The following is a 60,948-nucleotide window of genomic DNA, read 5'->3' as shown; positions in this document are numbered from 1 at the left end:
TATGCAAAGGAGGCTGAGATAGGTAGTCTTTTCAGATAGGTGATTTGCTGCTAGAATACAACTTGGAAAATGGCAAGCAGGTGGACAAGTGGAAACTTAAAAAAGCAGAGAAAGCTGAAATTTAAGCATCTGCCATCGGAAAAGCCATAAAGCAAGACAAGAACGGCTGCAGAATTGGAGGCACCTGTCACTTTGAATGGGGTGTGGATTAAAAACAAGATTAGTTGAAAGTCTAATAAAAAGCAGCTAGCTCTCTAGATGCCAGCCCTAACATTGCATAGCCAGGCACCTAAACCTTTCCCACCCCAACAGAAGACATTCCAGGTATTCTCACTGGAAAAATCGAAACAGAGCTCTAGCCTCAGGAATATTTCAGGGAAGTAAGACAAAAGGTAAAACAGGGAGGTAAAGTTAAATTTTACATACTGAGTTGTGAGAACTTTAGTCCCCTGCCCTTACTCAGCTCCTAGAATAATAGCAGCCAGGTTTACACCCTCTCCTGAAATACAGAACAATAACAACAGTACAAACAAACAGAAAACTAGCCCAAGAGAAAAAAACCCTACAGATGCTAACATTTGGGCATCTACAAAGTAAGGCCTGAGTACAGATCTACAGTAAACTGTACAGTGAAGCCAGTAGTTAACATCCTGGCCAAGTTTCCAAGCCATTTTTGGTGTTTCTCTCTTAAATAAGAACAGAGAGCCAAAAATCACTAGACTTTTAAGAATGTCTCTGCAAGATCGCCTTTATTGGCAATCTAAAGGCCTGTGAGCATAAGTCCCAGAGATGCTTGCCACTAACATTTATGCTACTTCCGAAGCTCTCAGTTCAGAGAAGCATATGTTGGCCTGAAAGGCTGCAGGTGATTAAAAAAAAAAGAAAAAAAAAGACGGTGTTCATGCTTGGTATTCTATGCTGTACTCTGCTTGGTCTTGTTTATTGCACCACAAGATTGATGGGGTGCAATAAATGCTCTAATGAGATGGTCTCTGACGTATATCAGGATTGGCTTAAGTGTAGAACTTGAGGCTCTTGGCCCCTAAAATTACCCAATGTAGCTGCTTGCTACTTCTCTACTGAAAACGAATTACTAGCCTGGCAGACACTGGTTGAGACGGCACCACAGTTGAGGGACAGCTAAGACCAAAGGTTCCAGTAATTTCCTGGGTGATGTCAGAGAAACAGTGGAATAAGGAAGGAGCAGCTCAGTTAGTCTCATTGATTTAATGTGACCGATACATTCAGGAACGTGTGAAAGGGGGCAGGATGGGAGGGGTCTAGAGAATTCATGGACCGGAGGCATCCACTTCCTGGAGATGACACTGTCCCCATTACATGCTGTCTTTCTAACAACGGGGACTACAGTTCAGAAAGATGTGACTAAGCTTCATTTATTGATGACAGTGTCCACACCCCTTGTAGTAGAAGGCAAGGGAAAGTCAGCCCGAAGGGCCTAGTTATATATTGTGTGGCTGGCTGTACATTACAATGTCCATCTTAGCTTAGTTTCCCCTGAAAGCAGAGCCGGAGACATACTCTCACGTGCATGTAACTTATTTGGAAGGTAATCCCAGAAAATGGAGAGTGATACAGGCAAGAAGAGAAAGCCAATAAAATGTGTGTCATTGAATGGTTATCACCCTGTACAGCTCAGGCTCAATCCTGCTTGGGACCCTCTAAAGAACTATAGAATCCTCTTGGAATTGTATGCTATTGATAAACTGCATGTATAATTAAATAAAACATAATATTTATATTATGTATAGAGAAAAATTAAGTAAAAATAATTTAATTATAACATTTATATAAAAATAATTTTACAAACCCTATTCTGAGAACTAAAGTTCTATTGATTGTTATTATGAGCACAAGTATGGCCCTTTAAGTTTTTGTTTTTGTCTTTTTTTTGTGCGGTACGAGGGCCTCTCACTGTTGTGGTCTCTCCTGTTGTGGAGCACAGGCCCCAGACGCGCAGGCTCAGCGGCCATGGCTCACGGGCCCAGCCGCTCCACGGCATGTGGGATCTTCCCGGACCGGAGCACGAACCCGTGTCCCCTGCATCGGCAGGTGGACTCTCAACCACTGAGCCACCAGGGAAGCCTCCCCCTTTAAGTTTTTAAAATGCTAACAAATGAGATTAAAATTCATTTTGAAGAGACCTGATTTTAAGTCTCTAGTTTCTTGATGTTGGTTCCAATAGTCGGCTCATTTGAAGTTCGGACTAACTTCAAAGGAACTCACTTCTGTTTTTAGGATTTGAGGGTAGAGGAGAAACTCCTGCCCAAGAAGGGGGCTCTATAAGCTCTTCCCAGAGGAGGATGAGAAGGAAAAGGAGGTCTCTACAGGAACTGCTTGCATCTGGAGTGATGATAACGTATTAGAGGGAGGTGGGTGAATGTGGCCTGGCAGCACAAGGCCACCATCTGGAGGGACAACAGGGAGTTATTGTTTGGAAAATTTATTGTGATGTGGTGACTCCTAGTTCAGTGACCAGATCATTCTTGCAACTTCAGCCATCAGCTCCTTTTTTCTTGAGTGTCTGGATCTTTCATCTACTTCTTTTATTAGGGAAGTATTATTTTATTATTTCCTCCTTCAGGATAGAGTTGGTACTCGTCAGCATTCCATAGGTGTCCGCCAGGCTCTGAATTTTTGTTGACTCTTTCTCTAGGCTAATATCCTCCAAAGATGACTCAGTTGCTACAGTCCCCCTTTGAACAGTGCCATCCTTGCCAAGGAGTTGACACTTCTCTTGAATTTGTTATGCCAATGTTTGTGAAATTTCAGCCAGCATTGTGAAAGCAGCATTTCCCATTTCACATGACGCCAGCTTCCAGACAACTAGACAAGTCTAAACAAATATGAGACCCACTAAAAAGCCGATGACAGGCGCACACACCATGGACTCTGGCTGGAGGCTGCAGAGGGCAGGGCCCAGATTCCCATCATCCAGCCATGGCTCCACCACCACTGCTTGTGGCTTTCCAAGGATGCCTGAAGCCAAACTCTGTGGTGGCTTGAAGCCCTTCCATGGCACTGAAGCCCACCACAGAGCTCTATGGAGTAACCACACCTCTCTCAGCTCACGAAAACTTCTGAGATCCCTCTACTTAACCCCCGCAACATCCCACACTGGCAGCCTAAGCAGGCCACCAGTGGAGCTGGCCCAGAGAATGGAGAGATCAACTTTAAAAAGTTTCTCAAAATTACTGCCCACTACCCCTCTTCTCTTCTTAATTAAGAAAAAATTATGAAACTTTTTATTTCTCAGCTGCATTGCACAGCATGCGAGATCTTAATTCCCTGACCAGGGATGGAACCCATGCCCCCTGTAGTGGAAGCTCAGAGTCTTAACCACTGGACCACCAGGGAAGTCCTGAAACATTTTTATTAAGGTAAAATATAGGGGACTTCCCTGGTGGCACAGTGGTTGAGAATCTGCCTGCCAAGCCAGGGGACATGGGTTGGATCCCTGGTCCGGGAGGATTCCACATGCCGCAGAGTGGCTAAGTCCGAGCGCCACAACTACTGAGCCTGTGCTCTAGAGCCCGCGAGCCACAACTACTGAAGCCCACATGCCTAGAGCCTGTGCTCTGCAACAAGAGAAGCCACTGCAATGAGAAGCCTGCGCACCGCAACTAGAGAAAGCCTGAGCACAGCAATGAAGACCCAATGCAGCCAAAAAATAAATTAAAATTTTTAAAAAAATGTATATATATATATATATATATATACACACTCTGTGATGTATTCATATCGTAAATGTATATGCTTTGATGACTTTTGACAACTATATACACCTGTATAACCAATATGCCAATGTAGATATAGAACACTTTCATCACCTTCAGAAAATTCCCTCATTCCCCCTTCCAGGAGTCCCTACTCCCTAAAGGCAATCATCTCTTTGATTTTTATCGACATATATTAATTTGGACTCTTTCTGAACTTCATACAAATGGCATCATGCAGAATGTATTCTTTTGTATCTGGATTCTTTTGCTCAACATCATGTGTTTGGGGTTCACCCATGGTGGTCACCCCTTCTTTCATTCTGAGTCGAATGCCATTGTACAGGCACACATGATTGGACATCAGCCCACCCCTCTTGCTCCCCATTCACTCCACCTCCTCCCAGCCCCCTCCTTTATTTTACTGACTGAAATACTTTGGGAAAGAAAACTTCCCTCATCAACCATTTGGGTTTCCCTGAGGTATAAATTTGTACAGAAAAGTTAGGCTTAAAAGGTGATCAATTAGACTTGCTTTTTAGTGTATGTATGACCTTGCACTCTTACAGATATTTGATATGTTTTAATTCGTTGCAGTTACTATTATTATCAATACTCAAATTATCCCTTCTTTAGCTAGTATTGTCTTTTGAATCCTTTTGACAGGACCCCAGAAGCCTTTGATGGCTTCTTTCCTTCTGATGTGACAAGTTATTCTGGGTTTATCTTGTACATTTCCTGCCCCAGACCTGACATTAGCCACTCATTCAAAGTCATGGCTCCTTTGAGGAGAAAATGATATTTAGAGACCATAGTCTGTGCTCGGGGTGCTGAGTGCTACTGACTGGTCATTGTTTCTAAGCGTTTTCAGTGAACAAAGCTAAGAAATATTATTTAAGTTGAGATATATTTGACATATAACACTGTATTAGTTTTAGGCATATAACACAATGATTTGATATATGTATATATTGTGAAATGATTATCACAAAAAGTATAGTTAACATGCATTACCACACATAGATACAAATTTTTGTTTTCTTATGATGAGAACTTTTAAGATCTACTCTTCTAGCAACTTTCAAATATATAATACAGTATTGTGAACTATATTCACCATGCTGCACATTACATCCCCAGGATTTATTTTCTTATAACTGGAGATTTGTACCTTTTGATCACCTTCACTCATTTTGTTGAGTGAAAATGGTAACCACCAATCTGTTCTCCGAATCTGTGAGCTCCATTTTTTAAGAACCCATATGTAAGTGAGATCATATACTATTTGTCTTTCTCTATCTGACTTAAGAAATATATATATTTTTAAAGAGAAAACATATCAGGGACTTCCCTGGTGGCGCAGTGGTTAAGAATCCACCTGCCAATGCAGAGGACATGGGTTTGATCCCTGGTCCAGGAAGATCCCACATGCCACGGAGCAACTAAGCCCATGCGCCACAACTACTGAGCCCATGTGCCACAACTACTGAAGACCGCGTGCCTAAAGCCCAAGCTCCTCAACAAGAGAAACCACTGCAATGAGAAGCCCATGCACCGCAACAAAGAGTAGCCCCTTCTCGATGCAACTAGAGAAAGACTGTGTGCAGCAACAAAGACCCAACGCAAATAAATAAATACAAGAATGTACTCCCAGACATATGAAAAAAAGAAGAGAGAGAGAGGAAACTTATCACATGCAAGAACCTTTTAACTGATCTTCTTATACCAGTTTCTACTTCACTACTCCTTCCAACTCATGCTCTGCATTTCTGTCAGAATCATCCTCATGAAACACAGATCTGATCTTCATAATCCCCTGCTTAAAAACTTGTGATGGAGTCCCATTGCCAGAAGGATTAAGCCAAAGCTCCTTGGCATGGTATACATACAGATCCTCTAAAAATTTGTCTCCTGGTTTCCATTCCAACCTCTTTAACATTCATTCTTCCCTCTCCCATAGTTCAGCACACCATACTGCTCCCGCCACACTGTGCCTTTTCTCATCTGGTTCACTTTCTCTGAAACGCCCTGATTTTTCTATTTCTTGGTAAATTTGTATTCATCCTTCAATAAATATCTCAAACATCATTTTCTCTAAAATAAATTGCAGCCTCCTTTCCCTACAGAGGACTAATCTGTTTCCATCATATCCTACACAGTATTCCAAATGTCTTTACATAGCACTAATGAAACTATATAATAATGATTTGTTTACATGCATCTCTCTCTAACTAGAGTGTCCCCCAAAATGTTGGACACTTACCATTAGTGGTACTGTAGATGGTTTTACGTGTTACACTGATATGACGTTAAATATTGAATTGCATAGTGTGAGAGTTATCCCCTTTTTAATACTTTAGGGAGAAAGTTTTAGTTTTGTGCTTATGGCTTTAACATCTCTCTATTATTGTGTGATTAATTTCTCTTTTTTAAGAGAGAGCAGGCCTCAGGCTTAAAACTTTGTAGATAACAATAATTGGCTAGAATTTATATCTTTCTTCATGATATTTTCTTTTTTTTTTTTTTGACGGTACGCGGGCCTCTCACTGTTGTGGCCTCTCCCGTTGCGGAGCACAGGCTCCGGACGTGCAGGCTCAGCGGCCATGGCTCACGGGCCCAGCCGCTCTGCGGCACGTGGGATCTTCCCGGACCGGGGCACGAACCCGTGTCCCCTGCATCGGCAGGCGGACTCTCAACCACTGCGCCACCAGGGAAGCCCTATGATATTTTCTGATGATTACTTTCTGTCTATGAAACTTTAAAAATGAATATTGATGAGTGATTTCCCTGGTGGTCCAGTGGGTAAGACTCTGTGCTCCCAATGCAGGGGGCCTGGGTTCATTCCCTGGTTGGGGAACTAGATCCCACATGCATGCTGCAACTAAGAAGTCCACATGCCACAACTAAGAAGCCTGCATGCCGCAACTAAAAGATCCCGCGTGCCACAACGAAGACCTGGCGCAGCCAAAATAAATAAATAAATAAATAAAATATTTTTTAAAAGATAACATGGTCAACACATAAAATCAATTGTATTTCTAGGAAAAATTAATATTGGTGATAGATTTTTCTTTTAAAATAAAAGTGAGATAAAGAAAAATAGTAAGCATATAATGGTAACAAAGTGCATCATTATGGCAAAATTCTCGTAGGATATGTGAAAATGACTTAACTCTGGGAAACACTGGGCTAGGTCCTTCAGAAGCAGGAGGCATAACTTCTATTTTCATCCCCAGTTCCTAGTACTATGTTTAATATACAGTAGATGGTCACTAAATATTTGTCAAATTAAGTTAGGAAGAAACACCCACCTCCAACATTTTCAAGATTCAATGTCATTTTGGGGGATATATACCTAAAGTGAAAGGCCTTCTGTAACTGACTTTTCTGAAAAAGTTAAATAATATCCATTGTTATCATATAAATGACGTTTAGAATGATTTCCTGTAGCTACCATGGAAGAAATCAAATTCACAAGAGGATACGACCATAGATTCTCCAACTGGGTTGTGTGGAATGAGGTCTTAAAAGCCAAAGTTCAGGGGCAATAGAAGAAGGTTAACAATACATTCTATTCCAATCATCACATCAGTTTTCACCATCAAGGTCATGGTACATTTTAAGGGAGGGCAGACCAGAAGAGCTCTCACTAGAGGTGAGCTAGCACCATCTGTTGGGGAGTGAGTTCACAGCATAAGATGATATCAGCTGACTTCATTACTCCGGAATTTATTTCTCCAAAGTACTTTGTTTTCATCATACAAATTTCAAGACACTCATGCATACCCAAGTACAATTTAATTTTCAGTCAGGTCTAGTTCTCTACTATGATAGTCAAAAACAAAACTCTTTAATTAATCTGATTATAGTGTACTAGTTTTTCATGATTTGACTCTTTAATTACAGACCTGATAATTAGACTACTTTGACCCATTTAAGAAATGGAAAAAAGGTTAGTAACATTATACAGCCACGTGGATTATAGGTTTGCTGTAGAATAACAAATATGTGTTGCACAAAACAAAAACTCATAGATACAGAGAACAAGTGGGTGGCTGCCATAGGGTGGTAGAGGGGTGGGCAAAATAGGTGAAGGAGGTTAAGAGGTACAGACCTCCAGTTATAAACTAAATAAGCAACGGGGATGTAATATACAGCATAAGGATATGGTCAATAATACTGTAATAACTTTGTGTGGGGACAGATAATTATTAGACTTATTGTGGTGATCATTTCATAATGTATGTAAATGTGAAATCACTATGTAGTACACCTGAAACTAACATAATGTTGTACATCGACAAAACTTTAAATAAATATATATATATAAAGCAAAAAACAAAAATACATTGTTCTTATAAACCAGCCTTGATTATCTGTGGTTATTAGAAATAGAGGTAGCCTTAAATTTTAAACTTTACAAATAAGCTAGAAACAGTCATTTTCTCCTTTCACACTCCTTCCCAAAAAATCTATAGGTGAAATCGAGAGGGTAGTGTTTCTCTTGTTTACCATTTGGAATAGATGCTCTAGAGTGACAAAAAGGGAAGAGATAGCCAGCTGAGTGTGTGAAGGCAGGTGGAAAATGAGGGGGAGATCATAAGCGCTTGGATTCTAAATGACAACAAGTGTGTTACCAGCAGTTTCCCCAGAGACAGGGCTTAGGAGTAAAGTTTCAAACATTAGAAATAAATTCGTATGTGCCTCTATTTTAATTTTTTTTTTTGCGGTACGCGGGCCTCTCACTGTTGTGGCTTCTCCCGTTGCGGAGCACAGGCTCCGGACGCGCAGGCTCAGCGGCCACGGCTCACGGGCCCAGCCGCTCCGCGGCATGTGGGATCTTCCCGGACCGGGGCACGAACCCGTGTCCCCTGCATCGGCAGGCGGACTCTCAACCACTGCGCCACCAGGGAAGCCCCTTTTTTGATTCATCCTCCTCCTCCTCCTCTTCGTCCTCGTCTTCTTCATCTTCCTCTTCCACCTTTTTCCGGGCAACTTTAGCAGGACCCTTGGCGCCATCAAACTTCCCTTTAGACTTATAGTCTGAGACATCCTTCTCGTATTTCTCCTTCAGCTTCGCTGCCTTTTTGATTTATGGCTGCTTCTCGCTGTCACTTAAGTTATTCCATATCTCGCCCAGCTTCTTTGCCACATCTCCAATAGAGATGCCAAGGTTTGTAGATTTGACCTTGGGGCGGAATTCGGAACAGAACAGGAAAAATCCAGACGGTGGCCTCTTGGGGGCATTCGGGTCCTTCTTCTTCTTGCCTCCCTTAGCTAGTCCGTAATCCTTCATTTCCCCATCATAGAGCACTTTATCTGCCTTTGCCATTTCATCAAATTTAGACTTCTCTTTCCAAGACATTGTCTTCTACCACTCAGAGCACTTCTTGGAAAATTCTGCAAAATTGTCAGGGACCTCGGGGTTTTTCTTCTTATGTTCCTCTCTGCACATCTGCACAAAGAAGGCATAAGCAGACATCTTGCCCTTTGGTTTCTTGGGTCACCTTTAGCCATCTTGACTGTATTGTTCGCTAGTCTGGGCAGCGCAGGGCATGATGCGTGGCTCAGCGCTCCACAGCTGTGCGCTCCATAACATTTTAAATCAATTCCAGCTACCTTTAAAGTTCAAGTTTCTAATTGAACCTCCTTCCACAGTTTGTCCCTTTCCTCAAATACTTCTATCAATAGGAACAGGAAAAAAACCTCCTACCTAGTCACTAAGTCTTTTCAGATATCCCAATAAAAGCTTTTTTCAAACTATAAAGAGCTTTGTAGGGTTTTTCCAATTATAAAAAGTATTTAAAAATAATATGACAGGGGCTTCCCTGGTGGCACAGTGGTTAAGAATCCGCCTGCCAATGCAGGGGTTCGATCCCTGGTCAGGGAAGATCCCACATGCCATGGAGCAACTAAGCCCACACGCCACAACTACTGAACCTGCTCTCTAGAGCCTGTGAGCCACAGCTACTGAGCCCTCGCGCCTAGAGCCCGTGCTCCACAACAAGAGAAACCACTGCAATGAGAAGCCCACGCACCGCAACGAAGAGTAAACCCTGCTCACCACAACTAGAGAAAGCCCGAATGCAGCAACGAAAACCCAATGCAGCCAAAAATAAATAATTAAAATAAATTAATCTGACAGTACCAAAGGTAAGAAGTGAAAATCAGAGTGTAATGCCTCCACCTAGAAACAATTCTATTTATAAATGAACATACCAATACACATATTTTTAACTAAATAGGTTCATGGTTTACACAGAGTCTACTGAATTTTTACTCCACTTAATATGTCAGGGGGGAAGTTTATTAATAACTCTCACCTCCTCCCAAGTCTCTTTTCTCTGCAAGGTCAGTGTAGTGGGTTGAGTGGTGGCCCCAGAAAAGACATAACCAAGTCCTGATCTTATTTAGAAAAAGGGTCTTTTCAGATACAATTAAGGATCTTGAGATGAGATCATCTTGGATTACCTGGGTGGGCCCTAACTAAATCCAATGATAAGTGTCCTGGGACTTCCCTGGCAGTCCAGTGATTAAGACTCCACACTACCACTTCAGGGGGCTCGGGTTTGAGCCGTGGTGGGGGAACTAAGATCCCGCATGCCACGTGGCACAGCCAAAAAAACCCAAGAAAATTACAAGTGTCCTCGTAAGACAAAGAGGAGAAAGCCGCATGAAGACGGAAGCAGAGATCGGAGGCAGCAGGGACCAGAAGAAGCAAGGAAGGATCCCCCCGAGTGCCTTTGGAGAGAGTGTGGCCCTGCCAACACCTGGACTTCAGACTTATGGCCCCCTGAACTGTGAGAGAGTACGCTTCTATCAGCTTAAACTACTGAGTTTGTGGTAATTTGTTCCAAGAGCCCTAGCAAACCCATATGGTCAGCATTCCAAACTGCCCTATCATACACTCAGCCTGCTCTCCAGCCTCATTTTCCTGTTCTTCTCCAGCCTGACGCTCCTGTTTGCCTCCTTTCATTTCCTGTATTGCCTCAAAGCCTTTGCACATGCTGTTCCAGTGCATGGATTGCTCCTCTTCATTCTTCAAATATTTCTCCAACACTCCTCAGGGAAAAGTTCAGTGACCCTCTAGGCCTGCTCACCAAGCCCCATAAGGTACCCTTCTAGCAGCATGTAGCTCTTTTCATAGCCCTTAGCCTAGTTTGTGTGTTTATTAGTGCCATAATTCGAGTCTGCCTCCTCTGCCAAACTGTAAGCTTCCTGAGAATGGGGGGCCCTCCCCCACCCCTTATATTCCCAGGCCAGGCCTGAGCTTGCTTTGCCATAGCAATCACTTTTTGAATGAATGGCCACTATTCCAGAAGCATTTGCCGACTTTGGTAAACTCTCACAGCCTTTGAGACCGCTGTGGGCTAGGTAGGGTGACCATATTATTTACCCTCCAAAAGCGACCACTTCTGAGAATGAAAAGGGGTGCTACTAACAATTACAAGTCACCTGGCTACAGTCCTGGTAACAGGCTGTACTGACCACAGGAGCAAATGTGAAGGCAGAAGGATAACCAGAAGAGGATGGATATGACATTTTGGAGAGACGTGAAGAGGATAATTTAAATTTGCTTAATTGCCTCTGCATTTTCATTGATTCCCTCTACACCATGTATGCATTTGTTCATTCTTTTATTGTCTGGTCTTCACTCATGGATGTAAGCTCTATGAGGACTGGGACTTGGCCTCTTTTGTTCGTTGCTCTAAAACGCACCTAAAATAGTTCCTGGTGCATAGCAGGTGCTCAATAAACACTTGAATGAACGTACTCAGAGCTGAACGGCGTACCCTAAATGAATAATGGATGAAGAATCAAAACACATAGAAAAAAATCCTCCCAGTTTGAAAGCCTAAAGAGTCTCAACACTAAAGGGGACAGGAGGCGGAACAACTGCCCCGCCTTGGGCTAAGGATGCAAGAATGAAGGCCCCAGCGTCCAAGCGGCCGTTGCGCGGTTGAACTCAGCCTTCACCCCGCCCACCCCCCCCCTCGTGACACCCTCCCTCCGGAAGCTCTCTAGCCCCCAGCTCATCCGCTTCAGCCCCTACAACCGCTCTGGTTCCTGCCCTCCTGTTACACTCTGACCCCAGTCGTCTCCTCCCCGAATCCCATTTGACTCCGGGACCCCCGCGCGACTCCCTCTCCTGATCCCCTCAACCCCTGGCCTCCTGCGCCGCCCCCTTTTCAGACGCCCTGGAATCCTGGCACGCCGCGTCGCCCCCTCCCCGCACCCCTATGGGCGTCGGCGTCGGCGCCGCCCCCGCCCCCGCCCCCGCCCCCGCGAGGTCCGCACAGACTGACTCGCGCCGCACAGCGCTTCCCCCGCGCCCGCCTCTGCGGCTGCGCGCTGGCGGGGCCGAGGCGGAGGGGAGGGGGTCGCGCCGGGGGCCGGCGGAGCTGCTTTGGCTGCGGCGGCAGCAGGAGACGGAGCGAGCCCGGCGGCCACGGGCAGACCCGGAGGGAACGGAGGAAGCGGTCATGTCTCGCTACACGAGGCCCCCCAACACCTCGCTGTTCGTCAGGAACGTCGCGGACGCCACCAGGTGAGCGGCGGTGCCGCCTCAGGTTGGGGCGCGGGGGAGGGGCGGGTAACGGCCGCGGGGCGGAGCCCGGCGGCGGCCCGCGGGTCTGCCTAGCACCTCCCAGCCGGCTGGGCCGGGGCGCTCCGCGGAGGAGCCCTTCCCGGGGCCGGCGGGAGCCCTCGGGCTATTCGGGGCCTGGGCGGGACTCGCGCCTCAACCCTCCCGGCCGGCGTTCCGCCCCGCTGCGGCCCCGCTTCCGGGCCCCGTAGCGCTTGACCGCCCCCAGCACCTGGGCGGCGGGCCGGTACCCATCCCCACCGCGAGAACCGGCGGAGCGCCGGCTGACTCTTGCCCGGGGGCCGGTCCCTCCCCGCCTCTGGCCCTCAGTGTTCCTCGGGTGGGTGCCTGGGTCTCGCCCCTTTGTCGCTGTACCGGGATAAAGCCGCGCATCTTGCCTCCTAAATGGGAAGGAATTGGGGATGGTGAGAACGCGTTACGGAATAATGCGTACCTTGGGCCTTACGATTCCCTTTGCCTGTAGTCGGTAGTCTGGTCTACTTACAGGTGGTGCTGGTTAAATTTTATTCGTTGCACAGTTTTATACTATATACAAAGGATAACTTCAGTGGATGAGATTTCTGTGTTTCTCTTTAAAGTTCTGAGTGCAATATAAACACCCATCATAACGGTTTGGATAGACTTCCCTGGTCGGTTCTGATGCACTCAAACCACCCGCCCCTCTTTGGAGAATTCTGTCTACATAGTACCTGAACATAGATGTTAAGGAATGACTTCTTATAACAGTGTCTTTCTCCCTTAATAGGGGCCAGAAGGAATGCCGGGGCGGGTGGACATTTTGATAAATGTCTAAAATAATAGACATTTTCGTATCACTGGGCTTGCTTAATTTACTCTCCAGCACCATCCCAAACTTTATAGGTATGCAGGATTATCTTATTGTACATAAGGGAAAGCTGCAAGTCAGCGTGTTAATGACTTACCTGGGGCTTCACAGCTGGAAACATATTGGAGCGCTTGACTCCAGAGCCATCAGGAGTAATCATCATAATTTACCTTTGAGAAGTAAATGTTAGGTCTTTTTAAAAAATTTGATCCCTGCTATTATATATATATGTCACAACTGTAAACTGTGAGTTAATATACTTTAACATCCTAAAATGCCTGTTTACATTTCTTCTCTCAACCTGTTTAATCAATATATTACATAGAAAACAAGCAAAATTTATAACTTGGGTAAGGTTAAAACAATTCCCACAGTTAAACAGACCACTTGAATACTGAATAAGATCAAGCCTCTCCAGTGTGCCTACAAAAAAATGAAAGGTTTCCAATTCTAATGGCCACAGGGGCCAGCCAGGGTAATATGAATGAGTGAAGATGTCACGTTAAGGGACAGTAGGATGGTATGGACCCTGGCAAATGAAAAAGAACATATGCCATCTCAAGGGGACAGTGACTGCTACCAAGCTTCAGCTGATAACTGCTATATAGACATTTGGACTTGTTTTAAATGTTTAAACATTGTGTAGGCCAAACAGAACATATACACATGTGACACATGACCTCTGATCTAGATAATCAAGACTGATAATTGAGATTTATTGATTTCCTTTTCCATTTTTTTCACGACTTTCTATCACTGCCACTGGGGGACAGTCAAAATCTAGGAGTTTTGTATTAATGAAATTATAATAATCGCTAACATTTGTTGAGTACTCACTGTATACCAGGCACTGTACTAAAAACTGTACTATGTTATCTTATTAAATTTTCAGTAACCTTATATAACAGATAAGAATCTGAGATTTAGAGACATTAAGGATCTTTCCTAAAACTGCACAGCTGTTGAGTAATGTTATGAAAGTAGAATCATCACATGCAACCTTAATTAATAGTTTTTTTTGTACAAGGTGGCATATAGTCTAAGTTAACTAGCAATATGACACCTAGACACATTTTATTTATTTATTTATAATTAATTAATTTTATTTTTGGCTGTGTTGGGTCTTTGTTGCTGCGCATGGGCTTTCTCTAGTTGAGGCGAACAGGAGCTACTCTTTGTTGCGGTGCGTGGGCCTCATTGCAGTGGCTTCTCTTGTTGCAGAGCACAGGCTCTAGGCACATGGGCTTCAGTAGTTGTGGCACATGCTCACAGGCTCTAGAGCGCAGGATCAGTAGTTGTGGTGCACGGGCTTAGTTGCTCCGTGGCATGTGGGATCTTCCCAGACCAGGGTTCGAACCCGTGTCCCCTGTATTGGCAGGCGGATTCTTAACCACTGTGCCACCAGGGAAGCCCCCTAGACACGTTTTAAATTAGCTTTAACATTTGGTATGCTTATAAAGAAAATCATTGGGATATATGTTAAAACAAACGGTATAAAACTATAAATACAGTTTGATTTCAATTACATAAAAAAATGAAGGGAAAATCTATATATATATTATAGAAAATGATCCTGGAAAGAAATCCCTTTGAGTGGTTTTCTTTATCTTGTTTTTTTTTGTTTTTTTTGTTTTTTTTTTTGCAGTACGCGGGCCTCTCACTGCTGTGGCCTCTCCTGTTGCGGAGCACAGGCTCCAGACGTGCAGGCTCAGCGGCCATGGCTCACAGGCCCAGCCGCTCTGCGGCATGTGGGATCTTCCTGGACCGGGGCACAAACCTGCGTCCCCTGCATCGGCAGGCGGACTCCCAACCACTGCACCACCAGGGAAGCCTGAGTGGTTTTCTTTATCTTGTTTTCATATTTTATTTAATGTTAGTTTTATAACGAAGCCAAATTTTATTTTAAATGTTTCTTTGAAGTGGCCATTTTAATACATATGATAAAGCACAAGACATTAAAACACATTATAGGTTAGCATTAAATTTGTTAGGAATGAAATTGAGCACAAGAACTAAAGAAAGATTTTAAAATTTTATAATTTGTGTTATGTTTCTCTTCACTGGTGCAGTAAGATGTGGACCAGGAAGAATATTAATTTTAAATCTTGGCATTTTGTGTACAGTAATCTTTTTAATGTCAGATATAGTTTTCTCTTGGAACAAAGTAATGTCGAAATCTCAAAACATTCCCACTTCGATGCTTACCATTATGTTAGGTTGGGGAGTACCCATTAAGTACTTCTCTTGGATATACTTAGTAGCATTCTTTGGTTACAGTGTGTATGAGGCTACATTAATATTGATATCAGTGGTCATGTAGAAAAAGCATTAAACAAAATCCAGCAAGATTCATGATAAGAAGTCTCAGCAAACTAGGAAGAGAAGGGAACTTCCTCAGCTTAATAAAGGACATCTGTGAAAAACCTATAGCCAATAACATACTTAATGATGAAACTGAATGCTTTCCTCTTACAAGACAAGGATGTCCACTCTCACAACCTCTATTCAGCATTTTATTGCAGGTCCTAACCAATGCAACAAGGCAAGAAAAAAAAGACATAAAAATTATAAAGGTAAAAGTAAAACCTGTCCCTATTCTTAGGTGACATGTTTGTTTACATAAAGCTATAGTAACTAGTAATGAGTTTCAGTGAGTTATTAGGATATGAGGTAAACTTAGTGAAAATTCTATTTCTGTATACTAACAGCAAACAAATAATGAAAAAAAAATTAATTCCATTTATCTTAGTATTAAAAACATACTTAGGTGGGACTTCACTGGTGGCGCAGTGGTTGGGAGTCTGCCTGCCAGTGCAGGGGACACGGGTTTGATCCCACGTCTGGGGGGATCCCACATGCCGCGGAGCAACTGGGCCCCTGCACCACAACTGCTGAGCCTGCGCTCTAGAGCCCACGAGCTATGGTTGCTGAGCCCACGTGCCACAACTACTGAAGCCCGTGCGCCTAGAGCAAAGACAAGCCACTGCGATGAGAGGCCCGCGCACCGCAGCGAGGAGTGACCCCCACTCGCCACAACTAGAGGGCCTGCACGCAGCAACGAAGACCCAATGATGAAGACCCAACGCAGCTATAAATAAATAAATTTATTTAAAAAAAACAAACATAAAAACATAGGAATAAGTTTCACAAAAAAACACATAAAAACCTTTGCATTGAAGGAGACTATAACACGTTGCCAAGAGAGAGCAAAGACCAACATAAATTGATAGATATACTTTGTTCTTAGATTGGAAGATGAAATTTTATTATCAATTCAGTCCCAATTGATTATAGATTCAAGGCACTCCTGATCAAATGCTTTTTAAAAAATAGAAACTAACAAGTTAATTCTAAAATATATTAATATACAAAGGATCTAGAATAGCCAAAATAATTTTGAAAAAGGTCATTGAAGCTGGAAGATTTATACTACCTGACTTAAAGATTTACTAAAAAGTTACGGTACTCAAAACAGTTTGATATTGGCCTAAGGATAGACAAATATATCAGTAGAACAGAATAGAGGGTCCATAAATAATCCATACGTATAGAGTCATTTGATTTTTGACAAAGGCACTAAAGCCATTAGAGAAAGGAAAGTGTTTTCAACAAATGGTGCTGTAACAACTGGATGTATGTACTAATTTTATGAAAAAAATGTGCTGCAGCCTCTACTTCATGTAATTTGAACTGGATCATCAATTGAAATGTAAAAGATGAAACTGTAAAGCTTGTGGAAGAAAGCATGGGAGAATATCTTCATGACTTGGGGATAGGCAGAGATTTCTTATAGAACAAAGAAAGTAATTACCATAAAATAAAAAGGAATATTGATAGATTTCTCCAAAATGAAAATTTCTGTTCGTTAAAAAATAGCATTAAGAAAGTAAATAGGCAAGCCAAAGACTGGGAGAAAATATTCACAAAACATATATCTCACAAAGGACTTTTTCTCAGAATAATAATGAACTTTTACAACTCAATAATAAAAAGACAGATGTTATTATTAAAAATGGGCAAAAAACTCACACTTTCAAGAGAAAAATATGCGAATGTCCATTTAGCACATGAAAAAGTGCTCAGCATCATTTGTTGTTGCGGAAATGCAAATTAAAACCACAGTGTTCCACTTAACACCCACTTGAATGGCTAAAATTAAAAAGACTGACAATACCAAGTGTTGACAAAGATTGGCACAACTGAAACTTACATGTTGGTGGTGGCAGTATAAAATGGTGCAACCACTTTGCAGAACTCTTTGGCTCTTTCATAGAAATTAAATATATACATCCTCTCTAAAAACCCAGAAATTCTGCCCCTGGAATAAATGACCCATAAGCATGTAAAGATGTTGCACCTCACTGGTGTTTAGGTAAATTAAAATTCAAATAATGAGATACACATTCACTTTATATCCTTCAGAATGGCAAGGAGTAAAAGATGTTAGTGAGGAGTTGGATCCTTAGAAGTTCTGATGCATGTCTTGAGGAGTTTAAGTGGATTTGGCTACTTTGGAGAACATGTAATGAAGCTGAAGATATTTGTACTCTCCAACCCATCAGTTGCGTAGCTAGTGGTACATCCCAGAGAACTCTGAAGAGCTCTAGGAAGCACATGCATCATAATGTGCACTCTAGCACAGTTTGCAGTTTAAAAAAGAAGCATTTTAAAATGTTCATCCACAGAAAGATGTATGAATAAATTGTGGTTTATTCATAACCATACCAATACAGAGTTAAAATGAGCGAACTAGAGCTACACGGAGAAATCTCAAGGGAGGAGAAGGAAAGGTGCAGAATTTTACAAATAGTTTGATACCATTTATGTGCATTTGCAGTAGAAATACAAAGTTATGCAGAGGAATGAGGAACACCAACGGTTGTTTCTAAGGTAGGAGGATGTAATATTTCTTAAAAAATACTAAAAATTACAGCAAATAGGGCAAGTGTTGAGATATAATAAATCTTGTTGGTAGATACATGGGTGTTTATTATCTCTATACATTTCTGAATGTCAAAATAGATCACACCAAAAATGCAAAAATAAATGAAAACAAAACAACAGCTCACAGGTGAGGGAGTGGAGACAATGAAAGAGAACCAGCTCTTTTGAGATTTGTTCCTTCAGACTTCTGGGATTCTAAGCCTCTGTGACACACACACTGCTCCAGCCTCTTTTATATTATCTAGGATCCTCTTCTGTCAGCCACTCACATTTGGTTAATGGAATTGGTTGCCTCCTAAGACATTTATTTGAATGCTAGCTTTGCTACTGGCTGTGTGTACCTCTGGGCAAGGTGACTGCTCTCACTCTGTCTCCTTGACTATTAAATGGTAACAATGTGTTCTTTGCTCATTAATACAGCAGATGCATACTGAGCGCCTACTGTGTGCCAAGCAACTATGCTAGGTACTGAGATACACTAGGTGAAGACACCTGCTTTAGAAGCGATTCTCAATCCTGAGCCTCAGAATTGCCTATGAAACCTTTAAAAACTTCAAACATAACTGGGGCTCACCATGGGAAGCACGAATTAGGTCAAGGATTAATGCATCAGGCTGGAATGCCTGTTTCTATAATATCTCCTTCACAGATGATTGCAATATTCAGGAATGGTTGAGAATCTTTACCCTGTAGTCTATGTTTTATGGGAGCAGGAATTGTGTTTTTCTTGTTCTCTATCATATTCCTAGAGCCTGGCCCATAGTACATATTCAATAAGTATTTGTTGAATGAATAAACAGAAGAAAAAAGACATTATCACTGTCCTCTAAATCTAAAGTTAATAGTCTCTCAGGGAAGGCAGACAATTAAACATGTTATATTGAGTATTAAATGAAATAAATATAATAAATAGTAAAAATATAATAAAGTTTGTCATAATATTGCCGGCACTGCCTGGTATATAGTGGCTACTTAGTCAGTGTTAGTTGAATCTTTATGTAATAACTCCTAAATCCAATCTCTAGCATTAATCACTGACGTCTAGTCTTGAAAAGAAAATAACTAATATAATAACTAATATAATTCGTATAGTCACCGTTTTCAGTTGCTTACAGAATTCTTACGGATATTCCACCATCACCTCAGATTTGGCATTTCTAACCCTGAAAGTTTCTTCTTTTGCCTCTCCTCCCTCTTCTACTGAACTGTCTTTTCCAGCTATCTAATTTTTATCATGGACACCATCTTTCTTCCATTTGCCCAAGGTAGAAGCTTTGCAGTCATCTTAGGGTCTTTTTTCTACACGATATGTTTTGAAATACTCTTATATCTTCTGAGCCTTGTTTTGTGCTCATAGCTTGATTTTGAATCTCTAAGATCTCCACGAGGCAGCAGGGTAGAGTGGTTACAAACCCAGATTAGTGTCAGACTGTGGGAGTTTGCTTCCAGCTCTGTTGCTTGCTGGCTTCGTGACCTTAGGTGAGTTCACTTGTCTGTGCCCTCATCTGTAAACATCTGTTGTTATGGGAATTTATAAATGCATTATAACTGTCAGCTATTAATGCTAAGTATTTTATCTCTTCAGTTAAATTGTAGCTCCATGAAGACAAATATTATGCCATGTATTTCTTTGGTGTCCCCTCTTTAGTACCTATCACAGTAGAAAGCATATAAGTGACTCAAAAATACTTGTCAAATTTGAGATTATGGTAGTTATTTTTGCTTTATGTTTACTAGTAAAGCAACCATTTTTCTTTAAAGCCTGAGAAATAATTTTAGGACTTCTTTAGAATCTAATTCTTGCTATCTGAAAACAATGAACATAAAATGTGAAATTATAGTGAGATGAATGTGTTCTTAATGAGTTAATAGAACTCTCTATATGTTGACAATTGAAAAGTCTTGTAATAGGAGTAACTTTCAGAAGTGGATATGCTATATATAAAATAGGTAACCAACAAGGACCTATTGTATAGTACAGGGAACTGTACTCAATATTTTGTAATAACCTATAAGGGAAAAGAATCTGAAAAGGAATGTATATATATATATACACACTCTGAATCACTGTGCTATACACGTGAAACTAACACAGTATTGTAAATCAACTATACTTCAATTAAAAAAAGCAAAAAAAAAGTGGATGTCCTGGGTCAGTGTTTCCTCAACCTGACTAAGCATAAAAGCCCACCTAGACTGCTTGTAAAAGTACAGATTTCCAGATGTCATGAATCAGAATCTCCAAAAATGAGACCTGAGAATTTGTTGTTTTATTTTTTCCTTCTTTGCTAAATCCTGGGTGATTCCTGTGAGAGACAATTTTAGATAATGCTAGTCCAGATAATATACTTTCTTTTGAAGGTTTCAACTGGATTTCTGTAGGCAAAATATTTTAATCCAGCTATTCATATTTCTTTACCTTATTTCTAAAACACTTCAGGCCTGAGGACTTGCGCCGTGAGTTTGGTCGATATGGCCCTATAGTAGACGTTTACATTCCACTTGACTTCTACACTCGCCGCCCGAGAGGATTTGCTTATGTTCAATATCCTTTATTTTACTGTGTGCATGTGAATAGACTACATACATGTGCATATACATATATGTACTCAGGAGCATATTTTATGAGATTAATACTGCCTAATTAAATGTGTTTATTTCTTTATCTCAGAAAATCTAAAGCAGTCCACAGTAGCTGGCAAGCGCCCCTCAGTTTGAACCAACCTGTTAGCTAGAATCCAAGCATAAACCGAGCAGGCGAGACAAAAGGCACCTAAAGTTCAAGCATCAAGGAGTAAAGAGGGAGGGTGGACACAGATATAAAGACCTGGAAGAGGGGAAGTCTTTGACAAGCAAAAGACAAAGCCAACACCAGGTTGAGACTTCGGCTTTCCTACATTTACTCAGAGTTCCAGAATCAAAGCCAAGTCTGATGTTGTTGGTTCTGCGTCTCTTATAAAGTCCATCTTGCAAGCCCTAAAGAATAAAGGTCAAGGTTCAAGATCAAGTGACATTGAGGTAATTGCCAAAGTCTCATTTTGTATTGCATTACTTGAGCTTTTTCTGTTTTCTATTTTTAAAAAAGTTAATCCAGCAACAACCTCCTGAAATACAACTATTTAGTCGTTTTATATAGTTTGTTTCCATTTATTTAGGTTTAATATATAATTTATATATATAAGGGAGTTTAGTGGGGTATTAGGAATCAATATATGTAATTCCAGATGTTTGCAGGTTGTTTATGTCTTTTATAATCATATCCCAAATAATAAAAACATAAAGGTATTTTAAAGCAGTAGGTTCAAAGTTAAATATCATTTTTAAAGAACCAAATCAGTTTTGAATATATGTTTTAGCTCACTTATATGTGTGCACTTTTGTTTATAAGTAATTTCTCCTAAATTAATTTAAAAAGCCTTTTAATGAAAGAGTAATTTTAATTTCAGAATAAAGATTTCTGCATGCTGATTTTTTTTTCAGTGAAAAACCTGATAAATCTTTTACCTAACAGAAGGGAGTGAGTCCTAAACAGTTTATTTGATAATACTAGCCAATGTTGGACTTATCTTTTTCTCATGTTTCTAATTATACATGCATACTACAGCTACACTGATGTATACATTAAAAATACAGAGATTTGTTTCTGTTCTTTTTATTTTTAGATTCACTCTTCTGAATCATAATGGGCCATTTGTTTTGATAATAAGTGACTTTTTTTCTGATTATTCATATTATATTAGAGATGTGAGCTTAATAACTTGAGCTTGTTTTTCCTAATAATTTCATGTCACATGTAAATAATTCTTTAAAAATAATATTTTTATTTGATATCTGATGTTCAAAGTGTCCTTAACAGCTAGTCATATTTGAAGATGTTCGTGATGCTGAAGATGCTCTTTATAACCTCAATAGAAAGTGGGTATGTGGCCGTCAGATTGAAATACAGTTTGCACAAGGTGATCGCAAAAGTAAGTGTGGCTAAATAGTGGATCTTGTTTATTTAGCAGAATGAGTTTCAGCAATGACAGATTTTTTTAATTTAAAATTCTTTCCGAAAATACTATTCGAGTAGTTTATTTATTGAGTGGTTATTTATTGAGGTTTTCAGGTAATGAATTATAAATCTTGAACTTCATATTCTAGCACCAGGCCAAATGAAATCAAAAGAACGTCACCCTTGTTCTCCAAGTGATCATAGGAGATCAAGAAGCCCCAGCCAAAGGAGAACTCGAAGTAGGAGTTCTTCATGGGGAAGAAATAGGCGACGGTCTGATAGCCTTAAAGAGTGAGTACAAAATATAAGGGGATTGAAAACTTAATTTTCTTAATTTTAAAATGGAAACAATTTTAAAGAGTTTTCAAAAACAGGCCACCAGAATCATTTTATTTAATATACATAAAAGAATCAACTTTTGTAGAAGGATATGCTCTTCTCTGTTTGTCATGTATTGTTATTTTAACTTGGGTTTATTAGATACCTTCCAGTGTTTTCATTTCATGACAGACTTAACTTTAACCTTTTTAGTAGAAAGATAATATATCCTGAGGAAAAAACAAAAAATTAAAAAGTGTATACTTGACAAATAAAATGAGGATTTAAAAAAAATAAAATTTTCCTAAATGAACCCCCAGATTAAGAATCTTGAAGTCTTATGATTAAAAACTCATAAGAAATACAGTGTAATCACTGTGAAAGGAAGTTGACTAAAGTTAATGTAAATCAATATATTTATAAAAGGCAAATTATTTTCAAGAATATATTCCAAGTATGGTAGTATTGTAGGAAGAAGACATAAAAGTGGTAGATTTTTCAGAAAAAGATATTTGCAAGTTATCTATTTTGCCTGCTAGGAGTTTGTTTCTGTTAGAATAATAGTAAATCACAATGGAAATTAATTACTTGGTGAAGCTATTTAATAACTGAAATTGTACTAGCATGCCTAAATTCCTAAACACCTAGGCACTATTTATCTTGAGTTTTAATGCTGTGATTTTTTTCATAGGCATGTAGAATTTTAAGGTGAATTCTGTCCTTGAAGAATGATCAGCGTTTACACTAGTATCCTCTTTCTATGAGTAATAAGAGTTGGCTCTCCTGGGGACTTCCCTGGTGGTCCAGTGGTTAAGACTCTGTGCTTCCACTGCAGGGGGCGAGGATTTGATCCCTGGTTGGGGAACTGAGATCCCACATACTGAGCTGTGCAGCCAAAAAAAAAAAAAAGAAAGAAAGAAAGAAAAAGAGTTGGCTTTCCTGGGCCATATGTTGTACCCCTACGCTGTCCTCTGACGACATAGCCTCAAATCAAAAATGATCTGCAGAACTGCTCGCTTTCACTCCAGTCCTTCCATTCCTCAACTCCAAAAGCCTAGACAAGGAAAAGCCCAACATAGGATATATGTACCAGAGCTAGACAGAGAGTCCTTGCCCCAAGTCCCTAGTTCTAAAAACAAGACTGTGAAGTGGCCTGGCTCCAGTCCTTCCAGCCAAGTGGAAAGAAAATATAGGAACAGAGAAATATCCAAGAATCTTGATTACTAGAAAATGTGGCCTCTTCAGAGCCCTAGAATCTTACATGTCAGCTCAGTCCCTCTCCTTGGGTATGAATCAAATGCTTTGATTTTGGCTCATTCTGAGGGAGGCATGCAAGTAGAAGGAAGCCTTAAGCTCTTTTTTTTTTTTTTTTTTTTTTTTTTTTTTTTTGTTTGTGGGCCCTTCCCCCCTGCGGCCTCTCCCGCTGCGGAGCAATAGGCTCCGGACGCGCAGGCCCAGCAGCCACGGCCCACGGGCACAGCCACTCCGCAGCACGTGGGATCCCCCCGGACCGGGGCACGAACCCGCGTCCCCTGCATCGGCAGGCGGACTCCCAACCACTGCACCACCAGGGAAGCCCAAGCTCCTTTTATAAGCCAGAAGAACCCAGGTCAGGATTGAGCCATCACCAAGATTGGTAAAGAAATATTTAGGAACAGTCATACTGTGTTCTGGAATTTGATTCTTTTTATCATACTTTGATAGTATAAGAATATAAACCTCCCTTGTGTCTGTGGAGAATAATCCATTTTGTTCCATGGCTAAGGGAGGACCATTTTCCTACTGATTATTTGAGATTTTGACACTGATACACTCAAATACAAGTTACATTTATAGAAGGTAAAATGTGGGAACAAATTAAGAAATTTTACATGCCACGTGTATAGGAAAGTCACACCAGTACCAATGGTACTGCTTCTGGCTTCATGAAGGACATGACTAGTAAGAAAGTGATGTTCAACAGTTCACATTACTATAAATTAATGAATGGTTAATAAACCAAAAATCAAAGTAGATGTAATATTGTATCTAAAGCAGCACTGCCCTAATTTATTGAATAATATCTACTGGCCTTGGTGAAAAAGACTTAGTTTTATTTTATTTTATTTTATTTTTTTTAAGACTTAGTTTTAAAAGAAAAGGAAAAAATTGCCCATCTGATTCATTAAGAATATAAGCGGTTTCCAAATGTGTTAGAGCCTTGATTAACCAGAACATTCACAGCATTTTCTGCCTTCTAGTGGCAGTATACTACTTGGCTGGAGAAAAAACAAAAAAGAAGTCTGTCAGTTATCCCAGTCATCATGGCGTATCAGGAATAGAAAGAACGGGGACTCCCTGGTGGTACAGTGGTTAAGACTCTGCACTTCCCCTGCAGGGGGCCTTGGGTTTGATCCTTGGATGGGGAACTAAGATCCTGCATGCAGAGCGTGCAAAAAAAAAAAAAAAGAAAAAACCACATTTTCTTGCAAGACAGTGCTGTTCTGCTCTGTTCTAGTTATAAGACCGTTGCTTAACCTCTCTGACCTCAGTGTTTTTTATTTGTAAAGTTGTATTATAGAGAATGCAAACCGTACCCAGCTTTTAAGTTTCATAAGGATCAGATTGTATGTGTGTATATGTGTATGGGTCAGCATATAGATAAGTCTAACATGTACTATAAATATATTCAATGTATGTGTTGTATTACCTTAGATAAAAAGAGGTCACTGCTTTTGCCTTTAGTGGATGTGGGAAAAAACTAGTTTGCTGCTATCATTAGACTGTGAACTCTTTGTGGAGCAAGGACTTTTGTCTTAATGCTTAATATCCCTAGCATTTATCAGTAGTCCCTTACTCAGATATTCCATAAATCTTTGTTAAAATTTGTGTCAGTGAATGTGTATATACTCCTAAATATTCCTGAAGAATGTTAAAATGGCCCCTAGTCCAAATATAGCATCCTTTTTTTTTAAGTTTTATTGAAGTGTAGTTGATTTACAGTGTTCTGTTAGTTTCAGATGTACAGCACAGTGATTCATTTATATATATATATTCTTTTTCAGATTCTTTTCCCTTATAGGTTATTACAAAATATTGAGTGTAGTTCCCTGTGCTATACAGTAGGTCCTTGTTGGTTATCTATTTTATATGTAGTAGTGTTTATATGCATCCTTTTTCTTTCTTACGTTAGAATTTTTTTTCCCCAAGGACAATTTTCCCATTTTGTTTTCTACAACTATCTACAATAGGAATGAAACAATTTCTAAAAAACTGTGCTTTTAAAAAAATAAAAATAAAAGACTGTGCTTTTATTCTAAAATATATTCTACATCAATATGTTTATACTTTCCAGTGTTCTTTGTTCCTTCCTGTAGTTCCATGCTTCTACCTGGGATTATTTTCCTTCATCTTGAAGCATTTTTACCGTTTCTTAGAGTACAAGTCTAATGGCAGTGAATTCTCTCAGTTTGTCTGAAAACATCTTCATTTTATATTCATTTTTGAAAGATATTTTTGCTGAAGATAGTGTTATAAGTTGGCAGGAAGTTTTTTTCTTTCTTTAATAATGTCATTCCATTGTTCTGATATCCACAGTCAGTCTTAATGTTGCTCCTTTGAAGGTAATGTGTCTACTGTTCTCTAGCAGATTTTCAGATTTTTCTCTGACTTTGGTTTTCAGCAATTTCACTGTGACATGCCCAGCATAGGTTTCTTTGTATTTATTCTACCTGAGGTTTACTGAGTTCCTTGAAATTGTGAGTTATTATGCCTTTCATTAGTTTTGGAAAATTCTAGGCCATCATCTCTTCAAACATTGCTTGTACCTTACTCAATTTTTCCCTTAGGCCACGTGAGTATGTACCAAATAACTCTTATGCTCTGTTCTGGATTTCTTGAAACTTCTTTTCTCATTGTGTTTCACTATAATATTTTTCTAATAACCAGTTTGCTATTTCTTACTTCTGCTGTATCTAGACTGCTATTAAATCCATCTAATGACTTTTTTAAGTTCGAATATCATGTTGTTGGTTCTAAAATGTCCATTTGATTCTTTTTATAGATTACAGTATTGTTTAAATTCCCCATCTTTTTTATTTGTCTTTTCCTCCTTTTCTTTTTTTTTGTATTTTTTGGGCTGTGCCACGTGGCTTGTGGGATCTTAGTTCCTTGACCAGGGATCAAACCTGGGCCCCCTGAAGTGGAAGCTCAGAGTACTAACCACTGGAATGCCAGGGAATTCCCTTATTTTCTTGAACATATTAATCATAGTAATTTAAAAAATTATTTTTTGAATAATGCCAATATCCAAATTATTTTGGGTCTCTTTCGTTTTATTTTCCTTAGCTTTTAGTCATTTTTTTCTGTTTTTCACATACCTCATAATTTATTTATTTATTTATTTTGTGGTATGCTGGCCCCTTTCACTGTTGTGGCCTCTCCCGTTGTACACGCTCCATTCGCGCAGGCTCAGCGGCCATGGCTCACGGGCCCAGCCGCTCCGCGGCATGTGGGATCCTCCCGGACCGGGGCACGAACCAGTGTCCCCTGCATTGGCAGGCAGACTCTCAACCACTGCGCCAGCAGGGAAGCCCTACCTCATAATTTTTTTTTGGATGTTGGACATTACTGTTGAAAGATTATAGAGGTTTTGGATGATATGATTCTCCAAAGAAAGCTGTTTTCTTCTAGCAGACAGAGCATTGGCAGATCACCTTGATCCTGTCAAGGCTTGGTTTGAGGCACTGTTAAGGCTGATCCATTTCAGCTTTACACTTACTCCTAGGGCATGACCCTTAACCTGGAGGATGAGGCCCTTCTGACTTAATTGAAAGCCTGCGTTGTCACTCAAGGCTCCTTGACCTTTTGGGGGGCTTGAATTCCAGCCTCTCTCACCAGCAACTCTGTATCTGAGAAAATTTCAGCTAAGTTCTTTTTTTTTTTTTTAACATCTTTATTGGAGTATAATTGCTTTACAATGGTGTGTTTCTGCTTTATAACAAAGTGAATCAGCTATACATATATATATATCCCCATATCCCCTCCCTCTTGCTCAGCTAAGTTCTTAAATCTTCCAGCTGCTGTTTTCTGCTGACCTCTTAGAGTCTCATCCTGTGCATGTGCAACTTGGAAGATGGCCAGCGACCTGAGGAGAACTTGTAGGCAGATCTTAGGGGATGGGGGTTGCCTGCGGTGTCCTCACCTCTGGGATTTTCGTCTCTCCAGTCCTAGCCATTTTCGTGGCCCTGAATTCTAACTTCTGTCTCTGCAGCTTAGTCCAATAGCTGTTTTCTAGTTGGGCTCAAGTCTGCCATGCTGGCATTTGGAAAATGGTCTTAGGAAAAGAGCCATGGCTTATAACCCCTCGAGTTCTGCTTGTGTTGGTAATTCTCCAGTGCCTTTTAACAGTTGTTTTATAAATGTTGTCTACCTTTTTTATATAGCTCTTTTCTATGGGAAGATTAGTCTAGAACAAGCTGCTCTGTCATGGCAAGATTCAGAAGTCCTCCATCTAGGTTTATGTCTTTATAAACATTTGATAAACTTTAAATATTTTCTTTCTTTTTTTTACCTTCAGATTTTCTAACCTCTTAGGATTATGTAACCCAGACTAAATATGCAAAATAAATATATTTTTCAGAACTGGCTCATAAGATATATTGATATCTAGCAAAGTCAAAATCTTTTGGTCAGATATTACAAACTTGTACTTAAGTTTGAACCAGAAGCATGCATGATAAAATTAGAGCTTCTTTTAGCTTATCCAATAAAAACATAACTAATGTTATGTAAAGTATATAAGTTCCTGAAAGTGTTGTTTCCTAACCTATTATGTATTTTTGTGTGAAATATATACTCTGATATTATGGATGTTTGCAGGTCCCGACACAGGCGATTTTCTTACAGCCAGTCTAAATCTCGCTCCAAATCACTACCAAGGCGATCTACCTCAGCAAGGCAGTCAAGAACCCCAAGAAGGAATTCTGGTTCTAGAGGACGGTCAAGGTCCAAGTCCTTGCAAAAAAGGTCCAAGTCGATAGGAAAATCACAGTCAAGCTCACCTCAAAAGCAGACTAGCTCAGGAACAAAATCAAGATCACATGGAAGACATTCTGACTCCATAGCAAGATCCCCATGTAAATCTCCCAAAGGGTATACCAATTCTGAAACTAAAGCACAAACAGCAAAACACTCTCATTTTCGATCGCATTCCAGATCTCGGAGTTACCGTCATAAAAACAGTTGGTGAACAGCGACAGAAGAGTGCTACGTAGTATTTAATATGTTATTAAACCTCTCGTTATGTTAAATAAAAATTCTTCAAGGCTTACAGAAAAAGTGAGTTGATATTAGTTATTTTGGGCATGTGCAAGAGATAAAATCTCTCTATCTTGGGTTAAGATTTGGTCTCGATTTAAGGGCCCATACCACAAATTATGATGTGAGTAATGTCCCATTTTATGGACCACTTTTTGTTTACATTGTGGCAGAAGGGTACTTTTCAAAGGAAATGGATAAAATGGAACTAATTTGGAAAATTAGACTTGGATGTTAAGAATAATACTAATAACTTTTACAAAAGTATTTTTTACTTTAAAGCACTTTTCTTTCATGTAAAAAGTAATTATGACTGTATAATCGCATAGGGCAAACTTAAGACTATTTGACATCTTACATCTCCTTTTTGTTTTCTCTTTAAACTTGGGCCAATTCCTGATGGATATTAGTTCATATTACAAAATTCTGACATTTCTAAAAGTAGAGTTTATAGAGAGATCAAGCGTTCAAAAGATACATTCTTTCCTGAGCTCAAAAAAGGTTTTATTTTTACTGGGTGGAACAGTATAGATAAGTTGACATTAAATTGCATCCTATACCATATTTATTCACTTCAGAAATACCGAAACGTTATAAAAATTCTGAATTTTGAATGGTTTGAGACTAAAAATGATGTGCAACACTCATAGTCCAAAAATTCATATCAAGCCTTACACATTTGAAGAGTGGTACATTTTGTATAAAAATCATACTTTATACCGTTAATTCTGCATACCTACTTTTCATCTACTGCTTAATTTTTCTTTTTAGAGCTCTAGCTGATGACTTTAAACTGTATAGAATAACTCTTATTTATTTTTGGAAATGTTTAGTACCTTGTATTAAGAACCTCAAGACTGCCTCCTCAAAAAACAACTTTGCAGTATTGGGATTTACATTACACTGCCCTTCATTTTTTTAAGCCAAATAGCTTTATTGATATTCATTGCTTTTGTAGTTGTTAAAACTAAGAATTTCTTTAAAAATGTGTTTGTAGATTACGTTTTTCAGAGGGTTTTGGTAGTATTTGTGATAAAATGGTTTTGCATATGGTTATTATAGGGGATATATTTATAGAGCTCTACTTGTGTACCTTGTTGAATTACATTGAAATTAAAAGTTCTCAGCCCATACAGTTAATATTTGTATCTAGAGTGCTTTAGAAAAAAAATATCTTATATTTTTAGCATATAGGAGCCAATATTGCTTCTATTTGTTCTGAATACAAATTTCATTTTTTTTTTTTTTGCATTTTACATCCTGTGTGTAAGAAATAACTTTACAAAATAATTTATATGCTGGTAATATTTGGATAGGTACCGTAAATTCATGTATATTGTACTTTCTGAGTAGATTTTCTCTATCTAATCACAGCAAAATTTATTTCAAAATTATAGCTCTTTGAAGTGTTCAAATATAATAAAAATTTAGTTATAAAATTATGTGGCAGTATTGAAAATTGAGAGGACAGTCTGAAGAAAGAGCAAGACAAATACTGACTTTTTGTATCTTCTAAGTAAATGTTTGGGTTTACATACACATATATGTAGTTATTCCAAATACTAACTAGGAGTTGATTATAGTGTCTTTACATTTAATCATTATATCTTAGTAAAAAGTTAATAAGGCAGTGTTTCTGAACATGCTTAATCCTTCGATTTACCTCTGATTTGGTTTTCCACTGTAATCCCTGGGCTGCTTAGGAGGGTACTGTTTGGTTTGATGGAAAAACTGGAATGATAATAGTTTAAACTTTCTGATCATTTACTATGTGCTTGGCACTGCTCTGTAAGTTTTACATTACTCGCTCATCACAACAGCTTTATGAGGTCAGTACCACTGCAGATAAGGTAAGTGAGACGCAGAGAGGTTAAATGACATGCACGAGGTCACACAACCATTACACTTTGGAGCTGGGTGGTGGCTGGGCTCCATACGGCCCTCCCTGATCACCATGCTTGTCTTTTTGGAAGAGAAAAGTCTTTGACAGATATATGCTAAACTAAGATAATATTGAGAGGAAAAGGAGAGAACAGAATTTGGAAAGGAAATGATTGTAGGGTTCAGTGAAAATGGTTTCTGTGACTGAGTGGAAATTGATTGGCAGTTGTGCTGATATCCTGTAAAATTGTCCTCTGGGTACATCTATTCTAGGGTTCATTTCTGCTGTAGAATTGTTTCTTGGACCTTTTAAGAGAGGATACTTAGGGTAAGATTGTTAAATAAAGCAAATGTATCACACATCTGTGATCACTTCCTGTAAAGATAATATATTTACTCAGGTACTTCCTATGTTTGGTGTAGGGGCACTACCTACCTCCATTTGTTCAAGATTCATAGAGGATAAGTTAATGTCAAAGAAGATAAAGGTGGCCACCATGACTGCTTGGTTTCTTTCTCCCCATGAATAATTCACATTTCTGTGTGGCAGCTGGTATTTTGTAGCTGCAAACGTAATGGAATATGCCAAATTTTTTATCTGTAGTCTGGGGTTTAATCTTGTGCCTCTGGGCTGTTTATTTTTAAATGTAAAATATTAACTAATTTCAGGACTTTATATGTTATCTGAGATACGACTATTCTAAGACATGCTGTTGTATTACAAATAAGAATTTCTGCCTTTATTCCAATTCCATTGCATGAAGCAAAATTAGTCGAAGTTTAAAGGAAGAAGCGTTTAGAAATACTTTTATAATTCTTCTATACTACATTAAAATTGTAATTTCTTATTTAGAGTTAAAAATTAAATTTGTTTTCCAAACAGGGTGGTAGAATATTTGGGGTATCTGTATAAATAAATACATGCTACTTACGCAGGAGATCTTAATCTGGTATCATGAAACCAAAGCTTCAGATCTAGGTCCTCTAATTCAAACAAGTCCGTGACTCTTGGTATTTTAAAGACCAGTGGTTCAGTGAGACATACGGATATTACTCTCAAAACATATATTTGATTAGAAAAATTTAAGTATTAAATGAAGATTATGAACTTAGCATCTAAATTACTCCCTTGATGAAACTAGGGTATTTAGGATCATAACATTAGCTCTGGCATTGATCTAACCATGTCAATTTAGGCCCTCTGGAAATTTTATATCATGTACCTTTAAAAAGATGCTCTTAAAATTAAGCAAATTAACCACAGCTTTGTGCATCCCAGACAAGGTTCCATTGCCTCACACAGACAGCCTTGGGGGAGTAAGCACTTCATTCCTGACTGGGCTAGGGCCTGGCCCCCACTGCTTAGAGAATGCCCCTAATGCACTGATCCCATCCCAGGAACACAATAGAGCTGGGACAGCCCACAGAGAAGGTGAATGGACTGTAATGGATGGATTGACTGTGATTATAGAATTAAATTGGGTACATCTTTTGAAAAGAAGCAAATTAAGTGTAGAGATACTATAGTCAAAAACCTATTTAGAAATATAATATTCCCTTATAGAAGTGTTAGATATTCCAGGTTGATTGAACTTCATTCAAGTTAAAACAGTACTTCACAATAATGACAAATACCATTTTTTATTTAAAGGAATCGTGAGGAAAGACTGAATTTAAAAATATACATAGGATACTATACCACATCAGTAGTATTTTCCCCAAAAAAAGGTATAATGTTTTTATTTTATTTTGGGGAAAGGGTTATATGATTAGTTTTTCTTGAATCTTATGTTCTAGGGATGTACCACAATTTTGAATTTATGAAAAGAAAGAGTATCAACTTGTAGAGATAGATGGATGCTCAGTGGGTTGATGGTTACTGTTTTTTAAATGTATTATGTGATTTAAAGCATATGTTTGGTTCACATGTTTCAAAACACCATATTCAACCTACCTGTAAGTTTATGAACTAGTAACGTTACAAATTAAAATCAGGAATATCTTAGGGTATGTCAGGTTTCAGGTTCTTTCAGAATGCAGATAGAAAATTTAAAGGGTCAGTCTCTCCAGATGAGAATATCTAGCCAGTAATCAGTGCTTTGTGCTAGAAATGGATTGACTGCATGTTTATTACTGTTTGATCTTATGTATTGCAGCTTGTGTAGGATGAGCAGTTTCTCAGAAAAAGTGTAATTGAAACAAGAAGCAAAATTACCACTTTTCTAATTTAGGAGTATAATTCTGTGAACTAAATGCCTAAGAACTATATGCTTTTTAGAAATGGGTCCATAGAAATTGAGGAAAACCACATTCTAGTTTTCTTGGCTTACTCCTTATAGTATAGACTTAAAATGCTGTTAAATTGACTAATTTCAACAGAAATCTCAATATAAAATAGTCTTCCAGGCTCAAGTGATAGCCTTTTTTTTTCAATACTAAGAAAAATTCAGTGGATTTCTTTGTGGGGGAAGTTAAGAGCCATTCCTACGACATTTGTGAGGTGGTGTCCGCTTCGTGGGAATACTACTTTACACCTTGAGAAAAAGTACTCTGTTGAAGACCTTTTTTCAAAATCGACATAAGCTGTATAACTGGTCTGACTCTTACATTTTAAAAATGAGATGGAATGTTACTTAAATTTATTTTAACACGTAAAATATTTATATAATTTCATAAGAACCTTAAGGAAAATTAACATTCACATTGTCGGTAAACCTTAAGATTTTGGCCTTAAAATGTTAAATGTAACTGAATTAGGAAAACTAATGCTCTAGTTTTGTTAGGATATTCATTATAATTTTTAATGTGTATACAAAGTCTAACCATTTTTGGTGTTATTTTATACTTTATAATTCCCTACTCTTGCCATATAGTCTATGTGGGATTTTTTTAAAAATACCACTTAAAAACATGGATAAAAAATTTTCTAAAATTTATTTGTAGTGAGGTGTCATAGAGTCTGTCATACAGAGTGAAGTATATCAGAGAAAAACAAATACTGTATTCTAACGCATATATATGGAATCAAAAAAAAATGGTACTGATGAACCTAGTTGCAGGGCAGGAATAAAGATGTAGACATGGAGAATGGACTTGAGGACACGGGGTGGGAGTGGGAAGCTGGGGCGAAGTGAGAGTAGCATTGACATGTATACACTACCAAATGTAAAATAGCTAGCTAGTGGGAAGCAGCCGCACAGCACAGGGAGATCATCTCGGTGCTTTGCGATGCCCTAGAGGGGTGGGATAGGGAGGGTGGGAGGGAGACGCAAGAGGGAGGGGATATGGGGACATATGTATGCATATGGCTGATTCACTTTGGTGTACAACAGAAACTAACACAGTACTGTGAAGCAATTATAGTCAAAGATCTATTAAAAAATAAAAATATACATGAAAAGCACTTGTATGAGGTGCTCTTAGCTGCCTGTCCGTAGTCAAATATAACTGATACTGTAAGAGGTTTTGGTGACTGCACTTTTGTCCACCTTTTATCTACCTTGACTAGAAGGTGGTGTTTTTACATGAATATCTATCATGGAAAGTGGAACTACACTTAAGGAATAATTTTAAATGTTTTTAACTTTCCATTAACTCCACTGATATTAATTCAACATTAAAGGCTTTAAAGAGTAGACGCCAACCAAGTGTTAAGAGTTGCACCCTGCTTTGCCCTTCTACCTCCTGGTCACTCAGTGCTCACCAGCCCTTCGGCCATCCCCTTTCTTCTTTGGGAATCTCAGACACACTTCCTTAGGCTACTTGAAGTTCAAGTTATTCCATGTTAGATAATTCTTTAACTTTCCCCTCAAACCATGGGCAGTTATTATAAATGCCCTTCAGAATCTTTATAGTCTCCACCTACCTCTTTACCCTCTCCTAATTAAAGTTTCTTCAAGCTTTAACATTTATTTCAACATTAACATTAAATGTCAACTGTCACATTTCCCAAATAAGACAATGCTTAAATACAGTATCCTTTCTCTAATCTTTCAGTTCTTATTTACAATGGCTTTGGTATTTCAGTCATTGACTAGAATTGTTCCATTATTTTAGAAGTGTTATAACCAACCAATCAGCCTAGTTGAAAGAGCAAAGAAAAAACATTTAGGATATTCAAAGTTTACATCAAAAGATTGACTTATTTGTGCTTAATGTTACATGTAAGTGAGCTTTTGGAATTATTGGCAAATACTCAACTTCTGTGTAATGTTGGAGTGAACTAGTAAAGCAGCGTTAACTTTCCCGAATTCTGTTAACATTTTGTTGTAAAATTCTTTAATAAGAAAGTAATCTTACAATGAACACCCATATACCCACTAGATTCTACAGTTAAAAGTTATGCTTGTTTTATCACATATATTTCCATCCATCTTTTCCTCAATTATTTTGAATTTAACATATAGTAAATTTTTGAAAATTGGAATATTCATAAGTGCGCTATTCCAATTAGTTAAAGAGTGATCAAAAATCTTGGTTGAATATCTTTTGTAAACATAATTCTATTTTCTTAGTTTTGAAATTCAGGGTCTGGCTTCAAACATCAGATGATTTACAGTAACCTAAGAAACACACAAATGGTTAAGGAGACTGGACTGAATGCACAGTGACCAGGACCCTTGGAAGGCTGATGGAAAAGGGTAATCCAATCTTTGATGTTAATCCTTTTGTTTTAAAATTTGAGAGCCCTTAGTGTCTGATCAGTTGAAAAGAGTAAGGGCAATTTCAACGTTGGAAGGGACGGTTGAGAGCCCTTATTATAGCAAGAAGATCCCCCAAATTGTAGATCTCTCCAAGGGTTTGGTAGGAAGAACCAAAGCCCTCTGATTCCATGTTGCCAAATAGAGTGAAATAATAAAGATCTTCCTATTTAAAGATCTTAACTGTTAGAAGGCAGTTTTGAGTTCAGTTAAATCAAACATTTCCATGTTGGAAATAAAAGTCATCAAAATGTCTTCTACTTGCCATCCCCTCCTCAAGATTCTAGACTCTTAAGAACACATTTGTAATTCTGTTTTGACAACTAATCAGGTTAATCTCTGATCTTAGAACAATGGAACTATCTGTAATAACTTAGGAGTAGCTATATATATATGACCAGTTTTGGAGGAGTCTGATTAGTATCTATTATCTTTACAATCATATATAAAATACCACATTTTCCTGCCACTTTATGTAGTAGACTGGGAAAAATTACTTAACTTTCCTGGATCCTTTCTTACACATGCATAAAAGTTATCGTATGAATGACTAGAGAAATGAAGTTTTCAACGTTATTGCTTAAGAATGTCATTTTGTCTTTTAAGCTATTATACATTCAAGATATATGATCTCTTCTAATTAAATAGAGCTTGAATAGAACCTGTAGCCTCCTTTGACAAATGTGCATCTGATTTTCCACGATTATCCATGTAGGCTGCTTTCTGCCAATTCTCCTGTTTTTCCCCTTCCTACCATTACTTAATTCAGAGACTGTAATTAATGCCACATCATCTATGATAAACTATTCCTCTAACACAGGAAACTTTAAATTTGTGTCACCAGTTCTACACTAAGGAAACATTACTCTAAACTCTGCTTTAGAAAATGAATTCTGAGATCTTGACAGTGAACCCACAGTAAATGTAACACCTTCTGTAAGTCTTAAATTGTAATTCACAAGTTTAAGTTTGGCAAATACAATTCCTGGGTGTTAGGAATATTACTCATACATTTTAGCATATTTAATTTAGAACTCCAAGAGAATTGCAAAGGATATGAAAAGTAACTTAATCCGAAAACTGTCAGATTAATTCAAGACAATCTAATCCAAGAGATATAAAGAAAAAGGGTTTAGTTCAACCATGAAATAGATCATCCCTAATCTTAGAACTTTATCCACCCCACAGCTTCAGAGAATCCTATCTAAAATTTTCAAGAAAGTGTCTTTCAAAGATTTTTATGAGTTTTTATAAATAGCACTGTATAAAATGTACTCTCAAATTTCCTTTCAGATACAAAAACAAGTAGCTCCTGAACTACACGATTTGTGCCTACAACAATCCTGCTTCCTACACCATCTCATCTCAGCACAGACACACTCTTTCCCATTTGGAGACTTGTATTTGGGAGTCTTTGAAAGATTTATGGATAGCTCAGGGCTGAAAGAGCAGGCTTGTGATTTTTAAGTGTTTTCATTCTGCAATGTCCTTCAAAGTTTTAAGTATATAGAGGAAGATAATGAGACTCTCAGCCTTTCATACCCAGGTACAAGTACATATGTTTGATTCCCTCAACGTGAAGCAGGTATCAACTGCATAGAGTGCATGGGATTTGGGGGCCTTCCATTCTCTAGATAAAGGATAATGTATTCAGCAATATGATGGGATGGTCATTAGAAGGGGGGAGATTTACAAAAAGATATAGAATGTTAAAAGATCAGTTTCACCCAGCATCAAAACTTGGACTAAGGGAAGGAAACTTTGTTCCTCTTCAGCAGCTGGGCCCCTGCTGTCTGAATCCAGAACTTAACATTAGAACCGTCCACTAACATAGGCTTTTACAGGTCAGTAGTAACTAACCACCATTTAACACTTTCAGAGGAAATACTTTCAGTTCAGCAACTAATTTACTATCATAGATGAAGTTGAGGGTCCATAGGAGGCAGAAAAGATGAGGTCAAGAGTACTGGTAAAGGTGTTAAACCCAGTGAGAAAAAATATAGGAAGACAAAATATTTCAGTTCCGTATTCATGTTGTAATTAGTGCTTCTGTGCACTATTACCAAAGCTGTACCTCTCAGCCTGACCTATCTTCCTACTTGCTGTGTGTTTCCACGTGGATAGCCTACATGCATCTCGAAGTTCAACATGCAGATCAAAATTACCTTCCTCTATAATTTCAACCCCCTCCAGAGTTCCCTAATTGCTGGTTTTATCTTCCTGATTGCTCAACTTTAAAATTCTTTTCTTACCCTTCATTCAGTTGCTGAATTCTGAATTCTACCTCCAAAGTATCTCCCAAGTAAGGCCATGCCCCTGTATACCCTCTGATAATATCCTTTAAGGCTCTTTTTTAAACCACTGAAATATCAAGTGGCTTTCATGTCTCAAGCTTTCCCTTTCCAAACTGTTCTCTGTATTTTCACCAGTTTTCTTTTTGAAGCAGAAATCTCATTACCTTGCTCATAAGCCTTTGGTGACTCTGCCATGCTTATAGAATAAAGTTGAAACTCTTCAGCATGACATTCAAAGCCCTTCATGTTACTACCCCAATACACCATTCAAGACAGTGAATCTTCCTTCCCTGCACTTCTCTTAAGCTACTGGGTATTCCACATCTTTTCGTAACACTGCTAAAACTTTTGTCTCTGACAATATATTCAACTCTTCTTTGCATGGCAGATACAACTGAATATTTTAAGGCCCCACTCAATGCTACTTCTAATAGATGTCCCGATTCCCAACTAGACAATCCCTACTCACCAGCATTAGTCACCACATGCTGGAAGAGACAATGACTTGACTTTTGTTTTTACCTCCTCTAAAAACGTTTCTTGTAGGGTAAGCTTGTATTTCAGTTATGGCCATCATTTCTTCCTCACCCACCTACGCTGTTAACTTTTAGCTCTGCCAATTATCCTTGTACAGCTGACCCCTGAACAACGCGGGTTGGGTGCACCAACCCCTTGCGGTTGAAAATATGCATATAAATTATAGTCTGACCTCTGTGTCCCTCATTCCTCCATATCCAAGGTTCCACATCCTCGGATTCAACCAACTGTGGATCATGTAGTATTGTAGTATTTACTATTTTTTAAAAATCTGTGTGTAAGCGGACCTGCTCAGTTTGAACCTGTGTTGTTCAGGGGTCAACCATCTCCTGAACATACTTCACACTTAATCCCCTGCCACACTAAATTGTAGACATGCTACTCAAAAATGACACGAAATAACATATTTCAAACAAGGAGGGGAGGGGTGGTTGAGGCAGTTTTATCCAAGACAGGGACTCTATATTTCATTGTTAGGATTTTTATAATATGCAGAAATGTGTTATCAAACGTGCATAAATGAACCGTTTGCTGGAGTCATAAGACTGATTTGGGAGATGTCAGAACTCACCTAGGCCAACCCATTAGTAATGTTTACAACACGTTATTTAAAAAAGCTAAAATTGGGCTTCCCTGGTGGCGCAGTGGTTAAGAATCCGCCTGCCAATGCAGGGGACACGGGTTTGAGCCCTGGTCCGGGAAGATCCCACATGCCACGGAGCAACTAAGCCCGTGCCCCACAACTATGGAGCCTGCGCTCTAGAGCCAGTGAGTCACAACTACTGAGCCCGCGTGCCACAACTACTGAAGCCCACGTGCCTAGAGCTCGTGCTCTGCAACAAGAGAAGCCACTGCAAGAAGAAGCCCGCGCACCGCAACGAAGAGTAGCCTCCACTCACCGCAACTAGAGAAAGCCCGCGTGCAGCAACGAAGACCCAACAGCAAAAAAATAAAAATAAATTTATTTTTTAAAAAAAGGTAAAATTGGTGACTACCAACTGGGGGAATTTTGAACTATGGCCTTAACTCCTAAAATGAGATTTCCCATCTATTTGTAAGGAAGATACTTGCATTTACGTGAGCCGGAATGAAGACTCATACAAAATGCCAGTATCAAATAGAAGTTCCTTTGCATCCTCAAACCCTTTCCCTTCTTTTCTATAACTGATTGCTTAATATCCCCACTCAAAATTTAGCTGCCTTTCTTTATACCACCTCTTGAAGTCCTTAATCACAAAACCAGTCTCCCACACACAAACACATGCCCTGCGTTTTTTAGTAATCTCAAACCACTTAATAATTATGGTTCTCTCCCCAAGCACCGTTTCTGGAAGAAACCAGGAATAGGGCAGAGGTCGGTGGCTTTGAGCTAAGACAGCCCTAACCTTCCCCCGACATCGAAATGCTTTTACTTGAGGACATGCTGGGAGGTGAGGGACAAGGCCTTGGAGGAGTCTAGCTTATCCACCACCCCCACAGCTCCTCATAATCCTAACTTCTTTGGCTTGGGCGGGTGCCCACCATGCCCTCCTTCCCAGGTCCATCCTGGGCCCTAGTGCTGAGGGGCAGAAGCACGGCCCTGGGGCCTGGGTTTTGTTCCTTCTCAACACCGAAAGTTGAGTCAGGGCTTTTAAAGAAGACAGATAAAGACAAAAGCAAATACTGTGGGAGTTTTGAGATAGTTTAAAATCATGTACTATGCAAAAGAAATGCAAATGGTTTTCCCCAAGTGTAGCATGACTGGATCCCATTCAAGTCCCACATTCATACTAGCTTTGTATTAAAATCTGTGAAGGAAAGGGGTAATTACATAGTACTGCCTAAAAACCTGAATGCTTGTCCTGATAAAATGTAGATTACTTGCCTAACACATTCTAGTCTTTAAATTTATAAACCACCCTAAAATTTGTATTTTAACTTACAAACCACCTTTAAGTTTGAAAAGAATGGCTGTCAATCTGTTAATATTGTAATTTGGTCTTTTATTACCTTCTTTTCCCTTTATCTTCCTAACAAAGACACTAATTACTTAGCACCAAGATTAATGCAAATAAAAGCAGCTTTCTATAGTCTCACTACGTCAGTGGTATGAGCTGAACAAACTCAGTATCAAATTGTACAAATTCACCTAAAAGCAACTTCAGTACAAAATACTAAACCACATACTGGTATTTGTTTTATAGGGAAGTGCCACTGCATGGAACAATTTTTTCCACTCACATACTACAGTTACAAACCTTTTACCCCTTTGCAATGGTAATTTTTTAACCAGACCATTAGTTAAAGTTTAGGCCTGGAGCTGGTAACTGCAAACACAAAGTGTGGTCTATACACCCACAAAACACAAATTACAGGAACATTGGAGGAGATGTTTCAAGACACTCCAATAGGAGAAAAATAATGGCTGAATAATTGGGCTGCACTATGATCTGAATTCCTATGTTGAAACCCAACCCCCGAGGTAACATACAGGAGGTAGAGACTTGGCGAAGTGATTAGGACATGAGAGCAGGAACCCTCATGAATGGGATTTGTGCCCTTATAAAAGGAGCCCCAGAAAGCTCCCTCACCCCTTCTGCCATGTGCATACACAGCAAAAGGACACCATCTATGAACGTTTAAAACTGGGATCTCACTAGACACCAAATCCACTGATGCCTTGATCTTGGACTTCCCAGCCTACAGAACTGAGAAATAAATTTGTTTATAAGCTACTTAGTGTCTAGTATTTTGTTATAGCAGCCCAGAGGGACTAAGACATGCTGCTAAATGTTTTACTTTAACACCAAAACTATTCAACTTTTAAATTTAACACCTTCTCACTAAATATATCTGTAGTCTATTTCACCCACTCTTCAAACTATAAAATCTGTTACTTTATAATACAACCTATTTCCTTACATCATCCTTTAAAAAATTTAACCATCCTCTTTACCAGTGTGTTAACACTTCTCTTAGCTAAAAAAGTCTTATCTTCTATAAGGTCGAGAGTGCACTTGTATCTTAAGTTTCTCTAAGTGCTTTTTAAAATCCATCTACATATACCTATATGTAAATGAAGTTAACTTTCTCTAAATTCATTTAAGAACAAAGCATGTTACAGTCAATGCCAAGAAAAATGGTTGGTTGCGGTGTTGACAAGCTGTATAGTGACCACATCTATTAGAAATTCTCAGATTTTGAGGTGGCTATAACAAGTCATCATGCCATCTTGGCATTGCTTATTAAGTCAATAGTGATTCTAAGTTAAGGTTAGGTAAGTGTCCTCCCTTCCTGTGTGAACCAAAATGATACAAGAAGTTGAGACTTAAGGCTCATTTATTTCTTCCTCAGGATGGTAGCACCTTTCTCATCTATACTACCTTATAGGATCATACATAGCCTCTGAACACCTTTACTTTTTCACATGTCTAAATATTGACAAATTACTCATTACCAATTACTTTTTCCTTTGTATTATTTGGCATAAACTTTGGCCTTGTATAAATAATGAAAAACGATATGGGGGAAATTGTGTTCTAGAATTTCTTACTGGAATAGACTTTATAGATACACTACTGAGTAGAAGTTTGAATTTTAAAGTAAAAATACATATGCTGCCATAACTTAAAGCAAGCTTGAGATTCCAAAGTCTCCATCTAATATTTTAACATCAATTGTATTTGCTTTGATTCAAGTATCCCATTCAGTATCAGTATAAATTTTGCAAATCAAACAAGTGCCGTTTTCTTTCATTGTAAATATGTGGTAAGTCAAATGGTGTTTTATGAAACAGCTCAAAAAATAAACACGTATTCTAAGCTATAAGCTAATCAGCTTTACTTTTGCCCACAACCATTTCCATTCATGAGATGGGGAATTCCTCCCCTTAGAGGTAGTAGTGTTAAATTATTGGACTCTCCAGCTTTCAGAGGGAGGATGTACAATTAGTATAGACATTTAGCCAGTAAAATGGAAAGTTAAAATCCATCTCCTAGTTACACATTCAAACATGAAAAAACAATCACACACAAAGAGTCAAGACTAGTTGAAAAGGGGGGGGCCAAATTATTATTATTTTAAAATTTGATTACAACCGATTTTGTTGGCATTAAAATTTTAAATTTGAATGGATATAAACCAAAACCCAGAAATTAAGTTTGGTAAAAATGGGAATAGGAGTTTTCCGGTAATTACAGATTAGAAGGCAGAAATCAATTTAGAGAAACATAGACAAACCCCATGTTTACAATGATTGTGCCACAGATTTAAACTTCAGTAGTGCATTAGTAAACTGTTCACATTGAGATCTTCACCTTGAGATTCGACAGCTGTTTCTTGAAAAAAATCTCAGTACCTTGTGCAAATAAATCGGTCTTTCAGGTGCCTTAGCACACTTAAAATTTCTCCATTGTATATATACAAAACACCTACCATTTGGGCAGGGCAAAATACATACTTTCATAACAAAACTATAATGTACCTCTCAAGTATGAACAATATACACATAATACATGGTATACAGTATTTACAAAATATAAAATATAATACAAGCTGTAATTTTTTAAACTCATCTTTTGCCCTTGTATATTGCAACAAGGTAATTTTCCATTTCTGTACCACTGCTTTTCAAGAGTCCAGGGATTTTGGAAAAGCTGTGTTTTACATACATACTGAAATCTGAGATCTAAGTTTGAACTTTTAGGAGAGTTTTTAAGTGTACTGCCATCAACTCCCTATTTTGGTTGGAATTTTCAATGGTGCTTCCCATCCAGTGACTAGGAGGCTTTGGAAGAACACTAGGAGAAGGTGGGTCACTAAATTTTGCCCCAGCATAATTCTCCTTTTGGCTCACTTCAGTTAGAAATGATGATTTCTTCAAATGCTTATTTTTAATATTCTCAGTATTTTTAAAAGGCTTTTTTTCCTGCTTCTGAATTATATCAGATGAAACAGAATTCTGCCAAAAGTTATTTTCATTTCTTTTTGCAGAGGTGATCTTGGTTAGTGGTAAGTTATATTTGCTTTTCTGTCTGTTTATCTTTGGTTGTTCACACAAGTGTATACCATGAACAAGCTGGCCGTGGGGAATGGCAATTTTCTCCGATTTTCCCATCTTTGATTTTAAAACCTACAAAGACAAGGAACATAAAAGTGAATACAGTCTCATGATAAAAATCAGTCATGAACCTCACCATATATCTAACATATTTTCTTTTAAAAAGTTCCCCTGGACTTTAGTTCACTGTCTTGATTAAATGCTTGCTGCACTTATCCCTGGAAGTCCAAATACGCACACATCTAATTTTACCACTAAAAATAGTTAGTAATCACTGTTACCAGTGCTGATTCTAAAATGTCAAAGAACCCAAGGTAACCAAGTCCACCTTTCTATAAAGAGTAATGAGCTATATTCCAAACATGTATGACAACCTCCTCCTAACTAACAAAGGTCAGCGTTTTTACAGCAGGATATTTCCAAGAGAAATTTTCAAATGCCTTGGTTGATTAGAAAGAAAAACTATGTTAATAGATACACTATTTACCTTTTAAGACAGATACTTTAAAAATTATGTCAGAATAGAAATCTGATTAGCAGGAGACTGATTTTAAGTGAGGAAGTGTTTTGATAATGGTTACTAAGTACACACATTAAAAATTATCCCCCCAGCTTGTGAAAACAAAATTTCAGAAATTTAAATACTAAAATACTTACCACTTTCTATCATCTCGTCCAGTTACACATATAATAGTCAGAAGAAAATGCTTTCTGCCTGCCCCCTACTTTCTGTTGTAATAATTACTTCAAGAACTTTACTGCCTTAATTCCAGTCACTTTCCTAACTCAAGTGATCCTTACAGGAAGCCATGAGATGGAAAGACAGGGTAATCTATTCGATCACTGCCCTTTCAACACTTGTAATACGGTAGGTAAGCCAGGACACAAATAGAAAGCCGGAGCACAACGTAACATAATCCATGTCAAAAAGGGTAACTGACAACAGAGCTCCCGGTTTCAATACCGTTCTAGAAAATAAAGGAATCTTACTAAGAAACAAGTACAAAAACTCGCTTTTACAGTAATTAATATTACAGAAGAGCCGTGAAACTGAAAGGAACGTATACAAAATTTAAGTAATCACGGTAGACAAATTTAAGTTTTTGCAAGGGCACAGCTAGATGAGCTGCAAATCTCTCAAACCAATATTCTTTCAACAAATGTCAGTAACTTACTTTCATTATTATTATGAAGGTTTCTGAAATTCAAGTCAAAATGTTTTATTTTGATACAAAGATTACTTTAAGTAATATAGCCACTTAATACCGTTTAAGTTTTAATCAATTTTATCCTAGTCCAATAGCAACTGGGCAGCATATCGTCAATTCAATTGGGAACTCTTCTTTCGGAAACTTCATCATTCTGGACACAAGCAATAAAACTACCTTCCGCTAAGAAAGCCTGGCACAGTACACCGTGGGGATGCGCAGTAAATTCCGTTCATCTGATAGACTGGCCCAGAGAACTTATCGCTTCAAAGAGGCAACAGCTCTGCCGTCGCTCCTGCCGACTTTCGAAGTTGAAAAGCACAGCTAAGTAGGTCGGCCCCGCGAGGAGCAGCGCCCCAGGTGGCCCGGCGCCCCACACCGCGCACCTCACAACTCAGCAAAAAGCCAACCGGAAGCGGGCGGCTGCCGCCCCATGACAAACCCCACACCGGGTACCGAGAGACCGTACGCGCGTCCCGACGAGTCTTGGCGCTGCCAACGGTCGGGAAGCCGCCAGCGGGCCCGCGCCCTCGCGCTCCCAACCCCCGCCCGGCTCGCCTCCTTCATGGGCGCCGAAGCGCTCCGCACGTAGCGCGCGCTGACGTCAGCCTCCCGCGGGTCTCTTCCTTCTCCCGCCCCCCCAACCCCCACCCCGCGCCCAGAACGCCGAAACCCCCTGGAACGTCGCCAGCCTTCTAAATCCGGGCTGTTGCTGGGGCGCAGCCGCTCCTCTCATTGGCCGGCTCCCCGGAGCCAATCAGCAGCGCCAGCGCTGGCCTCCCCCCCCCCCCCCCACCAGCAAGAACAGAGCGGGCGTCACGGAAACTTCCCTCCCGAGTAAACAACCGTCCCTCAACCCTCAACCCGGCCCCTCCCTTCCCGACCCCAGAGCGCAGGGCCCCAAACCTCGCGTCCGGGCTGTGGCCGACTAGGGGCCGGTACGCCAGCGGTACCCCCGTCCCACTCGCGGCCCTTACCTCTCTATTGAACGAGGGTTGGCCGGGCGCCGCGGGCGGCAGCGAGCCAGGGAAAGGGCTCGCTTCCTCAGTTCGAGCTGCGGTCGCAGGAGCCGGGGCCCAGGCGGCGGCCTGGGCCTGGTCCGGGACTTGCTGCGCTCCGCCGTGGCCCGTCGCGGGGCTCCGCCCGCCCTCCAGGCTCGGCCGGTGCTGCTGGTACTGGTGGAAGCGGCTGGGAAGCTGCCCCGACGGGCTGGCCCGCACCTTCTTCTTTCGCCGCTTCTTTGGTGCTGCCCGAGGGGTGCCCCCCGCCGTGGCGAGGCTGCAGTTGGGCAGAGGTGCCGGGGCGCGAGGATGAGGGGTCAGGCAGGGACCATTTTCCCCTAAGAAGTGAGGGAGGAAGAGAGTGGGGGGCAGCCCCCGTGGGTCCGGGATCCGGGGCAAAGGCGGCGGAGCAGTGGTAACCATCGGAAGGGCCCCGAAGTAACCGCGGGCGGAAAAACCCATGGGCGCAAGGCGGCCGCCCAGAACAAGCGGCTCCCGCTGTGGGACAGAAACGACGGTCATAGCACTACGAGGAAAAGTGGCTCAGCAAGAGTAGAAGGAGGAGATAAGGCCAGAAATCACAGGGCGGCGGCGGCGGCGGCGGCTGCTGCTAACAGAGCCCGAGAAAAGAACATACCATGGGTCGGGCGGTGGCGGCGCAGCAACAAATATCCTGAGCCTCCGCTCCGAGTGTTGTTATTGGAAGCTCCGCCCTACCCCGCCCACCTCTCTGAGAAAGCCCAATCAGAATGCGACATGGAGGTCACGCCCCTCTGGCTCCGCCTCCACCGCCTTGAAGAGGCACACACAAACAACCCGCTTGCTGCAGCCCGGCACAAAGAGCGCGCACTGCGCAGGCGCTGCCATCGGGCTATTTCGGGAAGAGTCAGTCCCGCGAACAATGAAGTTCAGTTTCAGTTCCACCTGCCCCACCCCCCTACCCACTCTTCTTCCTCACCCCCGCACCTCATCCTGAAGACGGTGGTCTGATGGCTAGATCTAGGCTGAATCTTGGGGATTGGGGATGGGGTTGGGGGCGGGAACCAGGGAGAAAGAATCGGGAAGCATCAAGGCCACTGACACCTACTCCCTCGGCCACTGACCTTGGGGAAGTACTTATTTCAAGCCCAACATAATAGCATTATTGTTTTTTTTTAATTTTAACATTTCAGAGTGCGCGGTAGGGGTTACATTCGTCGCAGTCGGAAAGAAAACCAGTCCACATTTAAATTACATTTGATGAAGTGTTGCTCACGTTTTTTTTCATTAACTCGGGTGAGAAACGCTGGTCATTAGCCATGATAATCGGAGTAAAAATTAAGGGAGTGACTTACTGAAATTGGCCTCTTAACGTATAAAAAATTGTCCATAAATCCGTAATTGCACATTGGAAATGTTACTGATTTCATACTGTGGGACTTTGGGATCACGAAACAGTGCCTGATACCGAGAAGAAAGCAAAGGAGGAGGCTTGCGTCTCAAAGGGAGAAAGTGAAACAGCTCTGCAACATACAGTGTATTTTGCTAGGTCTGTGTTGATAGAAATTCCTCATCTCCCCGCACTGCGCTCATACACAGAAAGAACTGTGGCTATTTTTCAAGCACATATGTGCCACGAACTGTTCTTTACATGAATTATCTCATTTGAACCTCGGAACAACTCTAAGGAATCGGTACTATATTTTATTCCCAGTTTACAGGAGAGAAAACGGGCTTAGGCAAAAAGTACTTGTCAAATGTCATACAGTGAGCTAGTAGCAGAATTTGAACTCCAGGTCTGGTAAGACTAAAATTTTAACACCATCCGTACTACCTGCCACACTAGATTATAGGTTTTTAGAAAACCACAATAAACTTCTTTGTATCCTACCAGCCTTTAACCAATATTCTTCAGCTTTGTGGTGCTTGATAAGTGTTTTGTGATAACAGAGTTGGACAGAGGCAATATCCAGAATAATGCTTCCCAATAACTTTATATAAACTGTTAATACTACCTTCTATCATTATTGATTGCTGGACTTTATCATTTTTGCTGGATTTTACTCATTTTTGTGTTTCCAACACTTAATACATAGTAAGTGCTCATGATCATTGGATGAATGGGAATCATATACTTCCAACCCTGTAAAAGCTCCTCAGGCTGTAATTGAAATTGTCAGGTCTGTAAGTTGGGTTTAAGATCCATCTGAAGAGAATAGCCTGGCAAGAGTTGGTGGATGGACTTCCCTGGTGGTGCAGCAGTTAAGAATCCGCCTGCCAATGCAGGGGACACAAGTTCAAGCCCTGGTCTGGGAAGATCCCACATGCCTTGGAGCAACTAAGCCCGTGTGCTACAACTACTGAGCCTGAGCTCTAGAGCCTGAGAGCCACAACTACTGAGCCTGCGTGCCACAACTGAAGCCTACATGCCTAGAGCCCGTGCTCCACAGTAAGCGAAGCCACCGCAGTGAGAAGACCGCTCGCCACAACTAGAGAAAAGCCTGTGCGCAGCAACGAAGACCCAATGCAGCCAAAAAAAAAAAAAAGTTGGTGGAGAAGAGCAGGCGAAGATTATGGAACCTCTGGAATGAGGTAATTTGTTCTTTTGTTTTTGTAAGAGTTTCTACTTTTTCAAAGGACTTTTTCATCTGTTATCTCATTTTATTCTTACTCCAATCCTTTAAAGTAAATAGCAACATGTAAATAATATAAATAAAGCCTCTAAAGGTAAAGTAACTTGCCTAAGGGCCACAGTCCCTTAGGTCCGAGTTAGGGACTAAATCACTTGAACTCCTAATGCAGTGCTCTTTTCACCAGATCCCAAGGCCTAAGATTTGACTTTACTAGGGTGTACTATCAAACTGTCCTGAAGAATAATTTACCCTTCAGGGAGCTGCTAATTTGTAGTCAGTTCAATGGAGCCCTTGATCAAGAACACCTGTTGTTGTCTATGTATGTGTCTTGGGTGGGTGTTGGGATTATTATGTGGTATGTAGTTTATCCTTTTGAGACCTGAAGTGTAGGCCTTGCATAAAACCCTGGATTCTGTACTTTAAGAAAGGTAGCCTTGCAGCTGTGGCCACCTGGGTGGTAGGTGCTAAGATGGTGCCCACCACCAAGAGACTGGGAGCTGGAATGGACCACTGGAAGAGAGTAATTTGGGTTTTATAAACCATATTATTGGATTTCATTTTTACCTTTTGTGTATAGTTCCCATAGACTCCTAGTCTTTAGTAAAGTCTGGTTTTAATATTCAAACCTGGTTTCATCTGTGCTATACGATATAAAGGAAAAGATCAGATACGCTTGTCTGGGCCAATATGGAGGTAGCAAGACATTCCAAGGGTAAAGTTAATCTTGAGAGGACTTTAGGGTTCTTGAAGATTTTTGTTCCATTGCATGTCTTGGTTTTATTTTTGTTAAGTCAACAGTTTATTTACAGGAGGTGTTTTGTTTGTTTGTTTAAATAAACAATTGAAAAGTAGTCAGGAATTAAAGCCCACCTGTGTTTCTTTTTCTTTTATTTTTGGCTGCTCCAGAGGCAGGCAGGATCCTAGTTCCCTGACCGGGGATGGAACCTGTCCCACCTGCAGTGGAAGTGCAGAGTCTTAACCACTGGGCTGCCAGGGAAGTCCCCCCATTTGTGAAATAAGCAGTTTACCTGCATTGACATTCCAGAGCCCTCTGAATTCCTCTGCCCTCTCTTCTGTCTACCTTTGTCTCTCTCACATTTCACTTCTGCCCTCATCCTCTCCCTCTCTCTACCTTGAATATCATCTTTCTCTCCTGCTCTGAATGTCCTTCTTCCCCCTTCACTGTTACTTTGTTTCCATTTCCTCTGCCTATTGTTGCTTAGATCTTGAACATCTAAGCTCAAAAGGACACGTGTATGAAAAGAGGAACACTTACTCCAATTTATACTTTGCTTAATTCTCAAATTATTACTCTTTCAAATCTATGAAATAATATTCCTCTAAACATTGAACATAACCATGAAATCACAATGCTTACACTTAATGAATAAAAATTTCCCTGACATTTAAGCCTTGATCACAAACCTTATTTTATCAACATACCCTGAAAAGTTTATTTGAAATTTAAGGTTTACTTTTTTAAATATTTATTTATTTGGCAGCACCAGGTCTTCGTTGCTGCATGCAGGCTCTTAGTTGCGGCATGTGGGATCTAGTTCCCTGACCACGAACTAGAACCTGGGCCCCCTGCATTGGGAGCGAGGAGTCTTAACCACTGGACCACCAGGGAAGTCCCAAGGTTTATATTTAAAGCAAACAAAATATGCACAAATTTTCACAAAATTTATACTGACACTTAAATTGCTTGTGAAGTATTATTACTGTAGGTCGAAATTGTTGTCTTCATTATCCCTATCCTCCTTCATTATACCTTTCTGGGGTTGCAGTAATTTTACCACGTGTTTATTTCTTAAACCTTCCTAAGAAGGACAGCAAGCCTTTGCAGGCTGTGCTTTGCACAAGGGTGCCTGGCTGAAGGGATGAGGGGGTGCTGAAATACAACTCTAAGTCTGCTCTTGAAAGCTGTTGTCCCAGGGGCTGGGGCCACCTGGAGGAAGGGATCTCTTATTGCTACAAAGGTTTCAGAAGAACTAGTGGCAGCCCTGGGGTACAATAATATTATGGATACTTGATACTATTTCATCCTAGATATGAAACCAAAGGAAAAAGCATGTTATTTAGACCAGCTGAGGTTTCAACCAATTGAATCTTAGTTGGGGTCACAGGCCTGGTTGTGCCTTCTGCCTGGCTCTCCTTTTATACACTGTTAGAACTTTAAAAATCCTTACCACTCATAGAATGCAACCTATTGCCTCTCCTGAAATGTTTTTTGTTTCACTTGGCCACCTTACAGAACCCAGTTTCTTAACATTATATATTGATTGATCTAGACTGTTCATTTTTGGAAACTGATTTTGTCTCATTCATTAATTATGATAAATATGACTATTAAAAGGTTTCATCTTTCATGAGACAGGGGTGGAATCTACATTATTAACTGTCTTCTGTTTTCCTCAGGACATTTGGCAAATCATCATCTTTTTTTTTTTTTTTTTGAAAACTTTGGAAGACATTTCTTTTTAAAGTCACAAGTCAGGAATTCCCTGGTGGTCCAGTGGTTAGGACTGCACGTTTTCACTGCTGTGAAACACACCACTGAATTCTCCATTTGGTCATTTTGCAACCAAAATGTTGGACCTCCTTTCTACCTGGTTGTTTTGTGTGGCAAATAATGTGAAGCAGTTCTTTCTGTTGTTGCTATAGTTAATAATTTTCTCCAGGGCTGCTTGGCAGATTCCCAGTTCCTCCATTCATCCCTCTCTACTTTCACAATTAGAGAAAAGGCGTGTTTGTACTTTATAAGCTAATATATGGTTTCGATTTTTATAAAACCCCATACATACAATTCTCTGTACTTAAAAAAATTAACATATCTATATTATCACATTCATTATCTTTTATGGCCAAACTACCTATTAGTAAATTGCAAACTTTTTCCTTTGGAGAATCATTATGAACTTTCATACATTAACATAGTTTTGATGATCGATAATTATTTTCCCTTTTTTGCTCAATCTTTAGAGCTTGGCCAGTAAAACGCCTTTTAGGATGGTTCTATTGTCTCTTCAGCACTTCTCCCAAACATTTTTGAAAACATTCTTGCTTTGCATACACAAGATGTTCCAGATTATCCTCATCTTTCTCTGACCCAAAGCGTGGAATGAGCTATTTTATAAGGAATCTTAGTTCCTTTAAATGAAGAAAAATATTAGAGGCGAAATCTGGGCATCAGGAATGGATATCAGATTGTTCTGCATGAGTACAGGTTGGGATTATGATAGTATCACTGTTAGACCTTTTTTTTTTTTTTTTTTTGAGAACTTTGGAAGACATTTCTTTTCAAAGTCACAAGTTGGGAATTCCCTGGCTGCCCAGTGGTTAGAACTGTGCGTTTTTCTCTGCCGTGGCCTGGGTTCAATCCTGGTCAGGGAACTAAGATCCTGCAAGCCACGCGACTTGGCCAAAAAAAAAAATTAAAGTCCTGAGTCTGTTTTGTTTTTTTTTTTTTAAATTCTAATTTAATTCAAATACTACAGAATCATTTAACACGTTTATTCCATTGTAAAAAAATTTAGTTTTCTACCTAACATAATCTTAAATTTTTAATCCCTCACCCAAACTGCAGTTGTGCCCTCATGTATAATCCTTAGGCGTCTCATCAGTCATCATTTCTGTAAACACCTCATTAACTTTGATGTCTTAGTCTGTCTGCTTTGTCTCATGACTTACTCCCCTTTTAATCTTTCTGGGTTTTCCTACCGCTCTCATCATCATCCGTATTTCATCTCCTTTCCCTTAAATACTCAAAGCATGGAAATAAAGGATAATTCCTGCTTTACAATTTTTTTTTTTTTTTTTTTTTTTGGTACGCGGGCCTCTCACTCCTGTGGCCTCTCCCGTTGCGGAGCACAGGCTCCGGATGCGCAGGCTCAGCGGCCACGGCTCACGGGCCCAGCCGCTCCGTGGCACGTGGGATCTTCCCGGACCGGGGCACGAACCCGCGTCCCTGCATCGGCAGGCGGACTCTCAACCACTGCGCCACCAGGGAAGCCCTACAATGTTTTGTAACTCTGGAGAGTTATTGCTGTGTCATGATTTAAGCTACTTGTAAAACTTGGGACATCCAGGCCCAGCCCTACTTGCAACTACTCCAGATCAAGTCATCAAAAATTTCATGCCATTTGTGTGTATGTGTGTGACAGAATGCATTCTAGAATATTGGCACATTTTTATTGACTTATTGATATACTTCTACTTTATAACCACAAAGAAAATAGCATATCTCATTTCTACAAAATAGTGCAATGCCCTAATTTTTATGGTATTTGAATTTAGGGTGATATGATAAAGTAGAATTTCAGACTCTAGGGCTCTTTCAACTATGTGATGGTAAAAGGTTCCAAAATGAATCTTTGTTTTAGAGAAATGCTTATGATTTTCAAGTCTAAGTGGAGCTATATAGAGTTTTTTTCTGTAGTTTGTAACCCCAGAACACAAAAAGAAAAATGAGGTTTGGCCAATGATTTTTCTATTAATTTTTCCTAAGAAAGAAGATTTTCCATGTCCTTATAATATCCATAAAGATTTAGGATTTGTCCAAAACAACCAAATCAACATTGCCTGAGTTATCTTTACTGTGTCCTATTTTATCCTTGGAAATTTAAGATTAGTATAAGAAGATGAAATTGACATTCCCTGAGTTATATCATTTTTTTTAACATTCCTGAACACACAGAGAAAGACCAAAGCAATGTTCGGATTGCAGAGCCAAAGAAAAGCACAAAGACGCTCAGAATGAAGCTGTGATGTTGATATTTTGCCAGGTTTTCTCTGAGATATTGATTATGACTCGCAGTCAGATATGACTCATTGCTATAATCTAACATGATGTCATTAGCTTTTTGAGTTGCAGGAGAGGTGCGAGTGATATTTTGGCCTAATGAGTAAGTTAGCATATTACAGTCATTCTACATGTACCACAAGTGCATATCATGTGATTAGCTTAAATATTGACATCAGGGATTCTTTAAGATATAGCCCAGCCAGATCATCCCATAGTGATGCCCAGTAGCCAATAATACATGCCATGCACACAGAGTTTACCATCAGCTTCTTATTTCTGTACCCTAAAGTGTAAGCAGTCAGGCAAGGATCACCAGACAAACAAACAGGAATAAAAGGAACTTGCAGGACACAGAGTAGGAGAAAGTTTTAAAAAGCCCCTCTAATTAATAGCCTCAGAGTGTTAGGAGTATAGTACACCCATGAAACAAAAACGAGATGCTATAAAAAGGAAATTGAATTTTTTTTTTTTTTTTTGCGGTACGCGGGCCTCTCACCGCTGCGGCCTCTCCCGTTGCGGAGCACAGGCTCCGGACGCGCAGGCCCAGCGGCCATGGCTCACGGACCCAGCCGCTCCGCGGCACGCGGGATCCTCCCGGACCGGGGCACGAACCCGCGTCCCCCGCATCGGCAGGCGGACTCCCAACCACTGCGCCACCAGGGAAGCCCGGAAATTGAATTTTTAAAAAGTAAATTTATTTATTTTTGGCTGCGTTGGGTCTTCGTTGCTCCGCGTGGGCTTTCTCTATTTGCGTCGAGCAGGGGCTACTCTTTGTTGCGGTGCACGTGCTTCTCATTGCTGTTGCTTCTCTTTGTTGTGGAGCATGGGCTCTAGGCACACAGGCTTCAGTAGTTGTGGCACGTGGCCTCAGTAGTTATGGCGCACGGGCTCTAGAGCACAGGCTCAGTAGTTGTGGCGCACAGGCTCTAGAGTGCAGGTTCAGTAGTTGTGGTGCACGAGCTTAGCTGCTCCACTGCATGTGGGATCTTCCCAGACGAGGGCTCGAACCCGTGTCCTCTGCATTGGCAGGCAGATTCTTAACCACTGCACCACACCACCAGGGAAGTCCCAAGGAAATAGAATTTTAAAAGAGCTATTGAAAGTGTAAAATACCATGGCAAAAATAAAAATTCCAGTTGAAAAAAATAAAAGGTAAATTTAAGGCAATCTCCCAGAAAGTAAAATCTAAATTTGAAGAGTCTGAAAAATAGAAAATAAAAGAGAGTTAGAGGCCAGTATTCCAGGAGGCCCAGTATTCGAAATAAGAATTCCAGAAAGATAAAACAAGGCAAATGGAGAGAAGGAAATTAACAAATAAACCACACAAATTTCTGAGAACTAGAGAACATTAATGTGCAGGTTGAAATGGCCCACTGAGTGCTCAGTATAATGGATGAAAATAGGCCTACATGAAGAAAAAAAAAGGCATGATTATTAAATTCTTTCTAAGGGAAAAACAGGTCACATACAAAGCAACAAGATTAGAATAGTATCTAAAATATCAGCTTGAAGCTAGAAGACAATGGAACAATGAAATTCCAAGGATAGATGAATTACAACTCAGAAGTCTGTTTCCTCCTGTTTGTGTCCCTCCAAAATTCATATGTTAACACCCTACTTCCCTGATGATATTAAGAATTGGGGCCTTTGCGGGGTGATTCGGTCATGAGCGTGGAGCTCTCATGAATGGGATTAGTGCCCTTGTAACTGTTCTGAGAGAGCTTGCTTCCTTCTCTTTGCTCTCTACCAGGTGAGGACACAATGAGAAGTCTGCAGTCTGTAACTCAGAAGAGGGCTTTCCCTAGAACCCAGCCAGGCTGGCACCCTGATATTCATTGGACTTCCAGCCTCCAGAACTGTTAGAAATAAACTTCTGTTATTTATAAGCCACCCAGTCTATGGCACTTGGTTATAGCAACCTGAACTAAGATACCTCTCAAACTATCAATCAAACCTAAGGTCACAATAAAAATCTTTCAAACACAAAACAACTCATGAAATTTCTCCCATGCATTTTTTTCCCCTCAGGAAGCTACTAGAAGAGGCACTTCATTAAAGAGAGTAAACCAAGAAAGAGGAAGACATGGGAACTAGGAAACATGAGAGCCCACAGGAGAGGAGTAGAAGGAATTTTCAGGATATGGGTGAAAGGTGAGCTCAGGACAATAGCTGTACTGTGGCCTAGAGGGCAACCAGCTCAGCCTGCAGCAGGAAGCTGGATGACTCTGGGGGGAGGGGAGGAGTTCCAAGAAAAAGATGAAATTGATAGAATCCTCAATATGTCTGAAGGAACTGAGAAGAGATGTACACCTTTGGCAGAGAGCTTGGGGACCAATGAATGCTGGGTAAATGGAAAATGAAGCAAGGAAAATAAAGTCTAGGAAAGAGCAAGGCAATTATTGATTCCAAAGAAGAGGAAAAAGCCCAAGAAAGAATACATTTATAGTAAAACTGGTTACATGTCAACGCCTGTTAAAAAGAAACAACAGGCCTCAAACAGCAGTCACTGTGCTAAGTCACACCAAGACTTAATACCTAACCTATTCAATAATTGCTGTTTTAGCCTCTCCTGGAAGGTTTTAAAACCATTAAGTCTGAAATTTCCTGGTTGGCACTAGTGAGGTAATCTGCCTAAAACCCCCTGCCTTCCCCTTAGGGAAGGTGACCTTCCCTGAAATAATCTGCTCTTGTAGTTTCCTTGTCCAACCCTCTTTCTGCTATAGAAACCTTCCATTTTGCACAACTCCTCTCTGCTTGCCAGATGAGACCTGCCTGACTCATGAGTCATTTAATAAAGCCAATTAGACCTTCAGACTTATTCAGTTGACTTTTGTTTTTTAACACACCAAATAGCAACAGAATCCATACTTATAACTATATTAGGAGGATGGGGAAGGAGAGTATATGTATATATGTATATGTGTAAGTATGTATGTATAGTTGGGATCTGGGTGATAACAGAGCGAAAACCTCTTCTTTGTAGTAGAAAGTCATCAGTTTGTATTCAACCAAAAAAACAAATATGTCATTATTGGCATTTTATTTTAAAATATGAAGGTTAATACTAAAAGAACGGATAAGAGTGTTAGAAGGTTGGGGGGAGGTGCCGGGAGGAAGCGTGGACAGGAAGCAAAGGGTGGGTAGAATAAGGCTGATTTCATTTAAGGCCTTATACTTATTTTAAAGAAATAGCATTTTTTTTTAAAGTAAACCTACAGGATTTCGATATTAAAGCAAAGGCACAGAGGCATGAGTATGCAGGGCAAGCATGGGTAGGAAACAAAATAATCCAGAGAAATTGGAAATTTAGATGGAGGTCAACTGAAAGGGGCACTCAGGGCTCTGCTGAGGAATTTTGAATTCATTGTCTGTGCTGTGGGTACCCCTAGAAAGTGGGGCAGTAGAGATGCTACGTGTGGGAGAGTATATTTTGGAGGGGTTTGAGAGGGCCGAAAAAAAAAAAGGAGAGCCACGACACCCAAAACTGAAAGGCAAGAAGACTACTTAGAAAATATTTTAATTGATAAGTATTTAAATTGTATTCTATTGCTATTTGGTGTTTTCTTTTAATTTTTAAATTTTATTTATTTTTTTAATACAGCAGGTTCTTATTAGTTATCCATTTTATACATATTAGTGTATATATGTCAAGCCCAATCTCCTGCTATTTGGCGTGTTAAAAACCAAAAATCGACTGAATAAATTTGAAGGTCTAATTGGCTTTATTAAATGACTCATGAGTCGGGCAGCATCTCATCTGGCTATTAAAATATCAGTTAAAGTATTTCCTTTAGTCTGAGGGAACTAAGGCACCTTGGGTGGGAGTGGAAGGGATTGAATATATGAGAAATACTCCAGGTGGAGCTGACAGGATTTGCGTTACTGATATGATATGGAGCAAGGAGAAAAGAAAGTTTAGAAGGACTTGGGTTTTTCCAAAATTTAGTTTGTCCAATGTCAATTGTCCTTCTCATTCCCGCGTTTGCTCCAAAGTTTGATCTTTAAGAAAATAAGGCACTGAGTTTGGCCAGAAGCAAACAAAATGCTTCCACTGGTTGGATCTACCTACATTATTACAGGGTCATTATGAAGTCCCAAGGATGTGAAAGTGCTTGTTACACTGTACAAATACTGGTGATTCTATCATAGCCATTATTATTTTCTAAAGAATCTGACTCAATTTCTAAGGGCAATGCCGAATGAAAAGTTCCAAAAAACATTTTGAGCAATGTCAGGAATATTAAATACTGATACATATTGCCAACATGTATCAGCAGGCTTCAAAATGGGCATATCTTTCACTGTGACGTTATTTTATTATATATTACATTATATACGGGTGTAGTGGGTTGGATGATGCCCTCCAAAGATATGTCCATATCCTATTCCCTAGAACCTGTAAATCTTACCTTATATGGAATAAGGGTCTTTACAGATGTTATTGTTACAGATCTAGAGAGGCAGACGTCATCCTGGATTATCTGGGTGGGTCCTAAATGCAATGACAAATGTCCAAAGGGAGCCTGACCCTGTCTTTTGGACTTCTGGCCTCCAGAACTCTGAGAGAATAAATTTCTGTTGATTTAAGCCACTAAATTTGTGATAATTTATTAGGGCAGAAATAGGAACCTAGTATAATTGGTAGTATTACATTACCTAAATGTCCTAAAATAGCTAATTACTAAATGTCTTATATATAGGATTAGATGTTTGGTTTCTTTCTTTCTTTTTTTTAAAAATAAATAACTAAATTAATTAATTAATTTATTTTTGGCTGCGTTGGGTCTTCGTTGCTGCATGGGCTTTCTCTAGTTGTGGTGAGCAGGGGCTATTCTTCTTTGTGGTTCTTGGGCTTCTCATTGCGGTGGCTTCTTGTGGCAGAGCACAGGCTCTAGATGAGCAGGCTTCAGTAGTTGTGGCACACGGGCTCAGTAGTTGTGGCTCTTGGGCTCTAGAGCGCAGGCTCCGTAGTTGTAGCACACGGGCTTAGTTGCTCCGCGGCATGTGGGATCTTCCTGGACGAGGGATTGAACACGTGTCCCCTGCATTGGCAGGGGGTTTCCCAACACTGCGCAGCCTGGGAAGTCCCAGATGTTTGGTTTCAAGGAAAAGAAACCATACAAGCTAACTCAAGCAAAACAGGATTACTCTAAGAATGCCAAGCTCAAGGAATCTATGGAAAACTAACCAAGCATCAACACAACCTAGTAACTCACAGAGTACTGCTTTCCTGTCCAGTGGCCAAGTCAGCCATGGGAATTCCTCTTCCAAATTCCCAAGAAAGGGCTTGGAGTGACCCAGCCTGCTGTATTTGCTATTCACTCTTGGCCCAATCAATTTTCTGGGGGTCTTCAAGCAATTTGTAATTTGTTTGTCCTTTCTACTAAATAGATTTCTGCTGTGGCTTTTAAGTCTCAAAAAAATTAATATGGGGCTTCCCTGGTGGCGCAGTGGTTGAGAGTCCACCTGCCGATGCAGGGGACAAGGGTTCGTGCCCCGGTCCGGGAAGATCCCACATGCCGCAGAGCGGCTGGGCCCGTGAGCCATGGCCACTGAGCCTGCGCGTCCGGAGCCTGTGCTCCGCAACGGGAGAGGCCACAACAGTGAGAGGCCCGCGTACTGCAAAAAAAAAAAAAAAAAATTAATATGCTTTTCCTTGAAAGTTTGCATTATTTTTTAAATTGTGGTAAAATATACATAACATAAAATTTACCACTTTAACCATTTTAAAGTATACAATTCAGTGACATTTAGTACACAGTGTTGTGCAACCATCACCATTGTCTAGGTCCAGAACATTTTTATCATCTTGGAAGAAAACTCCTTACCCATTAAGCAACCACTCTTCATTTCCCCCTCCCGTCACCTCTGGTAATCACCGATCTGCTTTCTGCTTCTATGGACTTGCTTTTTCTGAACGTTTCATATAAATGTGGCCTTTTGTTTCTGCCTTTTTTTTCACTGAACATAGTATTTTCAAGGCTTATCCATGGTGTAGCATATCCATGTAGCATATCTATGTAGCATTATCCATGTTGTAGCATAAAAGTATTTTATCCCTTTTTAAAGCCAAATACTATTCCATTGTATGGATATACCACTTCTTGTTTATCGAGCCATCAGTTGATGGACATCTGGGTTGTTTCCATCTTTTGGCTATTGTGAATAGTTCTGCTATGAACATTTGTGTACAAGTTTTTGTTTGAGCACCTGTTTTCAGTTCTTTGGGGTATATACCCAGGAGTGGGTTTGCTGAGTTACATGGTAATCATACGTTTATTGGAGAACCACCAAACTGTTTGCCACAGGGGATGCACCATTTTACATTCCCACTAGCAATGAAAGAGTCCTCCAATTTCTGTTTTCCATTTCCCAATTTCCATTTTCACCAGCACTTGTTTTCTGGGTTTTTGTTTGTTTATTTGTTTGTTTTTGTGATTATATCCATCCTAGTGGGTGTGGTTTTGATTTGCATTTCCTAAGGACTGATGATGTTGAGCATCTTTTCATGTGCTTATTAGTCATTTACATGTCTTCTTTGGATGTCTATTTAAGTCCTTTGCCCGTTTTTAAATAAGACTTTTTGTTGTTGAGTTGTAAGTATTCTTTATATATTCAGATACTAGGCCTTTATCAGATATACATTATTGTTTTTTTTTTTTTTTTTTTTTGGCTGTATGCAGGCCTCTCACTGTTGTGGCCTCTCCCATTGTGGAGCACAGGCTCCGGACGTGCAGGCTCAGCGGCCATGGCTCACGGGCCCAGCCGCTCCGCGGCATGGGGGATCTTCCCAGACCGGGGCACGAACCTGTGTCCCCTGCAAATGCAGGCGGACTCTCAACCACTGCGCCACCAGGGAGGCCCCATTATTGGTTTTTAAATATGACTGCAGAAGCAAAATCTCTTGCCATTTTTTGGTCAGCATATTCTCAAACAGAAAAAAATCAAGCTCCTTGTTTGTGCACACTCACTGCAGGTTAAACCCATATTTTAATAAGCATCTAAGAATACCCTATGTTCCTTCCTAATGATTCAGTAGTTACAGCTGTACAAGTGCTGTTTGTCATCTACTTTCCTATCAAATTCATCTCGGGGTGCCCCGGGGACAAGAAATGACATGTCTATTTCAACCTTTTGTGATTTCAGGTTATTCTGATTCCCCCTGCCCCCCCTTTTCTTTTTTGCCTTTTCTTCTTTTACCTGTTTTGAGATTATACTTCAAACTTTCTGTTTTTAACCATCTATCCATGTTTGGTTTAGAAAAATTAGTTTTTCAAAATTATTGCACTATAAATAGGTAAGTCAAAAAATGACACCAGCAATCAAGAAAACCAGGATCTTTGATATTTTTGTGTTTTCAGGGAACTGTCCACAGTGAGAAGTGGAACTAAATACAATCTAGTAAATAAAATAAAATAAAAGTAAATTAAAAAAATGAAATAATGATAGCAGGACAATGACCTGATTTGTGTGAGTTAATGATTTTTAAGTGATCAAAAGTTAAAAGTCAGGGGCTTCCCTGGTGGCGCAGTGGTTGAGAGCCAGCCTGCCAGCCAGGCCCAGGAAGATACTAGAGATGTAGAAAGACAATTATGTTATAACACCAGTTCCTTCCCTTCTGAGAACCAGCTCCTTCCACATATGCCCAGCAGGTTGGGCTTCATTGTTTGTTTCCTTCTTTCAGCCCAGGCACTGAGTCATCTTTGTTCATAAATGTGCCTGAACTTCCTTTCTTGCTGAAGAAGGATGGTATGTTTTCTTTCCCTCACCCCCTTTCTAGGATGTCTAGTCCACGCCCTTCTTCCAAGACCAGAACCCTCCCTCAGGAACTTACATCTTAGCTAACTTTCCTGCTCCAGGCTGCCAGCTGTCTTATACATGACTGAAGAATTGTGCAATCCTAAGCCAAGAAACGGGAGGCAGGGAAGGTGAGAAATGGGGATTCTGTTTTTACAGCAGGATCTAGAGTTTCTGGAGGGCTGGGGCTCTGTGACAGAGACGGTCATTATTGCTGCAGCAACTGTCCCTTTAGGACAGCAGTTTTTAGAATGAGGTCAGAAACCCCTGAAGTCCCCAAGATCTTCCCTTTCCTAGCTACATGTCAGTGTGAGGCCAGATTTCAACCAAAACATATCGCAACAGATTGAACAGAGGA

General features: G+C 40.0%; 2 protein-coding genes and 1 pseudogene across 2 annotated transcripts; 1 reads left to right on the top strand and 2 right to left on the bottom strand.

Moving 5' to 3' along the window:
- Positions 1 to 8,106: 8,106 nt before the first annotated feature.
- On the bottom strand, positions 8,107 to 9,645 carry LOC114896067 (annotated as a pseudogene).
- Positions 9,646 to 11,974: 2,329 nt separating this feature from the next.
- Positions 11,975 to 33,251, top strand: SRSF12 (serine and arginine rich splicing factor 12). The gene is made up of 5 exons (XM_029223566.1): positions 11,975 to 12,282; positions 20,550 to 20,671; positions 21,970 to 22,077; positions 22,253 to 22,394; positions 28,281 to 33,251. The coding sequence occupies exons 1-5, from the start codon at positions 11,975 to 11,977 to the stop codon at positions 28,648 to 28,650; spliced, it is 1,050 nt and encodes a 349-aa protein (XP_029079399.1). The 3' UTR covers positions 28,651 to 33,251.
- An 8,910-nt stretch (positions 33,252 to 42,161) lies between these two features.
- Positions 42,162 to 46,047, bottom strand: PNRC1 (proline rich nuclear receptor coactivator 1). Its single transcript, XM_029223799.1, has 2 exons — positions 45,354 to 46,047; positions 42,162 to 43,240 (listed from the first exon to the last, which is right to left on the bottom strand). Exons 1-2 carry the CDS (start codon positions 45,897 to 45,899, stop codon positions 42,797 to 42,799), a joined length of 990 nt encoding a protein of 329 aa, XP_029079632.1. The 5' UTR covers positions 45,900 to 46,047; the 3' UTR covers positions 42,162 to 42,796.
- Between the last annotated feature and the right edge of the window lie 14,901 nt (positions 46,048 to 60,948).

The sequence above is a fragment of the Monodon monoceros genome, unplaced genomic scaffold (genome assembly GCF_005190385.1).
Source record: "Monodon monoceros isolate NGI ecotype Baffin Bay Population unplaced genomic scaffold, NGI_Narwhal_1 Super_Scaffold_15, whole genome shotgun sequence".
Taxonomy (NCBI): domain Eukaryota; kingdom Metazoa; phylum Chordata; class Mammalia; order Artiodactyla; family Monodontidae; genus Monodon; species Monodon monoceros.
This window is presented reverse-complemented; position numbering and strand designations above follow the sequence as displayed.

Bases quoted from the DNA above. Each gene is read 5' to 3' on its own strand.
- SRSF12 (XM_029223566.1), top strand. From the start codon at position 11,975: ATGGGCGTCGGCGTCGGCGCCGCCCCCGCCCCCGCCCCCGCCCCCGCG. The intron at 20,672-21,969 runs GTGTGCATGTGA...CTTAACAGCTAG, and splicing joins TCAATATCCTTTATTTTACT to TCATATTTGAAGATGTTCGT. The intron at 22,078-22,252 runs GTAAGTGTGGCT...TTCATATTCTAG, and splicing joins TGCACAAGGTGATCGCAAAA to CACCAGGCCAAATGAAATCA.
- PNRC1 (XM_029223799.1), bottom strand. From the start codon at position 45,899: ATGACCGTCGTTTCTGTCCCACAGCGGGAGCCGCTTGTTCTGGGCGGC. The intron at 43,241-45,353 runs GTAAGGGCCGCG...TTGTCTTTGTAG, and splicing joins AACCCTCGTTCAATAGAGAG to GTTTTAAAATCAAAGATGGG.